Source organism: Momordica charantia (assembly GCF_013281855.1).
Source record: "Momordica charantia cultivar OHB3-1 chromosome 9 unlocalized genomic scaffold, Mcharantia_2.0 BLBB01000009.1, whole genome shotgun sequence".
Lineage (NCBI taxonomy): Eukaryota > Viridiplantae > Streptophyta > Magnoliopsida > Cucurbitales > Cucurbitaceae > Momordica > Momordica charantia.
In genome coordinates this window covers 16,896,212-16,968,300 of record NW_028275167.1, presented here as the reverse complement: position 1 = coordinate 16,968,300, position 72,089 = coordinate 16,896,212, and the positions used below count along the sequence as shown (strand labels likewise).

At 37.2% G+C, this 72,089-nt stretch overlaps 1 protein-coding gene and 1 long non-coding RNA gene across 5 annotated transcripts; one reads left to right on the top strand and one right to left on the bottom strand.

Moving 5' to 3' along the window:
• Nucleotides 1–33,088: 33,088 nt before the first annotated feature.
• Nucleotides 33,089–38,166, bottom strand: IDD5 (indeterminate(ID)-domain 5). 3 transcript variants are annotated; one of them, XM_088117683.1, is made up of 5 exons: nt 38,148–38,166; nt 37,243–37,482; nt 36,751–37,147; nt 34,337–35,703; nt 33,089–33,435 (listed from the first exon to the last, which is right to left on the bottom strand). In XM_088117683.1, exons 2-4 carry the CDS (start codon nt 37,394–37,396, stop codon nt 34,413–34,415), a joined length of 1,842 nt encoding a protein of 613 aa, XP_087973809.1. In that variant the 5' UTR covers nt 37,397–37,482; nt 38,148–38,166; the 3' UTR covers nt 33,089–33,435; nt 34,337–34,412. The 3 variants fall into 3 exon arrangements, with proteins under 3 accessions (XP_087973809.1, XP_022158571.1, XP_022158572.1); XM_022302879.2 differs by lacking the exon at nt 38,148–38,166 and adding an exon at nt 37,619–37,922 and having other exon boundaries at nt 37,243–37,537; XM_022302880.2 differs by lacking the exon at nt 38,148–38,166 and adding an exon at nt 37,619–37,922.
• A 10,104-nt stretch (nt 38,167–48,270) lies between these two features.
• Nucleotides 48,271–52,977, top strand: LOC111025025 (uncharacterized). 2 transcript variants are annotated; one of them, XR_002603424.2, is made up of 5 exons: nt 48,271–48,841; nt 51,591–51,692; nt 51,774–51,993; nt 52,080–52,465; nt 52,538–52,977. It is a non-coding gene; the product is annotated as an uncharacterized LOC111025025 (long non-coding RNA). The 2 variants fall into 2 exon arrangements; XR_002603425.2 differs by having other exon boundaries at nt 48,272–48,841; nt 51,598–51,692.
• The last annotated feature ends 19,112 nt before the right edge of the window (nt 52,978–72,089 follow it).

The following is a 72,089-nucleotide window of genomic DNA, read 5'->3' as shown; positions in this document are numbered from 1 at the left end:
ATTTTGCAGGACACAAAACCACAGCCAAAGTTTTGCAAAGTGGGTTCTTTTGGCCCACTCTGTTCAAAGATGCACATAAGTTTGCCCAGGTTTGTGACAAATGCCAACGGACAGGTAATATATCTAAACGCCACGAAATGCCTCAAACCCCGATCCTTGAGATTGAAATATTTGATGTGTGGGGTATAGATTTTATGGGTCCATTTCCATCTTCTAATGGTAAGCTTTATATATTGTTAGCAGTAGATTATGTTTCGAAATGGATAGAAGCCATTGCAACTGCTACCAATGATTCCAAAGTTGTCATTCGTTTTCTGCAAAAGCACATTTTTACGCGTTATGGAACCCCGCGTTGTCTGATAAGCGATGGGGGGGCTCATTTTGTGAATAGGTGTATGTAAAAGTTGCTGACTAAATACAATGTGCGTCATAGGGTTGCAACAGCATATCATCCTCAGTCGAATGGGTTAGCCGAAATATCTAATAAGGAGATAAAAAACATTTTAGAAAAAACTGTAAATCTTAACCGTAGGGATTGGTCTTTTAAGCTTGATGATTCACTTTGGGCATATAGGACAGCATTTAAGACTCCCCTCGGCATGTCCCCCTATAGGCTAGTTTTTGGAAAAGCATGTCATTTGCCTCTTGAGCTAGAATATAAAGCATTTTGGGCTACTAAGAAATAAAATTTTGATTTGTCGACTGCAGGTGAAGCGAGGAAGTTACAATTGTTGGAATTAGAAGAACACAGGCACTTTTCTTATGAGAATGCTAAGTTGTTTAAGGAAAAAACTCAACAGTGGCATGATAGGCGTCTTTGGCCGAACAATCTTCGAGAAGGTGATCTGGTTCTGTTATTCAATTCTAGGTTGAAACTTTTTCCTGGGAAACTTAAGTCTAGATGGTCTGGTCCCTTTCAAATTTTTAAAGTCTACCCATATGGGGCAGTGGATCTAGTTGACTTTAAGGGAAATATTTTTAAAGTAAATGGGCAGAGACTTAAGCCGTATTTTGGAGAACCAGTGGATAGAGGAAAAACCTCTATTCAACTTTCAGATCAATAATTTTTTGCGAAAAATGTTTTTTCCTTCTTATCCGTTTTTGAAAGAACAAAAGTAAAGGAAGGAAGTCTTTGTATCTTGTATTTTCTCTTTGTTTAATTATAAAGTTTTTCTTATTAAGAGAATGTTTTTGAAAACATTGAAAAAGCAAAAAGAAAGAGAAAAAAAACGTTGAAAAAAAAAAAAAGAATTACGCAGGCGCCTGGCGCCTGCCCTGTTTTTCCAGCAGTTCAAATTTCTTTTTCCTTCGTGATTTGGGTTTTAATTTTCGATAATATGGGCTTTATTTTGGGTCAAACATTAATCCTCTATGATTTAACTTTAAAAACTTCTCTTCAAACTCAAATTTTGTTTCCCTAATCCTATTTTGTATTCAAATTTGTTTTCTTTTCCTTTTAGGGTTGGGAAACTTAGTTGAACTTAAATGTCAATCCCTTTCCATTTAGAATTTAGTTTGGGGAAAGCTTAAATAGACCCATTGCCTAAGCTTTACAAATCCACCAAAACCCACACAACTTTCTTCTTCCCCTTGTTTTTTTTTTCGGCAAAACCCACTCCCTTCATCACCCTTGTTTTCGATTTTCAGCCACCACCAAAAAGAAGAAGAAATTTTCAGCATTTGCTTACATCTATGGCTTCTTCTTCTCAACATACTTCACTTCCTACCTCTTCTACTCAAGCTCCAAATGCCACAAACATTCCTTTTCCACCATTGGAGAACTTCCAACACCACATGGTTTCAGATTCTAGGCTAGCTGTTGTTAGGGGAGGAAACCCGCTTCAAACATTTGAATGTCCTCCATCCCAAGCTCCTACACAACATCCTATAATGAGCCCACATGGTTATGTTAATTTTCAGCAACTACCCACCCTTAATATACCTCAAAACAGTGAGTTTAGGGCTGAAACTCCTCAACAACTTCCTTCAATGATCAATCCGGGTATGTACCAACCGTTTATGTTTAACCCGGTTCCTTCCTATCATTTTCCCTTGTCCCAAATGCAAATTCCAGCTAGTGTTCATCCTTATGGAATGCCAAACCCATCTACTCTATTTCCTAGCCTTCCACCTTATTATGGAATGGGTCATTGGGTACCTCCACATAATTATGGGATGACTTCACCTAGGGTTCCCCCACCACCTCAACTTTCATTCCTAGAAAGAGGACCTCAAGCACCACAATTGAACCCTAACATATTGAGTACCTTCAACATGGGACAACTAAAACCCTTAGAGCCTCCTAGGATGCCAACCCCAACCAATATGCCAATGGATGCAGGAGATGAGCATGAAGGAAAGCAAGAAAAGAGCCATAGCCATAGGCTAGAGCCCGGGGTGTTGATAGGGCAAAAGAGGAAGGGCAATGAGGTGATGATAGACCCAGAAATTGAGGAAGATGGGAGTAGTAGGCGTCTGACGCCTAAGGATTCGACTATGGAGAACAGGGACGAGGAGCAGTTTTATTCATCTCCATTGTTTATTACACCGGAAGATGGTAATGATGATTTTCTACTGGTTTCACGAGACAATTGTTCAAATATGCCAGAAACAGAGGATACCGAGAACGAAGTGGTGAGAACAGATACTCAGGAACCTTCCCCATTGGATACACCTACAGAAGGAGCGTTTTGTAGTCACCAAGAGTTGCCTACTGGGGCAACTGGATCTACTCCGCTGGCAACGGATGAGTATGTCACACCGATGGCCACTCTACCAGGGGTAAGGGATGCTCACACTATTCCTTCTAATACAGTTAACCCGCTTGGGTGTGATACAGGTAGATCCAAGGTTGGGGAGAATAGTACTCAAGAACCTACCAGCGAAGAAGATCTTGAGGACACGCAGACGATAAGGGAAATGTTCCAATACAAGAGGCGGAAGAAAAAGAGTTCAAAACGTCGTGCAGTTCAAGCTAAGAAGTTGAGAGTGCCCATGAATGAACCTAAAACGAGAGATGTGAAAGCTAAAGCAGCTGAAGCTAAGAAGAAGGTAGTGGCACCTGGGCCAGTTGATACAATTGAACTGGACTTGTCTGAGGGAGAGGAGGTCAAGACGAAATGGAACGCGGCAAATTTAGCCACTCGAACTTCATTAATGAAATCCCGTAAGATTATGACAGAATTGGGATTCGATCTCACTCTAGGAGATGTGCCTGATGATTGGAGGGAGACCGCTAGAGACAAAGAGTGGAGACCACTCATTCAGCCCATACAATGTGAGGCTTTAGAGTTAGTCAGAGAGTTCTATGCTGCTGTCCATCCCCAGTCACATATAGCCATAGTGCGCGGGAAGGAAATACGGTTTGATGCCACTCAGATCAACTACACCTTCAACATTAAGAATATCAGAGATGTTGTGGGCAATAAGATGTTAGTGACTCCGACTCTGGAAAAGCTTGATGAGGCTCTAGAATGTGTTGGGAAGCCCTCTGCCACTTGGGATTTGACTACTCATGGCAAGGTACGACTAAAACCCGAGGATGTTTCCCTAGCTGCTGCAGGATGGTTATACATAGTCAAAAACAGAATTCTGCCAACGGAGCATGATGAGCATGTCACTCAGGATAGGGCACTGCTGGTTTATGCCATGCTAAAGGGCATAGATGGAGAATTGATCAATACCAGTATCCATGAGTGTGCCCACCGAACACGTGGTAAGCTTTATCACCCACGATTGGTCACTTCTTTATGCTTGCGACAAGGTGTACAGCTCCCTGAGGATCAAGTTAAGAGAGATGCCCCAATTGTGGAAGAGAAGAATATTCGGCGTATTATCGCCCATGCGTTACAAAGAAGGGAAGGTACTGGGATGTCTCCTACATCGGAGATCCGTCGCCTTCGAGACGAGAACCAACAGCTGCGAGATCAGGTTCGAGAAGTCGTGCAACATATCTACAACTTGAGGGCTTCATTGAATTTTGCGGTTTTACCTTCATGGCCTCAAGCGCTAGCTGCTATCCTTGGTCATCCATCTCCCAGTACTGACACTGATCCTAGTCCACAACCTCCGACTTCATGAAGGGGAGGTTCCTTCTTTGCTATTTTTTGTGTTTTATTCTTTTGGTTAATGACGTAGTTTGCATATTCTAGCATTACTACGCATGTTTTTTTGTATTGATTATGTTTCAAGCTCAGTTGAAGCATGATTAAATTAGTATCGTTTATCTTCTGATCACTTAAACTATGCCTTCACTTAACCTTAGTTTAGCTTTTCACATGCCTATTTTGAAGCATCTGTGCTGTGCATGTGATTTCATGTCGATGATGATTATAAGAGATTGTTGAGTTTTCTGTTCTATGCCTGACTAAGCTTTGAGCTATTTCCTTTGTTTATGTGATAAACTCATTTTCTTTTATGTCTTTTCGATCTTTACAAACTTTAAGCTTTTTCTTTGCCCCTATATAGGAAGTTCTTGTCCTTTTTACTGTTAAGCCTTTTTCATCCGATGCAAAAGTCTTTTCCCAGTGAGGACACTGTCTCTCTTAAGTTTGGGGGGGACAATCGTTGTTTCAGAAAGATAAAGTGTTATTTATATTTGAAAAATCATGCTATTTTCTTTTGAAAAAGAGTCAGTTGGAAAGAAAGAAAGTGTTGAAAAGCACTTAGCTTAAAAACCAAGAAAGAAAAAGAGAAAAAAAAAAGAGAAGACAAAAGTTGCAAAAGAGTAAAAAAGAGTCTTTGTCAGAGAAAATAAGAGTGGGGAAAAGACTTGTGTTAGAAAGAAAAGAGTGGTAAAAACAATGAGAGTTAAAGAAAATGTAGGTATTATTTCCGAGTCCTACTGTAGACACCCATTTAGTTTTAGGTTGGGTGTTGACTTTGAAAATAGCAGTAAAGATGGTGATAAGTGACTTCGTGTTTCTCATTGTCGTCGTTTTATGACCTAGCTGTTAGTTTCAAAGTCTTTCTACGAGTAGCTGTGGTTGAAACCGATGTTAGTGTGTGGAAACCTCAGGGGCTAGTAGCCGGTCTTTCAGATGTAAAAGTCTTAGTGTAAGGAGGGAGTGTGCAGATTCCTTAGGGGTATTTGAAAATGTTTTCTGTTTTTGAAAGAAAAAAGGATTTTGAAAGAGAAAGTTTTTATCATTTCAAACTTGGTTTATAGTGACTAAGTTTACAAAGGCAATAGAATGGTAGGCTTTGACATCTTTTCCTTGAGACAATTTATGATTGAACATCTCGGTTGCTTTTGCTTTTCCTTGTCCATATGTTAGAAAGCTGATTAAAGTTGCTAAGTTTTTCTTGAGGACAAGCAAAAAGTTAAGTTTGGGGGTGTGATTACGCTTGTTTACATGCGTAAAAAGAAGGTTTTAGATGTTGTTTTTACTAAGGAAGCTGTTGAGTACCCGATGAGATAGAATTGAAATGTGTCCATTCCAGAATACACGACTAAATAGACACATTTAACAAACCTGAAGCATTGGAGGTGGTGGCCTCTTCCTCTTCGAGAGTTGCGGGTCTTTGCCGCTGCATGAGTGGTAGCTCACGCTCAAAACTCCTCGGACACGAGTCCTAGTCGTATATTTATGACATTTTAGGACCATTTGGGAGTGGAAATTAATCAAAAGAAGCAAAAAGACGAAAAAAAACATCATGGGAGGCGCCAGGCGCCTGGAAAGCCTGCAGAAAAACTGGTTTTCTTCCAACTTTGCCTTAATGAAACGCGTCTTCCAATGCGTTTTGGTTGTTCCAACCGATGCATACGTGTAGAAGAAGTGTTCCACTATCAGTTTGAGCACGATTTGGTCAGTCAAAAGAGTTGGAAATGGGTGATTCACCATCATTTTAGGACCTACCTAACCAAGTCTGCACAGCTATAAATTCCAGCAACTTCTCCACCAAATGCATCAAGCCTTGCTTCCTTCTCTTGATCATTTTTAGTGTTTCTTTATTACTTTCTAAGTACTTTTCAGTTGCTTTCATTAGTTGCTTTTGGTTTTTAAATCCCGAGTACTTTACATTCCTTTATTAAGCTTTGTTTTGTTTCCATTTGTACTTAGTTATTTTCTACTTATTCAAATATGTAAAAATCCAGCACTTTGCTTCTCTTCTCTTTGCCTTTACTTTATTTTTAGTTAAGAGAGTTGTGTTTTTGGAGGAAAGAGCACGTGACACTCCCCTTTGCTTGAAAGAGAAGGGCGAAGCTCTCAACCCCGATAAAAACCCTCCGTTAGTTAACTTTTGTTGTTCACGCATGCATTCCAATTTCGACCATTTTACTTGCTGTATTTTCTTCAATATGTCTTTCTAAATTCCCGTCTCTAGCCCGGTTATGGATAGTTAGCCTTTTATGTCTAAAAAGGGTTGCTAAGAAGTAGTGTTTTTTCTTTCCATTCATTGCTCAACATGTTTTCTCAAAACGTTAGGATTTAGAGAAGGCCACTGTAAGTCTTAACAAGTCAATACTGAAAAGGTTGCTTATTTGCATTGTTGAGTGGTTAAACCGAGGAGAGGAGCACCTTAGACATAAGGGTTCCGCTTAAGTAGCCTAGACATAGGATCTTAACCTGAGGTTGCGACTATTTCCATCCTAAAACTAAGATATATCTCATAATAGACATATTAGGGAATGTCTTAGGACTTTGAACTTGCTTAGACATAAGTCAAGTGAGAAGCGTAGTCGTTGGTTTCTAAAGTAAAATGCATATTGCCCTTAGCATGTCCTTGATTCTTTGTTGGCTAACTTGAAGTAATTCGGGCTAGGTTTTATCATTATAAGTCCAAATCCCGAATCCAAAACCATTATTTGTGACCACTTCCCATTTTACAAGAATCACTCATTTCAACATTCACTATTCTTTAAAACTTTAGAGTTTGGAAATTATTTAGAAGTCTTTGAGGATCGATACTTGGATACTCCATCCATTTTATATTACTCTGACAGGTGTGCGCTTGCATCTATATAATTGTTACCACGCTTAGTGCGTGCGTTCAGCAACAACTAGTCAAACTCTTCTGGTTGAGAAATATAAATACTCTCTCTTCAAGATTGCCATTCAAAAAAGCAGTTTTGACATCCATTTGCCAAATTTCATAGTCATAAAATGTGGCAATGGACAACAATATTCTTATAGACTTTAGCATAGCAACAGAGGAGAAGGTTTCCTCATAGTCCACCCCTTCCCTTTGGCTGTAACCCTTTGCCACGAGTCTAGCCTTAAAGGTCTGTACCTTTCCTTCGGTATCTCGTTTTCTCTTGTAGATCCACTTACAACTGACTGGGCGTTTATGCTGAACGCACGCACTAAGCGTGGTAACAATTATATAGATGCAAGCGCACACCTGTCAGAGTAATATAAAATGGATGGAGTATCCAAGTATCGATCCTCAAGGACTTCTAAATAATTTCCAAACTCTGAAGTTTTAAAGAATAGTGAATGTTGAAATGAGTGATTCTTGTAAAATGGGAAGTGGTCACAAATAATGGTTTTGGATTTGGGATTTGGACTTATAATGATAAAACCTAGCCCGAATTACTTCAAGTTAGCCAACAAAGAATCAAGGATATGCTAAGGACGATATGCATTTCACTTTAGGAACCAACGACTACGCTTTTCACTTGACTTATGTCTAAGCAAGTTCAAAGTCCTAAGACATTCCCTAATATGTCTATTACGAGAGATATCTTAGTTTTAGGATGGAAATAGTCGCAACCTCGGGTTAAGGTCCTATGTCTAGGCTACTTAAGCGGAACCCTTATGTCTAAGGCGCTCCTCTCCTCAGTTTAACCACTCAACAATGCAAATAAGCAACCTTTTCAGTATTGACTTGTTAAGACTTACAGTGGCCTTCTCTAAATCCTAACTTTTTGGGAAAACATGTTGAGCAATGAATGGAAAGTAAAAACACTACTTCTTAGCAACCCTTATTAGAAATAAAAAGCTAACTATCCATAACCGGGCTAGAGACGGGAATTTAGAAAGACATATTGAAGAAAATACAGCAAGTAAAACGGTTGAATGTGGAATGCATGTGTGAAAAATAAAAGTTACTAACGGAGAGTTTTTATCGGGATTGAGAGCTTCGCCCTTCTCTTTCAAGCAAGGGGGAGTGTCACGTGCTCTTTCCTCCAAAAACACAACTCTCTTAACTAAAAATAAAGTAAAGGCAAAGGGAAGATAAGCAAAGTGCTGGATTTTTATATATTTGAATAAGTAGAAAATAACTAAGTACAAATGGAAACAAAACAAAGCTCAATAAAGGAATGTAAAGTACTCGGGATTTAAAAACCAAAAGCAACTAATGAAAGCAACTCAAAAGTACTTAGAAAGCAACAAAGAAACACTAAAAATGATCAAGAGAAGGAAGCAAGGCTTGATGATTTTGGTGGAGAAGTTGCTGGAATTTATAGCTGTGCAGAATTGGTTAGGTAGGTCCTAAAACGATGGTGAATCACCCATTTCCAACTCTTTTGACTGACCAAATCGTGCTCAAACTGATAGTGCAACACTTCTTCTACACGTATGCATCGGTTGGAACCACCAAAACGCATTGGAAGACGCGTTTCATTAAGGGCAAAGTTGGAAGAAAACCAGTTTTTCTGCAGGCTTCCCAGGCGCCTGGCGCCTCTCATGATGCTTTTTTCGTCTTTTTGCTTCTTTTGATTAATTTGCACTCCCAAATGGTCCTAAAATGTCATAAATACAATATAAGTCAACCACAAACCATAATATATGAATTTTGCATGAATTGGAACTCAAACGATCGAGAAAAATCCGAAACAAAGCTGAAACATTGTAAAAACAGCATCTAAAACCTTCTTTTTACGCATGTAAACAAGCGTAATCAACAACCTATAGGTTTGACCCCATCAGGTCGATCTACAAGGTCACAGACGGAATTGAAGTACATAGACTCCATTTCAAGGTCCATAGCTTTGACCAATTTGTCCTTATCAACATCTTCCATTGCCTTTTTGTAGGTTAATGGATCCTCAACGCCATCATCAGGTATGACGATCTGTGTTTCTGTTAAACCCACGTAACAATCAGGTTGTGTCACAATCCTCCCACTTTGTCGAGGCACTGTCAACTTTTGAGATGGATGTGACCGACGTGATGTACTAGCGTCATCAACAACTATTGTTGAAGTGTTAGCTTTATCAACAACTCTTGTTGATGTGTTTGTAGCTTCATGGAAATTTAATTTAACACAACCTGGCTTCGTAGTTTATGATCTTTAATGTGGTCATCTTCCAATAATGTAGCGTTTGTCGATAAAAATACCTTGTTTTCTTGTGGGTCGAAGAAGAGTCCACCTCTCGTTTATTTGGGGTAACGTACGAATAGGCACACTTTTGAACAAGATTCCAGCTTCTTCGGGTTCGTCCCTAACACATGTGTTAGACACCCCCAAATTCTGAAGTGACGTAAACTAGATTTACATCATCTCTATAGTTCAAAAGGTGTTTCAGAAACACTTTTTGATGGAACTGCGTTCTAAATGTATACATCAGTCTCCACTACATAACCCCAAAATGAGGTAGGCAATTGAGCATAGCTCATCATAGATCGAACCATGTCTAACAGGATTCTATTTCTCATTTTCGGTACATCGTTCTGTTGAGATGTACCAGTTGATGAGAGTTGGGATGTAATTCCATGTTCTATCATATAGTCCTGGAATCTTAAGTCCATATACTCTCCACCCCGATCAGATCGAAGTGTCTTTATCGTCTTTTGGTTCTCAACTTCAATCTTGTACTCCTTAAACTATTCAAGGGCTTCAGACTTATGTTGCATTAAGTAGTGATATCCGTACCTTGAATAATCATCTATGAAAAAGATGAAATATTCATATCCTCCCCTGGCTTTAACATTCATCGGACCACAAAGGTCTTAATGTACAAGCTCCAAGGGTTCTTTGGCTCTGTAACCTTTTCCAGTAAAAGGTCTTTTAGTCATCTTGCCTTCTAGATAAAATTCACATGGAGGTAAGGAGTCATCTTCTAACTCGCTTAGAAGTCCACTCTTAACCAATCTCTCGATCCTATTGAGATTTATGTGACCTAATCTTAGGTGCCAAAGATAGGTATTTTCTTTAGGAGAAGTTCTTTGCCTTTTATGTTGAGTTTTAACATTTTCAAACAACTATGTATTTAAAATTGATGTAGTTATGGTTGGTCTTAACACAACTTCTGCGGTGGGGATTTCCCATCTTTCGCTTACCTAGGTGGCCGATGGGGCAAAGAGCATTAACAGTTTCGCAGTGTAACGCCCCAGAATTTCCCCCACTCTTCTAGGTCACGTTAGCTACCCAACTGATTAAACTTAACCCCAAACATGTCATGCTATCTCCCTATGCAACAATTATATAACATCAAGTTCCACTTCTCATCAATTCAACAATAAATCGAATTCATAGAATATCAATTAACAACATTCGTGGACAACCTCACGAGGCAAATTGTATTATTCAAACAAGACAAAACTCAATGAATAGAAGAAAACTAAAATAGACACCTATCCCGAAATAACTTTAACAACAAGTGGGAACCTCCCAATTATCCAAATACGAACAAATAGTTTATTGACCATAACATAAGGTCTTAACTAATAACTTAAAGTAAGCCAGAGTGACTAGTAGTCTATGGTCCTCGCTCGTCATGTCTCCTCCGTCTCATCACCACGGTCGTCAGCGAGTCCTTCACCGTAAGTAGCCCTCACCAACGCACACACACATCATGCTCAACTATATCAAGAAACATTCATAGTCATGCCTTTCAACACATTATGCTTTCAATCATAAACACATCCCATAAAATTTAGTGACAACCACAACCAGGACATACGTTAACAAGCAACCTCTAGTCTCCCTAACATCACAAGTACCACTACGCTTATCACCGCTATCCTAACCTTCCACAGTTATCTTCTTCGGGTAGACTTGGCCCCTGACCATTTATACCCAGAGCCCCGACATTGCTACACCGGCCCTCGACCATTTATACTCGAGGCGCCAATGACTTCACCATCTATTGGCCCTTGACCATTTATACCCAAGGCCCCAATAGTCTTCCTTCCAAAGGACTCCTAGTATCGACCCTCGACCATTTATACCCGAGGCCTCGATACTCCATTAGTGACGTATCAGCCCCCGACCATTTATACCCGAGGCCCTGACACTCACAAATTCATTTCCTCCAGGAATCCAACTTTCACTAGAGTCTTACTGTATACTTTCTTAAGCCACTACCCCTGCATCTTTCCACTCACAAATACAGTTCAGCATGCTTCCACAACATAGACAACTCCCTAATAGTGAGATAATAACCTAATCATGCTTAACATCCAACACCATTATTTAACAAGCATTACTAAGTGTAATAACTCACAAAACACGCCAAACAATTCATGCATATCCAGGCAACCAACATTACCACTGCAATACTCAACAGTGTAGCCATGCATAAATCTCACCATTTCATCAACAAACATCCAACACTACTCCAAGTATATCGACTAACACAACGAGAATTATTTAGCACAATGACGTAACAAAATTAGCATTGAACGCCACAAAATCTGCACGTTAGAAACAATTTAGCATACATTAACGCAAGCACACGCCCCTTGTCTACTTACACACAACCGCGCCCTTAAGTTTTGCGTCGATCTCACACCTAAGCACTAAAACAAAAAAATACAGCACGTTACGTACACTATTTAACCTTCGAAATCAATCCAAAAAGGTTCGAATGACTCATTACCGCCAAAACCGACTTCGTATAGATGTGGGTCACCTACATCTAGCTCGCCAAGGTGTGGGTAGCCTAAATCAACTTTCGAACGGATGTGGGTCACCGCCAAACGTCCTAAACACTGCTGTAACGTACAAATCCCACCGCTGGAGTTGTTGTTCGTCGGATCGTAGCAGCAGGTCGCCGCCGTTTTGCCGTGTGCCGCCGTTTCTCCGTTTCGCGCGGATCTGGCCTGTCGCCGTGTGCCGCCGCGAGGAGGAGCGGCGCTGGTTCGTTGCAGATCGCCGGGACGCGCCGCCACTGTTGTAGACCACCGGGACATCGGGGAGTCGCACCGCCGGTTCACCGCTGTAACAGTTCGCCATGCGCCGCCGCTGGATCGGGACGTCGCTGCTGCAGTTCCAAGAAGCGCCGCAGCGCCGCTGCTCGATTCGAAGGGGCGTCGCCGCCGCTGCTGTTTGATCCGAAGAAGCGCCGCCGGAATGCCGCTGAACCTCGCCGGAAAACGCCCTTGTGGCTGCCGAAGGTCTTTAACAAGAAGGAGGAGGGTGGCTAGGGTAAGAAGAAAGAAGAGAACTTGGGCTAGGGTTTCCGTTTGTTTTCTTTTCTTTTTCTTTCCCTTTGTTTTAAAACCAAATTAACCCAATGGAGGCCCAACAAGTCCAAGCCCAAAATATAAGAAATCCATCCCCTCTTAAGCAAGACCCACCACACGGAGTCCGGTAAATATTAATTTAATTAGAGTTTAGAGCCCGATAAATATAGATAAATTTAATTAACAATCAATTTAAAATTAAATGAAAAATCTCCTGATTCGAGACTAATTAACCTGAGGGGCTCGGGGCATTACACGCAGGCTCCCCTGACGTTTTGTCGGGCAGAAGAAATCAGGATCGATTTATCAACCAGCTTGTCGTGCCGACGCTCCTCGTCGATGGACTGTTTGAAAGATGACTCTTCATCAGACGTCATTCTAGTGATGTCTTAGTGCAAATAACTAGTTTTTGTTTGGCTTTAAAATGTTGTCCCCACAGATGGTGCCAACTGTTGACTGTGAATTTTGGAGAGGTCCACGTGTCCCTCGAACGAGCAACTTTGCCAAGGATCAAATAAGCCTGCAACAAGAAAACTCGATGCTGGTGTGGTGTCCCGCCTAATATACTCTGACACCCAAGTTAAAAGTTGGAGTAAGAAATAAGAAAAGACACCTTTAGGCATTAGTGATAGATTTTCCACTTACTTGGCAAAGGTGATGGTCCTTCCCTTTTATAGGCTCGGGTGGCCGAGCAGGAATGACGATGGCTGGGATGGTAGGGACGCGCTGGGTGATATGGCGTTTGACGGGGAGTGTACGACCCTGACAATCAGTGGGTGGCACCTCTATTTGCAAATCTGAAATTTGTCGCCTAAGGCTATCCGGTCGCAGTTCTCGACGTGCTTCCCATACCACAAAAGTGGAGGCGCGCTGTCATCCCATCGTAGGTTACGATGTGTAGCCGCCTGTGGTCTCGCACCTCGCAGATGGTAACACGTATCCATATCGATTTTACCCTCAATAATAAATATCCTTCCAATAACCATAACACGATTTGAAAATAGATTTGGAATGGGAATAAAAAAAACATTGCCAAAAAATTGAAACTTCCGGAGGGAAGAACGAAGTTTCGAATGATGCACAACGGCCAGAGGGGTAAAGAGGACGGCGACTAGATGACGAAGATAAGCGTTGGAAGAGGAAGAGAGGGGGTCGATCGAAGAGGGAGAAGAAAGGTGGCGGCCTAACGGAGACAAGAAAGAACTGGTGGCTGGAGATAGGAGCGACGTCACGGAGATGGAGGAGAAACGGTACGGAGAAAACGAAGAAGGAAGGAGGCTTGTCCAAAATTGTTAGGGTTGACTTTTTACTGTAGAAAAATGTGTCGGTAAGCCTGTTTGACCATGATTTTGACACTTTTCTGAAATTATTTTCCAAAAATAATTACATATTCTTAAAGTAGAACAGGTATAGAACATTTCTGCATTAAAGTCAAACTATGGTACTTTAGGAAGATTATGAGAAAAATGTGATCAAAGTTGGAAGAAAATAACAGTTTTATGTTTTGCACGAATTGCGCCTGGTGCAATTTTGGACACCAACTTTGGCAAAGCATTCATTTTGATTAATGAGGGGCAAGGAGGACATTTCCCATGTGTTTGAATCAAAGTATAACCATGAGTCCAAGTCAAATGGGAATGGTTAGGTATATCTCAACTCATTTCCACCTAAAAATGTTAGAAGTTAAACAACTCCAAGGGCCTATATAAGAAAGTCATTCCTCCAGCAACAAATCATCCCTTCCAAGCTTGTTTTCAGCTTCATTTACTTTATTCTTTACTATAGAACTTGTTCTTTGACTTTAGATTCAAGTTTCACTTATTATTTCCTTGTATTTTCATACTCTTGCTTACCATATTGCTTTTAATTCAAGTTATAGCTTTTGTTCTGCATTTATTTTGTTCTTAAGTTCTTTAGCGAGTTTACACTCCCCTCACGCTCAAGAGAGAAGAGGACCAAGCTAGAACTCATTGTACGGCTTGTTTCTTTGTTTTAGTTCAATGAAAAATACTTCCTTCATGTTTTTGTGCATTTTCTTTCCTTTAAAAATGATCTAAATTAGTGATCAACCTCTTTGTATAATGCCTTAGACAAAATGATTTGATTTTCAACACGCTCGGGATTTGTCCAGAATTGCGCCTGGCACTTTTTTGGGTTGGTTTCTAAAAACTTCTCTTTACGTCTTTTTTCCATTTAGCCAGTGGGAACTTGATTTATACACTAAAGCCAAACCCTGAGAAGGGTGAGTTAGGTAAATTAATAGGAAACCAATATGCGATGTGACTTAGACATTAGTGCATAAAACATGGTCCTAGACATAGGCCCTCTAACCCATAATGCATGTGAGTTGATAATTATTTTCTAGGATTTTAATCACACATAGACATATGATTGTAGGTTATCCTAGCCTCTATAGCAATCAAAAGTGGTAGTGAAAGTATAACTCAGTTTCCCAAGAAAAGCTAGGATTGTGCCTGGTGCATTTTCCCAACAAAGTGTGTTTTCCATGTTTTGCATCAAGACTAAGGTACGAAGCAAAAAGGTTGAGTTTTATTAAATTGCTTGATAGTTAAAACCTCAAACAAAAATATTTCATCACATTTTTCTTCCTAAATCACAATTGCATATTTGAACCATTTCACTGCATTACTTGATTTTGAAAAGCATCAAGTCCCTCAAGATACGACCTTGGATTACTTCTAGTATTACTTGTGACCGTGTGCGCTTGCACGAGTCTCTAATCTTTTTTCATGTAGAAAGTCCAAACAAGTTTTTGGCGCCGTTGCCGGGGACTTAAGTTTTCAAATCATATTCCTTTAAGTGAATTTTTTCATGTGTGATTGTTGCATACCTCTGTAATTGGACTTATTTGTTATATCTAAACTTTAAGGGAGTTGTGTATGAGCACAAGGTCTGGTTGGTTGACCTTTGATCCAAAGGTTGAAAGAATTTTTAAAAGGATAAGGCGTGAGTAGAGGTTAAGAAAAGAATGAGAAAATCAGAAAGAGAAAGAAGTTTAAGAAGTTGAAGTTGAAGAAGAGACCATCGAGATGAATAGAAATCCACAAGATCCTCCACCTCCACAAAATCCACCTTTGAACGAACATATGGCAGGTGAAGGAGCAGCAAACCGAGCAAGAGAAGTGCCTAATCTGATCCTTCTAGCTAACTAAGATCTAGCCATGCGGAACTATGTCACTCATGCGTTCCACAACTTAAATTCAGGGATATGTAATCCTTTACCCCAAGCCGCACAATTCTAGCTGGAGCCAGTCATGTTACAGATGTTGCAGACGATGGGCCAGTTTGGAGGATTGACTAACGAAGATCCTTACTCCCATCTCAAATCTTTCATTGAAATAGCTAATGCATTGCAACTTCCTGGTGTCTTTGAGGATGCACTAAGACTAAAAATGTTTCCTTTTTCTCTCAGGGATGGTGCAAGAACTTGGTTAAACGCGCTAGAACCAAATTCTATCACCACGTGGTCAGAACTGACAGAGAAATTTTTGGCAAAGTACCATACTTTGACTATGAATGCATACCTTCAAGAAGACATTGTGTCTTTTTGGCAAAAAGAGAACGAAGCAATTCAAAGAGTTACTCAGAAGATGCCCGAGCCTAAGATTGCCCGCATGTGTGTGGATTGAACAGTTTTATAGAGGATTGGATCGTTCATCGAGAATGATGTTAAACACTGCATCCAATGGCTCATTATTGAAAATTTTTGTTAATGAGACCGTTAATGTTTTGAACAAGATGACAGAAATTAATGACCAAAGAGAAATAGGAAGGTCATTGCCAAAGAAGCAAGCATCAGCCGAAATCTTTGAATTAGACACAGTAGTTTCAATGCAAGCCCAAATGGCGGCAATGAACCAGATGTTGAAACAACTAACAATGGAGAAGAAAACCAAAACTGCCACTTCAGCAGCGATTCTTGAACCCTCACCTGTTTTACAAATTTTAGATATATCTTGTGTTTATTGTGGTGATAACCACTTGTATGAGAACTGTCCAGCTAATCTAGCGTCTATTATCTATGTAGGTCAAGGTGCCCAATGTAATTACAATCCATATTCAACAACCTATAACCCTAGATGTAGGTACCATCCAAACTTCTTTTTCAGTAAGCAAGGAGGAGCTAGTAGCAGTGCACAAACAGCATTAATCTTATGCCTCTTTCTGTCTTTAAAGAGTTAAATATAGGAGAAGCTTGTCCTACTACTGTCACTTTGCAACTACTTGATAGGTTCGTTAAGAAACCGGAAGGAAAAATAGAGGATGTTCTTGTTAAAGTAAATAAATTTATTTTTCCCGCCGATTTCATAATTTTGGATTGTGAAGCAGATCTTGAGGTGCTTATTATTCTTAGGAGGCCGTTTGTAGCAATTGGAGACACGGTATTCAATGTTAGGAATGGAGAGATCACTATGAAGGTTAATGATGAGCAAGTCATCTTCAACATCCTTGATGCGATACAGCTCCCTTATGAAGTCGAGGAGTGCTCTGTAATAAGGGCAACTTCAGAGGAACTCCATCAAATGATCGTGGAAGACTTAGAAGCAGGTTTGGAGGTCGTAGAAAAGGAAGAAAAAATTGCGCTTGGCGTAATTTTGCCACAATATGAGCACTTTGAGATCTTGCAGCCAACAGTAGCTGACTTGAAAGCCTTGCAACCTTCCATCATTGAACCTCTAGAATTGGAGAAGAAAGTCCTACCCTATCATTTAAAATATGCTTATTTAGGCTTAAATAATACTTTACTGGTTATCATTTCTTCGTACTTGTCTAATGAACGTGAATCTTTGCTTTTACAGGTTTTGTCTAACTACAAGATGGCTATTGGATGGATCATAGCGGACATAAGAGCCCTACCTTTTGCATTCACAAAATCATCCTAGAAGAAGGAGCCATCAATACTATCGAGAACTAAAGGATGTGAGGTGGTCAAGAATGAAATAATAAAATGGTTAGACGTCGGTGTAATCTACCCCATTTCAGATAGCAGCTAGGTTAACCCAATTCAATGTGTTTCCAAGAAGAGTGGTATGACGGTGATAACAAAAGAGGACAACGAGTTGATCCCGACAAGGACGGTGACTGGTTGGAGAGTGTGTATGGACTATCGTCGTCTAAACAAAGTAACTCGAAAATACCATTTCCCACTTCCCTTTATGGACCAAATGCTTGATCATCTTGTAGGGAAGGAGTGATATTGCTTTCTAGACGGGTATTCTGGTTACAACCAGATTACAATAGCTTCAGAGGACCAAGAAAAGACCACTTTCACGTGTCCCTACGAGACATTTGCATTCTGGATGATGTCGTTCAGTCTTTGTAATGCTCCCGCCACCATCCAAAGATGTAGGACCGCTATTTTTCTGACATGGTAGAAAGCATAGTAGAAATATTTATGGTTGATTTTTCTGCGTTTGGTGAGTCGTTTGATGTTTGTTTAGAGAATTTAGATAATGTGTTGAAAATGTGTGAAGAGACAAACCTTATTCTTAATTGGGAGAAGTGTCATTTTATGGTACGTGAAGGTATAGTCCTAGGTCACAGAATTTGAGGAAAATGAATTTAGGTCAATAGGACTAAGATAGACTTGAATGCCAAGCTACCCCCTCCTACTACTGTAAAAGGTATTAGAAGTTTCTTTTGACACGGCGGTTTCTACCACCATTTTATAAAAGATTTTTTCAAAATTTCTAAGCCTTTATGTCAGTTGTTGGAAGTAGATCGACCCTTTGAGTTTGATGAACATTGTTTGAAAACTTTTGAGACACTTAAAGATGCACTTAGCTCAACACCTATCATAATTGTGTTAGGTGTGTTGCCGTAAACTCATAGTTTGTATTATGAAAAAACAAATGTATATTCAATAAAGTTTTATTCAATAAATTTATTGTTGAAACATAGCATTGCATTGTCCAAATCCAATAAACTAAACATCCAAGGTTATCTTAATATAATCGGGACAATATATATACTGGTATATATTTGATATATGGGGTATATATTTGATATACCCCTGATATATGAATGGATAATATCCCGTGAATAACCTAAAGGGTCTATAGTATATGGATAAGGCTGGGTACCTTATCCTAGCAACACTATGGATACGGCCCACTCTGTAAAGGTTACAGACGACTCAATCCAGGTCGTTCGTGTGGAGACATGCGAGTGGGGGTATCCTATACAATGAGTTTGTATAACTCAGGGGTAAAACGGTAATTTGACCCAACTTGAGTTACGAACACTCGTGAAGGATTGACTCGTCATTAATGGTCGTATATCCATGGACATAAAAACATCCTACAGTGAGAAGAGTGCAACTGCGGGTCTTTAGTGGAATGACCCGTAGTTAACGAATCTAGATTAACTCAGTCAATGAGTTTGACTGATTAATCTTGCATCGTTGGAACTTCGGATCTGTAGGTTCATTAGGTCCCCTTGCTAGCTCATAATGGGTAAAACGAAGATCAAGTTTTTGGAAGAATTTGAATTGTTCAAATTACTTGAGGGATTATATGTATATTGATACATTATAATATATAGTTAATTGTAAATTAAAACTATATATTATGAGAGATATTATTTGAATGAGATCCAAATAAAATTAATATGAATAAGATTCATATTAAAACTATAGGTTAAAAATAATGTGCATAAGATGTACATTAAAACTATAGGTTATACGAGAGAAATGTTTTAGAATATGATTCTAATTTTATAATAAATAATTAATTGTTAATTATTTATGTATATATGTATTTATTAATTATGAATTTGATTAATAATTAATTATTTTTATTAATTAATTAATTTGATTAATTAATTAATTATATATATATATATTAATTATGATATATATATATATATATATATATTTATATATATATATATATATTATATTATTATTTTTTATTATTTTTTATTATTTATTATTATTTATTATTATTATTATTAAACTCCCCTGAAAAATTGCAAGGGAGTGGGAGGTTTTGTGACGTGGGGAGTTACCCCACGTCACCCTTCTTCTTCTCCAAGTGTTGGAGAATGGGGTAGGAGGTGTTACAGAACACGAAAAAAAAAAACTCCCACAATTTCTCTAAAATTCTCTCAATCTCTCTCTCTCTTCGATCAAGGTGCTACCATAAGCACGATCCTGAGACCCAAGAGAATAGCGAGGAAGATCCGGTGGTAGTGTTCAAGGGGAACTCACTGAAGAAACATTCTTCAAAGGTTTGGTTTTTCCCCTGTATTTCCTTCTTTCCGATTGGATTTTGTATCCCGAAAATCAGCAACGAAGATCCACTTCCGCTCCGGGAATCACATCCCTTCAATTCGTATCAGAGCAAGGTTGTAGTTCTGATTTTTTGGGATCAAAATCACTGAGTTCGGTGGGTTATTTCATGTTTTCGAAATATGGGTTTGCGGGTTGGAAAATTTCCGGTTTTTGGCACTTATATAGTGTTTTTCTTCGTGATTTGATCATGTAAGGGCCCGGTGTTTTGGGCATTATGTTTCTGCTTTGTTTCTGTAAGTCCGGGTCGCTCGAAAGTCGTTCGTGGCGTCGGGTTGGGCAAAAGTTGCAGAAAACAGCGAAGAACACGAAGCAGACGGCGCAAACAGCGCCATGGCGCTATGCTGTAGCGCCGCGGCGCTGTCCCGGGTGTCTTTCGACGCGGTTCCGAGACTCCGATTCGCGGTTCGAGGGCGGATGTAGTCGGTTTTCTTATTTTGTATTATTTCATTTTCTTAGGGTGTCAAAAACCGTTCCAACTTTGCTATTTAATTATTTTATGCATTATGAATGTATATTTTAATTAAAATCATATAGCATATTATATGTCATATAGTTTTACAATCCCACCATAGGTTACATGCATAATATGTATGTTTGATATATAGTATGTATGTATGGTCATGCATCATATAGTTATAATTGTTATAATGTATGTATGCATGTTTTATTTTCATAATTAACATAAGTGTTGTATTAATTACATGAAAATAAAGTTGCATTGAGCATGACATTATTTTGGAAAATATAATTGTTATATTAATGTATGCTTATGCATGTTTGTAGTTTTAATTTCTTAAATTTTATAAGAGTAATAAAATGTGGTACATAGAAATTAAAATCTATAATAAAGAGTTGCATGCTAACATAAGGTCTAAGTTAATTAATTTTAAAGGGGTTTAAAATTAATTAGACCTTAAGTTAAATCTTCTAATGTGATTAGGGGGTAGTATTTTATTTTGTTTTGACTAGGTTTAAAATGAAATAATAAAAGACTAAATATAAAATGTTGTCTATAAGGGAACCCTGTCTAAGGAAGGTTCTGTCTAGGTTGAAGTATTTAAGCTGACCGTAAGGGAACACCTCTACCTGGGAACCAACCTGGGGGTTGAATTAGTCAATATATTATATACAAGCAATAATGTCGTTGGTTTATTAAAGTGTTTAACGAAATAAAACATTATTGTACAACTTCCGATATAATAGTTATATTGGGCCGACTAAAAATTCACTTAGTTAACTTCACTTAGCCGGGATTTATCTAAGTAATATACCCTAGTCTTAGAATACTAAGTGGGAGCAAAAGAGAATATGTAATATACAGCGTATATATTTGATATACAAAGTATATATAACATACTTTACTCTCTCTCTCACGTTCTCTTTTAAATTCACGCTGTGAGTTCCGTGCTCGGCCTCGTGTCGCCCTGGGCGCGGCCACCCTACGGAAGGTGTTTACATGGTTCAATATTGAGGTGAATGGAGATAGTGTTCATAGTAAGTGGGAGAAGGACGTGTGACAACACAGCCTGTGGTTTCCGCCATTGGTTTGCACCGTGAGGTTTCATACATCACCTGCGTGTCGTCCTAGAGCGACCATCCCTACGGAGGGTTCATTGTATGGAAATCAAAATCAAGGCAAACTCCATAAATGGATAGGAGTCTCTTAGGTTTTGCTCCGATATTTTCCTTCCCTACTGCAGGATTATTGGGGTGGACCTCTGAGGTCCGAAAATGTTGGGTCAGACTTGCGAAGAGTTGTTAAGTTAGTTAGCAATTTCCTGACCAAATAAACGATGACTAAAATTTATAGGAATAAGAGTTATTCTAGTGTAAAATTTAGTTGAGAATGTCTCAATTCAGTGAAGGAGTACTTGTCCGCCCTACGGTGGCTGTTGCTCTAAATCACTGAAGCATTGTTGCAAAACAATTTTTTTAGGATGCTTAATTACTTTTGCTAAAATTTTGATTGGGTTTAAAAGGCTAATGCATGAAATTTGACTGGGGTAATGCTGAACGCACGCACTAAGCGTGGTAACAATTTTATAGATGCAAGCGCACACCTGTCAGAGTAATATAAAATGGATGGAGTATCCGACTTCTAAATAATTTCCAAACTCTAAAGTTTTAATGAATAGTGAACGGTTAAATGAGTGATTCTTGTAAAATGGGAACTGGTCACAAATAATGGTTTTGGATTTGGGATTTGGTCTTATAATGGTAAAACCTAGCCCGAATTACCTAAAGTTAGCCAACAAAGAATCAAGGATACGCTAAGGACGATATGCATTTTACTTTAGGAACCAACGACTACGCTTTTCACTTGACTTATGTCTAAGCAAGTTCAAAGTCCTAAGACATGTCCTAATATGTCTATTATGAGAGATATCTTAGTTTTAGGATGGAAATAGTCGCAACCTCGGGTTAAGGTCCTATGTCTAGGCTACTTAACCGGAACACTTATTTCTAAGGTGCTCCTCTCCTCGGTTTAACCACACAACAATGCAAATAAGCAACCTTTTCAGTATTGACTTGTTAAGACTTACAGTGGCCTTCTCCAAATCCTAACTTTTTGGGAAAACATGTTGAGCAATGAGTGGAAAGCAAAAACACTACTTCTTAGCAACCTTTTTAGGAATTAAAGGCTAATAAAGGAATGTAAAGTGCTCGGGATTTAAAAACTAAAAACAACTAATGAAGCAACCCAAAAGTACTTAGAAAGCAACAAAGAAACACTAAGAATGATCAAGAGAAGGAAGCAAGGCTTGATGAACTTGGTGGAGAAGCTGCTGGAATTTATAGTTGTACAGAATTGGTTAGGTAGGTCCTAAAACGCTGGTGGATCACCCATTTCCAACTTCTTTGACTGACTAAATCGTGCTCAAACTGATAGTGGAACACTTCGTCTACACGTATGCATCGGTTGGAACCACCAAAACGCATTGGAAGACGCATTTCATTAAGGACAAAGTTGGAAGAAAACCAGTTTTTCTGCAGCCTCCCAGGCGCCTGGCGCCTCCAATGATGGTGTTTCCGTCTTTTTGCTTCTTTTGATTAATTTGCACTCCCAAATGGTCCTAAAATGTCATAAATACAATATAAGCCAACCACAAACCATCATATATGAATTTTGCATGAATTGGAATTCAAACGACCTAGAAAAAGTCCGAAACAAAGTTAAAACATAGTAAAAACAGCATCTAAAACCTTCTTTTTACGCATGTAAACAATCGTAATCACACCCCCAAACTTAACTTTTTGCTTGTCCTCAAGCAAAACTTAGCAACTTTAATCAGCTTTCTAACACATGGACAAGGTAAAGCAAAAGCAACCGAGATGTTCAATCATAAATTGTCTCAGGGAAAAGATGTCAAAGCCTACCATTCTATTGCCTTTGTAAGCTTAGTCACTATAAACCAAGTTTGAAATGATAAAAAGTTTCTCTTTCAAAATCCTTTTTCCTTTCACAAACAGAAAACGTTTTCAAATACCCCTAAGGAATCTGCACACTCCTTTTTTACATCGAGACTTTTACATCTGAAAGACCGGCTACTAGCCCCTGAGGTTTCCACACACTAACATCGGTTTCAACCACAGCTACTCGTAGAAAGACTTTGAAACTAACAGCTAGGTCATAAGACGACGACAATGAGAAACACGAAGTCACTTATCACCATCCTTGCTGCTATTTTCAAAGTCAACACCCAACCTAAAACTAAATGGGTGTCTACAGTAGGACTCGGAAATCATAAATACATTTTCTTTAACTCTCATTGTTTTTACCACTCTTTTCTTTCTAACACAAGTATTTTCCCCACTCTTATTTTCTCTCAACAAGACTCTTTTTACTCTTTTGCAACTTTTGTCTCTTTTTTTTCTTTTTTTTTTTTTTTAAGCTAAGTGCTTTTCAACACTTTCTTTCTTTCCAACTAACTCTTTTTCAAAAGAAAATAGCATGATTTTTCAAATATAAATAACACTTTATCTTTCTGAAACAATGACTGACACAACGACTGTCCCCCCCAAACTTAAGAGAGACAGTGTCCTCACTGGGAAAAGACTTTTGCACCTGATGAAAAAGGCTTAACAGTAAAAAGGACAAGGACTTCCTATATAGGGGCAAAGAAAAAGTTTAAAGTCTGTAAAGATCAAAAAGACATAAAAGAAAATGGGTTTATCACATAAACGAAGGAAATAGCTCAAAGCTTAGTCAGGCATACAACAGAAAACTCAACAATCTCTTAGAATCATCATTGACATGAAATCACATGCACAGCACAGATGCTTCAAAGTAGGCATATGAAAAGCTAAGCTAAGGTTAAGTGAAGGCATACTTTAAGTGATCAGAAGATAAACGATACTAATTTATACATGCTTCAACTGAGCTCGAAACATAATCAATACAAAAAAAAACGTAGTAAGGCTAGAATATGCAAACAATGTCATTAACCAAAAGAATGAAACACAAAAAATAGCAAAGAAGGAACCTCACCTTCATGAAGTTGGAGGTTGTGCACTAGGATCAGTGCCGGTACTGGAAGATGGATGACCAAGGATAGCAGCTAGCGCTGGAGGCCATGAAGGTAAAACCACAATATCCAATGAAGCCCTCAAGTTGTAGATATGTTGCACGACTTCTCGAATCTGATCTCGCAGCTGTTGGTTCTCCTCTCGGAGACGACGGATCTCCGATGTAGGAGACGTCCCAGTACCTTCCCTTCTTTGTAGCGCATGGGCGATAATTCTCCGAATATTCTTCTCTTCCACAACTGGGGCATCTCTCTTAATTTGATCCTCAGGGAGCTGCACACCTTGTCGCAATCATAAAGAAGTGACCAAGCGTGGGTGATAAAGCTTACCACGTGTCCGGTGGGCACACTCATGGATACTGGTATTGATCAATTCTCCATAATTTACATCTATGCCCTTTAGCATGGCATAAACCAGCAATGCCCTATCGTGAGTGACATGCTCATCATGCTCCGTTGGCAGAATTCTGTTTTGGACTATATATAACCATCCTGCAGCAGCTAGTGAAACAACCTCGGGTTTTAGTCGTACCTTGCCATGAGTAGTCAAATCCCAAGTGGCAGAGGGCTTCCCAACACATTCTAGAGCCTCACCGAGCTGTTCTAGAGTCGGAGTCACTAACATCTTATTGCCCACAGCATCACTTATATTCTTAATGTTGAAGGTGTAGTTGATCTGAGTGGCATCAAACCTTACTTCCTTCCCACGCACTATGGCTATATGTGACTGGGGATGTACAGCAGCGTAGAACTCTCTGACTAACTCCAAAGCCTCACATTGTATGGGCTGAATGAGCGGTCTCCATTCTTTATCTCTAGCGGTCTCCCTCCAATCGTCAGGCACATCTCCTAGATTGAGGTCGAATCCCAATTCTGTCATAATCTTACGGGATTTCATTAATGAAGTTCGAGTGGCTAAATTCGCCGCGTTGCATTGCTTCTCGACCTCCTCTCCCTCAGACAAGTCTAGTTCGATGGTATCAACTGGCCCAGGTGCCACTACCTTTTTCTTAGCTTCAGCTGCTTTAGCTTTCACAGCTCTCGTTTTAGGTTCATTCATGGGCACTGTCGGCTTCTTAGTCTGAACTGCACGACGTTTTGAACTCTTTTTCTCCCGCCTCTTGTATTGGAACATTTCCCTTAACGTCTGCGTGTCCTCAGGATCATCGTCTCTGGTAGGTTCTTGAGTACTATTCTCCCCAACCTTGGATCTACCAGTATCACACTCAAGCGGGTTAACGGCATTAGAACGAATAGCGTGAGCATCCCTTAGCCCTGGTAGAGTGGCCATCGGTGTGATATACTCATCTGTTGCCAACGGAGTAGATCCAGTTGCCCTAGTAGGCAACTCTTGGTGACTACAAAATGCTCCCTCTGTAGGTGTATCCAATGGGGAAGGTTCCTGAGTATCTTTCCTTACCACTTCGTTTTCGGTATCCTCCATTTTCGGCATATTTAAACAATTACCGCGTGAAACTAGTAAAAAATCATCATTACCATCTCCAGGTGTGATAATCAACGGAGATGAATAAAACTGCTCCTCATCCCTGTTCTCCATAGATGAATCCTTAGGCGTCAGACGCCTACTACTCCCATCTTCCTCAATTTCTGGGTCCGTCATCACCTCCTTGCCCTTCCTCTTTTGCCCTATCGAAACCCCGAGCTCTAGCCTCTGGCTATGGCTCTTCTCTTGCTCTCCTCCATGCTCAACTCTTGTATCCATTGGCATATTGGTTGGGATTGGCATCCTAAGAGGCTCTAAGGGTTTTAGTTGTCCCATGTTGAAGGTATTCAATATGTTAGGGTTCAATTGGGGTACTTGAGGTCCTCTTTCTAGGAATGGAAGTTGAGGTGGTGGGAGAACCCTAGTTGAAATCATCCCATAATTGGTTGGAGGTACCCAATGACCCATTCCATAATAAGGTGGAAGGCTAGGGAATAGAGTAGATGGGTTGGGCATTCCATAAGGATGAACACTAGCTGGAATTTGCATTTGGGACAAGGGAAAATGATAGGAAGGAACCGGGTTAAACATAAACGGTTGGTACATACCCGAATTGATCATTTGACGAAGTTGTTGAGGATTTGCAGCCCTAAACTCACTGTTTTGAGGTATATTAAGGGTGGGTAGCGGCTGAAAATTTACATAACCATGTGGACCCATCATAGGAGATTGTGTAGAAGCTTGGGAAGGAGAAGTAGGGAGTGAAGTGGGGGCATCAATGTGGGGGTTATGGATCTCCTTTAGTTCATTATCAGAGAATAATATAGGGCAAGTCTGGGTTTTGGTGTGTGATGAGCACACCTCATACTGAGCTTTTATAGCTAGCTCCTTTCGCTTGTTGCTTAACCAGCCCTCACTCGAACCTTCAAAGATTGTATTGATAATTGTGGGTCAATCTTCTCGGTGTGGTGGAGTTCTTGAGCACTTTCGCTCATCCTTAATTTTATCAGATAAGCTCGAACTGCTCTTGCCTACAAACTTCTTGAAGTACCCGTCTTGAATGAGTGCCTCAATTTGGTGCTTTAACTAAAAGCAATATGAGGTCTCGTGGCCACAGTCATAATGGAACGGGCAAAACTTGCCTTTGTCACGCTTCTTGGGGTCACCTTTGAGCTTACTAGGACGAGAAAGGAGATTTTTCATATCACTGTCCTTAATGTTCTTGGAGATGACCGAAATTGGGACAGTAGTTAGAGTTAATTTTTTCATGCGAGTGACCTCTGATTGATCCAGAATTTGATCGTATGGAATCGGAATCCATCTTTCTGCAATCAGAGCGACCCTAAGAAGATGGCGTATGAGTGGACCACTTGTCCTTAAATTTTGAATTGCTCCTCTCTTATCAGTCAGACTTATTATGTTTGGAATTTGATTCTGGTCATTCCTTCTTTGATCTGAGTAACTTTTGCCAGTGATTACCTTATTTGCTTTATAAGGAAGTCAGCGAACAAGACTAGGGACTCTTTCCCTAGTCTAATAGTCAGGGCATCATCATTAAGCCTTGTCAGGAAATAGAACATAGCTAAATCATTTGAGTAGTTCATGACTTTAAGAAGCTCTTCTTGGAATTGATTCATGTATTCTTTCAATGTCTTGTTCTCCTTTTGGCGAATGGTAGCAAGGTTAGTTGTTGTCTTCTTGTTTGTATGCGTGAGGAGAACTAGTTGATGGATATCTTCTGTAATTGTCGAGACCAACCAACCCAACATCTTCCTGTACCAAAGTCGTGCATTCCTTGTAAAGGCGATCTGGAAGGCTCAACACTTGATAGCATCGTAGGCCGCTTGGAAGTCCATGAGTCCCTCGAAGACCTCAATGTAGTCTTTTAGGTCGGTCAAACTATTATAAGACTTCATGGTAGGAGGCTTGAATTTGTTAGAAATGGGAGCTTCTAAAACCTTCTGTGTGAACGGCGACTCGCCTGGCTTGCCATTGTAATGTTTGTTTTCTTTTATTTCACACTTATTGTAATGGGAAACTTCTCCGCTTTTCACGACAGAGTTCTCATCCCCTTGCTTTTCCATTCAAGTACTTGTGCAAGTCGCCCTCTTGGTGACTATTTGCACCCTCAAAGTGGGATGAGTGACCTCCGTGTGCAGGATGACGATTACGATTTCCGTCTTTATTATGATGCTCCTTAGACTGAGGACGCTCTTCTACCTCATTCAGGTTCGAACCTGGGAATCAGTTAGACCAGACCTAGCTACATTGGACAGGTTGTTATATGACTCCTCCATGTCTCGTACGCGAGTGTGCATCTCATCTAATTCTGCTTGCATTACAGCAAACACATCGGGATTGGTCTGACGGGTAGATTTCTACCTGACCTTCCTTGTAACCTCACCACAAGCTCACTGTAAGCTTGCGGCATATCGAGGTGGGATGGGTGGAAGCGTGTTTCGGGCAGACCTACAAAGCTATGTCTTTCACTTGAGGACCTTGAGCTCGGTTCTCTGCTACTTTGGAAGTTCACTCATGCTGAGGGTTCAGGGCGACATTGTTAGCACAGCAGCTTTGATGGCCAGAATCGGTAGATACGGTAGGTGCCATTATATAGCTTTTGTAGGAATGACTTCGAACATCGTTCCCACAAACGACACCAATTGATGTGCAACAAAGTGTACAGTCTCGACAAACCAGGTCAAGGTCAACCAATGAGCGAGCTGGAAGATCTGTTGGCGAGGAAGGACCTGTATAAGGAAGCAAATACTCCGACGCTCAAGTCAATAAGGAGATCACTTGATATTAAGACCAAGATAGAATTAGATACCTGACTGTAGAGTGGGGCAGGCCCCCTATTTATTGGTTGGGGTATCGACAATGCCTCCAACCGGCTAGTTGAGTGTGTCAAGTTGCAACTGTTCCTGTCGAAGATGCTCGTGCTGGTCAAGTTGAGTTTAAAACCTCTACACCCACAATTTGGCTCAGTATGACCGGTCGTTCCAGTGATGGGATGAATGTCTGAGGTCGACCAGGTGGTCAGTCACCTATTGTCTCAGTTAGGCTATCTCGAACTGCTAGAAGATTATTAAATCTTGGTCCTCTACATGGCAATGTCGTTTTACAACTCCAAAAATTTTCAATAAGCCATACTTGGATCGACAGTATATAAAAGAAAGAAAATGGAAATTAGTAAAGAAAGCCTCATGGGTGTGTATTCAGTTGACAAAGATGTAGCATTCACAAGATAAATGTGAGAGGAAACACACTAGGCGATACGAAATGGCCAAGTTTCGTAAAAAAGTAAATAAAAACAAAACTCCAGAATCCAAAAGCATAAATGTTGCCGTTGGTATTACAAAGCCATCCATTCCATAGAAGAAACCACACGTAACTAATATTCTTTTATGACATAAAACTTAGTTTTGGGAAACATCCATCGCCAACCACTCTTCCCAAAACCATTTTAATTAAATAATTAATAAAATTTCACTCAGAAATACATACATGTCCATATCCCAATATTAATTTCATACAAATAATATTATTTTTTATTTTCCTATTTTATATGAAAATTAAAATAAATAAAAAAAGGACGATGGGCCAGTGCATGAAGAATCTTCACGTGTATACTACATTCCAACAGCAAAGACAAAGCCCCTAATATTAAATTAATTCTATAATTATTTTATTTGTCCAATTGCCGGAGAGAGAGAGAAAGAGAGAGAAAATATGTTTTTTATTTTTTCTAATTTTTAATAAATAGTTTAAAATTGGGAAGAATTTGGTGGACAACCTAATACCTAACCCTCATACTCGTACTGACTACAAAATATACTGAAACGCAGGGCCGCTTCTTCACCTTCTTCAGACCAATTATTATTATATATTATTTATATTTATTATTATTATCTTCTTTTTAAAAATTTTTTAACGTTATTCTTTTACCAATTATTCTATTCTTACTGTGTTTTTTGTTTGGGCATTATTTATTGCTGCAGCTTAAACATATGAGGACAGAGTCGTGCGTTACTTATTATATTATATGAGGAAAGGAATTAATTATTGGGAAATCCGTTTCGGTTTTTCCTTTAAAATAGAAAAAATATATATATATATTTATTTGTCATCTCTGATTCCTTTCCATGCATGAAATTAAGTGATGAAAGAGATATACTAATATATGTCTATTTGCCTAAGATAGAATTTTCTAGTTCTACTCTGTAATTGGTTGGTCACAACAATTTCTATTCTTTAATTCAACTGGGCTTTGAAGGAATTTTGTTGGCAGTTTTTTTTCCTTATTTATCTATTTTTTTTTTTTTTTAGTTTTGAATTTCATCAAAACTATGAACTTTCTTATTTCACATGTTGTAAATTTGATGGGAGATTTATTTTATATGATCTTTACGATATATATATTAAACGGTGAATAGTTGTTAATTATTTTTGGAACAATTTTATGTCATTTATATAATTTGAATTCTACACTTATCCCTAATAATGATACAGTTTATTCTTTATTTGTTCTATTTTTTATTGAAATTAAATCAATTATTAAGTTCTAGAACTAAATTGAATCATGTTAAATTTAAAAATTTTATTGAAAACAAAAATTGTTATGAAACAATGTTTTAGAAATTTTTTTTTAGTACTAATATTTTAGAATTTAGAAGCATATATTAAATTACTTAAGGAGAGCATGTAAAAATAATATTCTAGAGTTGGACGGTTAAAACATGTTGTTTCGGGTGTGTTCTAGAAAATAATTTACTTTTTTTCAAATACAAATTTAGTGAAGACCTGTTTGACTATATATATTTAATGTGTGTAATTTACTTTTAAAAAATTATTGAAGTTATTTTTTCCATTTGCATATAGTAATTTCAAGTATACGAAAACTTTAATTTTAAACGTTACCTAAAATTTTTTGTAAAAGTAAATTTGAAAATAAAAAATGGTTTTGTTTTTCAGAACTGGCAAAGAAGTTATGATTTTTTTTTTTTGTTTTTTTAATGATAATTAGTAAAAGAATAAAACTAGTTAGACTTAATGCATGTGTATAAGCGTTTTCAAAGATAGCAAAATCAAATGAGCACAAACAGCTTGGGACCCATTTGATAGAAAATTTATTCGTTTTCCATTTTTAAAACCAGCATATTTGGCAGCCTCATAACCTATAGAATAGTTTCCAGATTATTTGTAATATTATATTTGCTCTACAATTAATTTTTTGTTTTTTTAAATAGCTTTTTTTTTGTTTTTTTTTAATTTATTTGATAAAGCAAACTAACTTTTTTTTAATTTTATTTTAGGGACACTATATTCAAAGAATAGGGTGAAATTTGAATGTCTAGAGTCGATGATTTGAATATTAACTAAACAAGTTTTTGCTAAATTTTTATTTTGAACATTATAAAACTATTTTGATCGAAAATATAACTTGTTAATAATTAACTTATTTAAAACCAAGTAATGTCCTGTATATGTAATATATAACATTTTTCAAATCGTAGGAAATTTTAAAATCTAAAATAAAAAATGTTGGGATATCTGTTTCGCTAATCTAAAATCTAGCTTTTCATTCTGTAAATTATTTTGAAGTGATTGTGACTAACAATATTTTTAATAAGTTGAGATAAAGTTCTTTAAGTGAACCACTTATTTTATAAGAATTTTAGACAAAATAAAAAGAATTAGTTTTTATATATAATTTTCAATTAAAAGCTACGACTTTTCAAAATTTTCATACTTTTGCTCGGTTACAAAATTAACAGTATATTTTGAAACATCCAAGAATGCGTTTGGAACTACTTTTTACAGAATTCATTTTAACAGAAGTATTTCTATTATAAGTACGCGCTTGGTAATAAGAAACTTTTCTATTTTTCCATTTTAGTTCAAATTAAAATTTACCAAAGCTAGCTCCAATTATCAAATACTTCTTTTGATTTTAATAAAATAAATGCCTTTTTTTTATCTCATTAGAAGAACTTATTTTCAGTTAATCAATATTTACTTCACAAATATTCGTACAATTTTAAAATTAAAATATTTTATTATTTTGACTAAAATGAAATTAGAACAATTAAAATGAAAAATATAGAAATAGGGAGAGAAAGTGTTGGCAGAGAGTGACCTAGTAAGGATAAGAGGGAATTAGAGATAAAAATTACACATGTAGAGAGAATGTATATATAAATAAACTGGTAGTGATAAGACCACTATAAAACTAAAACTTAGGTGTCGTTTTAATTAGTTGAAAGCTTTCACTCCCGTCAAAAACTATACCAAACTCACTCACTAAAAAAAATTAAAAAATAAGAATTAAAAACCTTGAAATATTTATTGGAGAAAACATTTCACTAGTGCTTTTTGATAAATAAAAAACATGCTTATAGAAAAAATGTTTCATTTTTCGAAATATAAATATTTGCACATTCGAAGAATAATCGAGGTGATCAGCCGTTGGAGGGTATTATGAAGAAAAAGTATTCGCTTAAAAACACTACTTCAGATCATCCTCTTAAACTCACTTCAAAGGAGTAGAACATATATTTTCATTAATTATATGCCAAAATTAATAATGCCTAAAAAGTAAGAACTTGACGTTATTAGGTCAAATAAGCCACTAATCATGACCAAGAATGTTTTCTCATCTTGTTTAATCCTACAAAAGTGATACTAAAAAACTCCCAACCCCCAACTTCTTGTGTCTACACTAAGAAAATGATTTAAAAAGTAAGTATATGAGAACCCACTAATAATTAATTCTCAAAGTAACAACTTTCATGCCAAATTTAAAATTTCCCCCATGTTACATATGAGAGATAATTTTCATAAAAACCTTAGAGAAAATATAGGGGTGACCTTTTATCAATGGTATATGATTTATTTGTTGAGCTAGACCATCAATGGTATATGATTTATTTGTTGAGCTAGGTTTAGGTCGACATATATTAGAAATATCGATGCTTTAAATTCAAACACTAATTTCTCTGTACAATTCTAATGAATACAAAAAATAATAAAGTTTTAGTTGGAGTATATTTTATACAGATTATTCATCAATCATATAACTTATCCAATAAAAAAATCAACAAAGTCACAAGTTTTATGTTAAACATTTCATTAAAATTTTATAACAAATACATGCATGTGTGTGAGAAGTTGAGGACTACTCAAATCTACTCCATCAAAACCAACTAAACCCTGATTCACAAAAATTTGTAACACCAAAATTTTATAAAAGCACCCTAACAAACAAAGATTAGTTTAACGTAAAGAGTTCGAATACTATAATTCTTCCACCATTCATTAGTTTTCAAATTTAAAATACAAATAAAACCATAATATTGAAAATCTAGGAAAAAAACTTTAAGGTAAAGAATTTATGAGAATCATTACTTTTCAAAATAAAAATAGAAAAGAATAAAAAACCATAACATTGAAGAGAGAGAACAAAAGAAATTGAACTAATGTTGACTTTGCAAATATGTCTATGAAACTATAAGGAGAGGAGAATTTTAGCCTAGCCTAGCTAGGTAGACTAAAAGTTAATTATAAAAAAGCTCATTGGTCGCCCAGAAAAGATGGAATTAATACAGCTTAGTTGAAAGTAAGGGAAAAAAAAAAAGAAAAAAAGACTAGCTATCTGGTCGTCCTTCCTCTCCTCTCATGGTAAAATTACATAAACAAAAATAAAATAAAATAAAACAAAAAATAAACTACCTGATATATTTTGGATCACTGATTGAAGTTGGCTGGCATGGATGTTTGTTGCATTTGAAAAATCTGAAGAAAACAAAGATTCAAGGTAACCATCGGTATAAATAACATAGCATTAAAATATGTAAATTCAGATATAATATAATATTTATGTACCTATCACATGCGCAATAATTAGAAATTAAAACTTAAAAAGCAAATATTAAATTTCCAGTTAAATATTTATATTTATCCATTAACTTATTTGACCAACCTCTAAAATATTTTAGCAGCTCCATTTAACAATAATTTTATTATTAATTTCCTTTATTTAGACACTAGAAAAAAAAAGTAATAAGCAAAGAAATTAGACAAAATTCTAAAAATTATTCTAAAAAGTAAATAGAGTAAGTTAAACCTAAATATAACGAAGAAGTATGGTATATTTGGGAAAAAAAAATGACAATTTGTACACTAAATTTATGGTATTGTGTGAAATTTTTCAAAAAAGAAATCATGTGATGAGAGTAATGATGAAGAAAATTTTGAGAATAAGATGATGTCCCAAATTATTAAAAAAATGGAACTCGTGACTCTGCCAGGCAAGGGGTTCTGTAGTATAAAGACGTAACGACATAAAGAGAACAAAAGCGACAACGCAAGAAACAAAAAACCCTAAATGTACTGCATGCCCTTCACTGTCGTCATGCAACACAACGTGCCAGACGGAATAAAAAGAAAAAACCCTTTTTTTTCATTTCCAAAATGAAAATAAAATAAAAACCCCTTTTCTCTTCTTTTTATTTTTTAAACAATCAACGCCCAAATCCAAATCCAAATCCCCACGACTGGAAGAGCAGTAACAGTAAAAAGCATTTTTAAGACACAATTACCAATAACGCCCTCCACGTTACTTTGGCAGCATTTTAAAAAGAAAAAATTAGTCACTAAATTTTTTTTAAATTAAAATTAAATTTAACGTAGGTACCTGTTTCTGTCTGTACTTTTCTTCTCCTTCTGCTTCTTCTTTTTCTTCCTCTTCTTCTTCTTCTTCTTCTTCTTCTTCACTGGTAGTTTCCACCTCCGAACGCTTGGCTTGACGGCGCAGAGTTGCTCTCACTTGGGTCCAATACGATCCCTTGCGGCGGTTGCTTATGCCCTCCGCCGCCGCCTCCTCCACCGCTGCTCATGCTTCTCACGATCTGTCCAACGCCGAGGAAGTCTCTCGTTAACCTATCTGTCCCGCCCATGCTGACCGCGGTCAGATTCTGCTGTAGCTTCGGATCCTCTAAGGTTTCCATGTTGGTCGTTCTGTTGCCGCCGCTGTCGAATCCACCGAACGAGTTCATCCCATTCCCAGCTCCAAAGATACCACTGGCCGAGCCGCCGCTCGCGAATGAGTTCATCAGATCTTGCAAATTGTTCTCGTTTTCCCCAAACACTCCGCCGTAGCTCGGCGGAAACAGCATCCTGTCCGACGGTTTCCCACCAGATGACGAGGAGCTCCCGAATGTTCTGAGCAATGTTGCCGTCGTGTTGCTGCTCGACGTGGTGGAGCCGAGTTGAGCTGCCTTTTGAAGAAGCGCCGTCGCCGACATGTGTGGCATACCTCCACCGCTGCCGCCAGCGACACCAACACTGACTCCGGTTGCATTGCTGTAGAGAGACGGCACTGCACCTGAACTGATTTGATGATCGCCCATTATGTTAACCGAGAATATATTAGCCGCCCCACCTTCATTACTTCCATTGTTTCCGCCACTGAATTGATTTAGCAAAGAGGATTGAAGATTGTTGTTGTTGTTGCTGCTGTTGCTGTTTGTATTATTGTTGTCGCCAGTGGGATTTGAAATGAATCCCAAGTTGAAGAGGTTCGTGGCGGTGGTGGCAGGGTTGTTATTACTACTCGTATGACTTTGGATATCAGATGGGAATTGCATTAGCCCATGAAACCCCTTGTTCCCAAACAACCCTTGTTGGGATTGGCTCTGATGATCTTCATGGAAGCTATTCTGGTTAGTTTGATCGGTTAGGAAGAAAGCTGCGGATGACGACGACGATGGCATTGCCTGCTGCGGGGGCCGGAAGGACGAGCCAATCGACGGGGGAAGAAGGTGGCTGAACTGCCCGGCTCGGGCACCACCGAGGCGGAGGACGTCGTGGGCTGATTGGGAAATATTGGGATGGTCTTGGAGAGAGGATAACTGAGGGACTTGAGATAGGGTCAACCCGACATTATTGGTGTTAGTTCCATATAAATGGCTTCCAATGGCGGATCCTAAGTTGGGAGGGTGTCTTGCGCTTTCTTGGGCCAGTGCGTCGCAGAAGGCTCTGTGGGTGATGAAACTGTCCCGTCTGCAAAAACAAAAAATTCAAAATTTGTTCAAATAAATTAAAGGGCATATAGTATAGCAATAATATGAGTAGTATAGATCTTTTCTGCGATCAGCTTCTCTTCTCTTGACTGGCTTATAAATTGGATAAAAGAGAATAAAAGACATATGATAACGGAGGATTTTGAAAAGACAAAATTGAAGAAACAGCTAGTGTGTGTATCGTATATTCCAAATGGTAATAGATTTTTGCAAAGAAAAAAAATTTCTTATATATGAGCACAAAATTTTACCAACTACCAAAGATATTGAAAGTCGTTTTGTTACATTATATTTTCTACGAAAAAATTCAAACTTTAGTGGGTCCATTTCACAAGGGGTTCACGGATTCTTAATCCAAACCCATGCATCCCACGCCCACACATGAAATAACTGTAACAAAAAAAATGTAATTACAACATTCAAAATTATCACTATTATAAATACATCAATGAATGAGGGATTATTGTTACGATTAATTAGTGGTAATGCTCGGTAGGAAACCTAAGAAAAAAGTGAGAAACAAAAACGGGATCAATTAATTAATTAATTGATTTGGTATAGAAGTGAAGGTAAGAAACAAAAAGGAAAGGCCAAAAAGAAAAGGAAAAGAGAGAGTTATAAGTGTACAGCGTACTCAGCATTGGAAGAACTGAGCGTTCAATAAATGCGTAAAGAGGGAACGTATCCAACATCATGGAAAGTGAAGAATCGATCGAGGAAACCCATGTAAGGGACGGGACTCTTGTATGACTCATCTCAATCAATAGAGAGACAAGACCAGACCATATAATATATATTTTATATATATATATATAACATCACATTCCTGAAATTAATGTGGTTAAGGGAAAATAGGTGCGCAGAAGAAGCACGATCCAAATCCAAACCCAATCCAATCGCTCTCCAGTTATGGGAATATAAGGCGGAAGGCAACACGTGAAGGCGAAAAGGGGCGGTGTTCCCGAGAGGGAGAAGAAATTAAAGAAATGATTAAAATTAAATTAAATTAATTAAAATGGAGATTAACCTGGAGAAGAGAGTGCCGCAGTCGCAGCGGTACTCGCGGGTGCCGCAGGTCTTGGAGTGGGCTTTCCAGTCGGACTGGACGGCGTAGCGCTTGGAGCACTTGTCGCACTTCCACTTCTTCTCGCCGTGCTTTCTGGAGTAGTGCTTTTTGATGCCGGTGAGGTCGCCGAGGGCTCGTGAGGGGTCGTGGTGGACGCAGCTGGGCTCGGGGCACAGGTACACCTTCCGCTTCGGCTCCTTGGTGCTCTTCTGCTTCAGCTTCCACGGCAAGTTGTGGCCTCTTCTGTGCAGCTGCAGATTCTGCTCCCTCTGGAATCCCTTGTTGCACACCTCGCATATGAACCTGTTCGTCGCCATTAGCGTCTTCGGACTCAACGCAATCACCTCCGCATCTGGATCTGCGTACACACGAAAAATTCAATTCCAATTCCAATTCTAATTTAGGGTTTTCCAATTCCAAATTCCAATTTAATTCTATTGTTGGGGTACTTGCTTGGTGTTCCTGGCTGGTTCCTCTTTTTCTTCGGAGGTGGGGCCGCCGTCGACGAATTCGAATGCTGCTGCTGCTGCAGCTGCGGATTATTATTCCTCTGCGCTACTTCTTCTCGAACTCCAAATACTGGTACAGATGAAGAAGACGCAGCCATCTTCTATATAAATTCAATTCAATTCCACCTCTAATTTTCTTCTTCTTCTTCCTCTGAAATTAAATTGACTACCTTTTCCTTCTTTTCTACGCACATGCAAAAACAGAGCGGTTTCCTTCAAATCAATTCGGAATCTTGAATCTGAAAACAAGCAAGGAATAGAGCGAGACGGAGACACAGAGAGAGAGAGAGAAAGAGAGAGAGAGAGGGAGGAATTAAAACCTAACAAGCTTAGAAGAAGCTATGGGAATAAATTGGAAGCAAAACTTGGGATATGGAGATGGAGGATGAAGAGAAAGATAGAGGAATCCACTCCATCTTTGCAGCCATTAGATGCTTTTACTCTCTCTCTCTCTCTCTCTCTCAACTTCTATATTGCCCTTTTTTTTTTTCCTTTTTCTCTCCTCTTTTCCTTGACCCCTCCTTTTCTTTTGCCTGTTTGGTTTAAATCAGAGAGGGAAGGAAAAAAAAAAGAAAAAAAAATGGTTCCGAGTAAGTGATGTTACTCTCTGCGGTTCTTCTTTGGTTTGGTGTCATGCAGATACAGAAGCACATATACATAGAGGAAAAAAATAAAAAAGACCACAATTCAGATTTTTTTTTTAATATTTATTAAAATAATTTCCCCATTTTTATTCTCTACTGCTTCAGATTTAACTCAAAAATTTTTGCCTGCCATCAATAAAAGTACAAACTGGAAATTAATTGAAGGGAGAGAGAGAGAAAGAGAGAGAGAGAGGGTAAGGCCTACAGGTCGGTGGACCCAATCCACAGCCGCATAACGACATCGTATGGTGCGTGAGGGCAGCATGAACAGCTCTTTCTCTTTCTCTCTCTCATATTTCGTATCTTGTTACTCACTTCCAGACAACCCTTTCTTCGTCACCCTGCCTTGGTGGGCCTCACTGCTTAACAGGGAAATCGAAATATTTAAAATTAAAAAAAAAAAGAAAACCGGAAAAAAATAATAATAATTTTTTTAAAAAGAAAAAGGGAAAAAGAAAAACTCAACCCTTTTGGGAGAGATCAGAGAGATCAGAAAAAAGGAAATAGAAAGTGGAGAGTGGAATTGGAAAACACCTGAAGGGAGAACTCAAGGGAATTGGATGAGGCTGTTTGTGTTTGGCTGAATTATTTCACCTTAAACAACACACGTATAATAATAATTATTATAATAAATAAATAAATGATCAATTTCACTGTTTCATGATAATATAAATATAAATATAAACAAAGGTAAGCCTTTTGCTTCCCTCCCGCTAGGGCTTCCTCCGGTTGCGGGATCTGTAAAATGAGGGCAAAAAGATGCTGTCTCTAATTAACACCGTGTTTGGCTCGGTTACATGGCCGTCACATCATGCCGCAAGGGCACTTTCGTCATTTCATCCACTGGTCGAATCAAATTTGTAAACCTAAACCTAACCCTTCAAAACCCAAAAACACACTCACTTCGAATATTTCTCCATTATTAAATCCCGGGACCATTTTTTTAATGATTTTATTTATCCCTGCTCGTAAATTTTTAAGTATTTCCGAAAATTCCATATTTGTTTCGATTTTTATTCTGAGAAATTTTCTCAAGTGTTTACCCTTAATTTTTATATATAAAAATATATTTGGAGATAAAGGATATATTTTTTTTTTCTTTGGGACCTGGTCTGATTTTAGTCTATTGGATGCTTCAGAATGACAATGTTTAGTGACATAAAAGAAATTCGAATATATTTATGGGCTAATTAGGCATATGGATTTTTTATATATATTATAGTAGGTTATCAAACTATCATAAAATTTTAATTGATTGGAAAATAATTCTAATCTATGTATTTTCATGGGAAAAATGATAATTTCCTCTTCAAACTTTTAATATGAAAATTTTAATCTTTGTGGTCTAAATTTTGCAACAATTTAATTCTTACAATGAAAAGTCTCGTCAAAGTAAAATTTCAATTTTTATTGTGTAATAGTTTAGCTCTTATAGTATATAGACACATTCAGTCTCTGAATATTTTATCGATGTGTATATAGGTAAGAAACTCTATTACACTTTGACAAAATTCTAAACGGTGAGAACCAAATTTTTACAAATTTGGAATTAACTACATAGATTAATTAGTGTATATATTAAAGCTTTAGAAATTAAGGGTCAATTTCATCTTATTTGTGTTTGCTAAGTTTTAATTAAAAGAAATAGACTTGTATCGGTCCAATACCCATGGATTCAAGAATGATAAAACAATTTTTTTATTTGTTTTTTCAAACAAATTGGAATCGAGAACATGAACAAGAAAGTTGTTTTTGTTTTTTTCCAAAATTTCTATACAATAAAATACATTTTTTAAAAAAATGAGAAACCAACGCAAACATAAATAGTTGTCAAATACTTAGATATTTTAATAAAATTGAAAACGAAAAACAGAAAACAGAAACATTACCAAATGGGCCTTTAAATTATAACAAATTTGAAAATACATTAAGCGCCGTTTGGTAACGTTCTCATTTCTTATTTCTTGTTTTCATTTTATTTTAAGAAATCTAAGCATTTTGCAACTAATTATGTTTTTATTTTTATTTTTTTTAAAACATAAATAAAAAAATTGTTTCAGTAAATCACTCAAAACTAAAATCAATAGTTAATGTGAGAGGTATAGGGATAGATTAAACCATTTTGACCCAATTTAATCTTACAGTACACAACCAATTCTATTAACACGACATATTGCAATTTTTCTCCCACTAAATTTATTTAATTTACTCCATATTAAATATTATTATTTAAATGTTAATAATATTAGGTGACATAATGTTGGATATTTTCCAAGGTAATAATTTAAAGTAAACTAATTATATTCCTAATAATTAGGTCACATTCTGTATGGTGTCTGAATTTCTTTTTCCCCTAAGAAATCTTTTAACAAAGGAAAATTGCCTATGTTGAACTATTGGGTAAAAGTACTGAAATTAACTTGTAAACTACATAAATTTTATAATTTCAATTACTTAATAATAAAAAATAAAAAGAGAATTCCAGCGCTATCAAAGAATTATTGGGGAGATGGAACGATAAAGATGGTTTTTTTTTCTACGGACAAGATATTACATTAAATGAGAGAGAGAGTGGAACCTGTCACTCATACAGAAAAATGTTTATGCTTAACTTTGAAAAAATAAATAATAAAAAAGTTTTACATCCTTTATGAAATGATTGTAAAAAGGTTATCTTTTTTAATTTTTTTCGAAGGGTTGAATCTCAAGCATGACTCCAAGACCACTTTTTACCGTTACAATACTGTTCATTTATGAGATTTAAAAGTATTTTCAAGATGTGATCATAAATAAAATCTCCTTTGATATAAATTTTTTTATTTTATTATTATTATTTTAGTACAACATGTGGGGATGGGGAATGGAACACGCTTGCTTTGGTATATAAATTTTATTTTTTAAAAAATAAGTTCTTCGAACTAGTTGTTTATTAATAATTAATTTGTTTCTTTTTATCACGGAAGTTTAAAATGAAAAAAGAAAAAAAGTGTTTTTTATGCTGCTCTCCAAAACAATTTGATTTTCAAAAATTAAGTTTATGTATTACTATTTTTTTTATTTTTAATTTGTTTTTTGAAGTCTTACCCCCACATTCTTATACATAAAAGAATTTTTTTTAGTAACTTGTATAATTTTAAATCTTTTTTTATTTATATCTCTCAATTTATACTCTCTAAAAATATTTCTCTTTAAAAAGTTTTTTTTTTTATTTCTCTAGACTTTTATTTTCATGTCCTTAGGGAGTGATAAAAATCCTACACGGATCGTATGAAATAATAAATATATATTTTATTCATTAGTTTACTAATTAAGAATAAAAATAATAAATATATTTTTAAACTAATTATTTATACTAGTAAAAAATATTTATATATATATATTTCTTACTCTTTCTAATTTTTTAAATTCTAAAAATAATTAAAATTAATTACTAAATTGATACTTTTTTCCATCAAGATTTTTCGTCCGCAAACAAGGATTCCTCAACATGGACTTCGAATTTCTCTAACTTTTTAAAAAAAAAAATCTTTCCCTGAGATTACGCGTTTGGCAAGGACACAACCTTATGCTATCATATATGATTCTATCGAGAGGTCTTGTATTCAAGCCCTAGCTTTTTGATTTATTATATTTTAGTCTTTGAACATTAAATTTTTTTTTTTTTTACTTTAGACACTAAAATAGATTTTTTAAAAATCTAGTGACTAAAATAGGGTTTAAATCATTTAATTACCGGACATTTCTTAAACATTTTCTTTTTTTGTTTTTTCTTTCTCAATTTTGCAAAGTAGGTTATTTGGAAGTGGTTTGATATCGTTTATGTTTCTTATTTGTTGTTCTAGTTTTTTAGGAATAAGTATTTTTTGTAAAAGTTTATGTTTTTCATTTTTCATTCTTAAGAAACATCCATAAATCGTATATAATTTTTGGAAACAAGTCTTAAATCTATTTGATAACGTTCACTATTTATGGTTTCTCATTTCTTATTTATAATTTTCTCTTTTTAATAAATTAAAATAAAACTACACTTAGTTTCTTACTATTTCTTTTTTAGTAAAAAAAAGAAACAAAACCATGTTCGTTAACTGTTCCCTTATTTCTCGATTTCTAAAACTTTATATGAATTTTAATTTTAAAAATAAATATTAAAACTTTTATGGTGATATTTATTTTTAATAATTATTATGAATTTTATAAGTCATGAAGATCAAATAAAAATTTTATTTATATTTTAGAAAAGCCTGGAAACAGAAAAAAAACAAGAAAATTGAATTTGTAGTTTTTGAAATTTCTACACCATTTTCAAAACCTTTTTTGAAATTAATAAACTAGAAACAAGATCAGTTGACAAAAACTTATTAAAAAATTAGAAATGAAAAACTAGAAACAAAACATCGAACATTACTAAACAACTCCCTAGTTTCTTATTTCTTATTTTTTTCCAACTTTTCAAATAAATAAATAAAAAGTATTCTTTTATCATTTTTTACTTATAAGATTTATGATAATAATAATTATATTTTAAACACAACATAAATTTTTAAATAACTTCTCATATATAATTTTTATTTCTCTAGTTTAATATTTGGAAAAAAAAAATACATTTTAAATTGATTATCAAATACATTTATGTTCTTTTGTTCATAGTTGTCCAACAAAATTATTTTTCGTTTTTTAACAATCATGAGACAAGAAATGATAAAAGAAACAAGAACATTATTAAAGGAGTCATTTAATAACAAAATCTTGTTGTAAGTCTAATATATCTCAAGCTAAAAGGTAAGTTTGAATCTCCACCTCCACATATTATTATATTAAAAAAATAACAAACTCTCGTTTTACAAAACTGTAAGTGAATGTCAAAAATAAAAAGTAGTTTTTAGAAAACAGATTTTTGTTTTTCAATTTGTTTTCTTTAACACTATGTTTTTAGCTCAAAGACATAACATTTTTTTTAGTAATAACATATGGGGGTGTAGAATTGAACTACAACCTTTTGATTGAAGATATACAACAGTTACCAGTGAGCTATACTCACTTTGACCTAACGACATAACATATTTGTTTATGATAAATCTCTTTGATATAAATTTTCACTTTCTTGTTTTTTCCTCTCTAAAAAATTTATTACTTCTTTAAAATTTTCATCTCTTTATTATTTTCATTTCTCTTCCTCTTCTAATATGTATTTCTTTGATTGCTATAAAATTTTATAATAACTTTTTCTAAACTTCTCTCCAATATTTCTTGCATATATCTCTCGAAATTTCTCTTTCTATATAACTTTTCTTTCCCCTTTCTCCAATTTATCTTTTTCTCTCTTAACAAGTGTCTCTGTCATTTTTCACCCCAAATTTTCTGTCACGGTAACTTTCTTATTTTTCTCTCCTTCAAATTTAGTGTCTTTTTACTCTCTAAATTTACGTTCTAAAATTTATTTCTCTCCTCTAAATCTCTCTCTCTCTCAAGTTTCTTTCTTTGTCTCTAACTTTTATCTCTTGCTCTCCTGACTTTTCTATAAATATCTAAAGCATTTATTACTTTGATCTAAAATTTCTCTCTAAAAAGTTTTTCCTCCCAAAATTTTATTTCCCATCTCCACATATTTTTCTCTTTCTAGCACATTTTACCTTTCTAAATTTATTAAAAAAAACAAAAGGAATTAGTTTTTATTTCTATTTTTTAAATTAAGCTTACAAACATTGTTTTTATTTTCCCGACATGTGTTTTCTTTTATTTGTTTACTTTTTAAAAAATTCAAAATCTAAATAAAAATTTGAAAATAGTCTTATTTTCTAAAATACATACTAATTAAAATAAAGTAATTTTTTTTTTCCTTTTTATAAGTTTAACAAATATAGAGTGAGAGAGGGATTGAGCTTACTTCCAACCTTACAAAACTGTGTTCTTTTTTACCCCTATTTTACTGGAACTCTTAAATCATTATATATATATGTGTGTGTTTATATACACAACAAGTGGGGTACATGATTCGAACGCATGACCTCTTGGTTAGAAACATAGGTTGATTATCGATGATCTAAGCTCATGTTGACCTCATTCTTGAACATTCATTGAAACACACATTTCATTGAAAATACACATCTCCATCAATAAAATAGGAAAATACAAAAAATTAGTTCTCACTCGCTTAAGGAGAGAGAAAAACAGGGATATAGAATTGACAAATATAAAAATTTCTAAAAAATAATTCAATAGAATTGAAAAGAAATATATAAATTAGATATTATTAATTAAAGGGTCAAAATAGTATAAAAACAAACGTTTCCATTCAGTTATTGAGTATATTACTGTCAAGTTGCACGCTTGCTTACATCACAGCATTGCCATAAGATTGAAAATTCATTAGAGCAAACAAGTAATTCAATAATAATAATAATAATAAAAATAATGATGATGATAAATTTTAATTTTAATTTTCAAAATATCCATTTTAATTAAGAGTTAAAAAAATTATCATTTTTTTTTCTAAACCTTTCAAATGAAGTTAAAAAAAATTATAGTCTATTGCTATTATTATGTTACAAAATTTATACTTTAAACCAAATCTAGGTGGCTTCAATTTATGCGCTACACCTAAACAGTTATTACACATATTTAAAATCACGAAATGTCAAATGTTAACATTATATTATTAATAACAAAAATTCAAGCCAAAACGAACATAGTTGAGCGATAGTTAACATATTCCTCCAACCAAGAGGGATTAAGTTTAATCCCCCTATATGTTGTACTAAAAGAAATCAAATATTTACATTTTGAAATTTAAAGAAAAAAATATACAGTTTTATAATTTATAGATTAGAAGATAGAACAAAACTTAAAGTTTATAGGATTACGAATATTAAGGATTTTGAAAATTCATAAATCAAAATAATTTTTTTTAAAGTTTAGGGCCCGTTGGGTAGTGTTCTCTTTCTTGTTTCTATTTCCTCTTTTTTATAAAGAAAAATTGAATTGCATGGCCTCAACACCTATAGATTGAAAAATGATAAAAAAATATTTTTATTTGTGTTTTTAAACAAATTGGAAACGGGAACAAGAAACAAAACTTATTTTTGTTGTTTTAAATTTCAATACAATTTGGTGAATGTTTCTAAATAAATGAGGAAAATGAAACATAAATAGTTGTTAAATACTTGGATTTCTTAATAAAATTATAAATAAAAAACATGAAACACGAAGGTCACCGAACAGACTATTATGGCTCGTTTAGTAACGTTTTCGTTTGTTGTTTCTGTTTCTTTCTTTTAATTAAGAAAAATAGAATTACATCACTTCCAATACCCATGAATTCAAAAATGATAAAATAATATTTTTATTTATGTTTTAAATAAAGTTGAAAATTGGAACAAAAAACAAGAAACTTGTTTTTGTTGTTTCAAAATTTCTAATACAATTTTGAGAATTTTTCTAAAAATAAATAGAAACAAGAAACATAAATAGTTGTTAATGTTTAAATTCTATAATAAAATTGAAAACAAAAAACAAAAAAACATTAACAAACGGACTTGTTGGAAGTAATTCTCACCTTATACGTGGCATATGATGATTGGATGATAAGAAATATACATGACCTCCATCTATAAGCTTGAAGTTTCATAACATCAGTTCATTTATGTGGCCGAGCCGATGTCTTGTGTGGTCGAGCCGATCAAGCTTCCTGAAGGCACCTCTTTCATTAAGACGAACCACCTAGCTTCACCTCGGCTCAATCCAAGGCTCCAACAGTCACGTCATGATAGTGCGCCACGATTCATGGTAACCTTAAAGAGTCGTTGAGGCGTTGTCGGGAAGATTGTCGGGGGAGTCACCTATAAATAGAGCTCATTCATTCCGTTTGAGGTACACGAACATCCCTGTTCTCTCTAAAAAGCATTTCGGGCTGTTTCTGACTTTGGCATTGGAGTGTTCTTTGTCTTGCAGGTCAATTATCTGGTCTATTCTAGCTCACCTATCTGGTCATCCTAGCGTTTTAAAAAGGACTCTTAATTGAAATGAGATGCTAATCCCAACCTGAATCAAATAGTTAAGAATGAGATGTTGGATTTCCAACCCTATCTTGTTGAAGAAAAAAAATTCAAATGAAATTTGAACTTAAAAAGTAATTAAGAAAAAAGAGAGATTTGCATTTGTGGAATTAAAAGAACTTTAAGATTGCGTGCGACAGTAAATAAATTTAGTAATTTCCTTATTTAGTTTAGTATTTATTACTTTCCTTCGAAAGACAGATCCTTCAAATGCCAGCTACAATTAAAAAGAAAAAAAAATTATTATTTTATTTCTGAGTGGAGGAAGAAATTAAAGCCAGCTTGTTTGCAGACTTGTCATTCTTCTAAACAGTGACAGCTTAACAATAACCATGCATCATTGTCATGCATTTTTTCCATTTTTATATTACATTAATATTAATAAAATTTAAACCATTAAATTGAGTGGATAAAAAAATTAGTCCACTAACAGCCATTAGGTGGCTTTTATAATGTATGAATGTTTGAAGTTTGTGATAATATACCAAAGGGAGGGCTTAATTAATAGATTTGGCAAATGGGTTGCTTTGTCAAAATTGAAGATTTTAATTTTTCAACTTTTTAAGGAAAATTATTTCCCATTAAGGGTTTGTGATTTTTGTATGATAAATATTCTACCCTTTCCCTTGAAAAACATTTGGGAGATTGCGACCAACTTAGTAATGTTTTATTGCTATCTCTTCTCTCTCCCAATTTGGTTCATGAAAAGCTTAAATAACCATTCAAATCTTTTGTTCTCATCTCTACCTAATGAACTGAATAGCTTATAGCTCATTACTTTTAAATGTATTTTTAAAATCTTGTAATCAATTTTTAGGAAAGTTATAATACGTGTAAAATTGGTTGAGATATTTACAAATTTGTTGGGTAAAAAAAAAATTGTAAATATAACAATTTTGTCTTGATATATCACTAATATACCATATTTACATCTATACCTCATAAAAAATAATCATTTATATATCATTTTTTATCATTAATAAAATATATTTACCAATATAAATTAATCCCACATATAAACTAGTTCACTTTTATTTTACCCAGACGCGATAAGTGTCGGAAACAGCAAGGTCTCAAAAATCTCGTTTACAGCGGTTGGGCCTATCCTGACGAAAATGAAAAAAGCATCGGGAGAAATGTTTTTCCCCGAAGAAATATGCAGTATCGCCAATAAATAATTTTTCCGATGCCTTCATTTTTGTGAGGAAAAATATACTTATGGCGGACATCGTTTTAATTGGTAGAGCTTCACCGAATGTGGTTAGAGCGACGATTTGACTGACGAGAAAAAAGCGTTTGGCAAAAAGTTTTCCCAACAAAATTTTAAGCTATGACAACGAATTTTTGCATCGGGAAAAGTTAGATTAGGATGACAAAACTGTTATTATTGCAAAAGTTTGTTTTTCTCAAATTTTTTTTAACAATTATAATTAATGATGAAACCTAATGTTGATTAAAATAATCATTATAATCACTAATGAATCCATACTAAACTATTATTCTAACTTGTCAAAGCGAACTTAATTCAACGGTAATTGACATATACCTCAAATAAAGAAATTTTGAGTTTGATACTCCATTCCTATAAATACTAAACAACTATTTAATAACTTGAACATATTTCAACCAGTAATTAAGACCTATTTTCTATCAAAGAGTTGAGTTTTAAATTCAACCCTGCATATGATGTATTAAAAAAGAACAAAAGAAAAAATTAAGCTATTATTGAATTTATAATTTTCCTTTCTTTTAATATGCTATTTTTGTGCCACTGTATTTTTATTACTATATTTACCGTCGAACCCTCAAAATGTCTCTTTAATCAATTTGTTTACTAATGTGAAGCCGGCAATTATCCTATAGGATTTTGAAGACTTTTGGATCTATTCTCAGCTCGATTTAAAAGTTTAGGCTAAATATATGTTTTATTTTTAGTACTTATTTTTAAATTTAGTCATTTAAAAAGTTCCAATTTCAAATATAAGGGACACAAGGGACTAAAAATATATTTAAAAATTAGACCAAATATATGTTTGAGTTTCTAAAATAAAAAATCTTCAAACATAAGGGAGTAAAATTAAAAACGTACCCAAACATCAGAAACTAAATTAGTGGCAAATCTAAAATTTAATGTCAGGCACAACCACATATAAATATAATGGGCAATAGCAGATCTTGAATTTGATGTCGGGCACAGATTCATATACACATAATGTAGAAATATAAAATTTAACTTTAAACTTGTCCATGTGTATCAATTTTTACCTAAAATTTCAATTCTATCAAACTACATCACTACAGCACTTTTGACTTTTGCCAATGGAAGATTTCGCAATAAAATGCAAAGTCATCGGCAGAAGGCAGTTTTCGTGAAGAAATCTTCTTTCACCTGAAAAGTCCAATAACTTTTGCGATGAAATTCGTTTTAATCGCGAACGCTAGTTATGATGATGAAATGTTTTCGTCACCAAAAAGTCGCACGGGGTTTTGGCCCCCAAAATTTCGTTGAAACTAAAACGTCAAGTTTATGGCGTTTTGGCAACAAAATTTTAAAGCCTTTTCTGACAAAATTGAACTCGTCAGCAAAGGCTGCCCTAAATCGAGCACTCCCACTTTTCTTCAACATTTTTCTCTGCCTCTTCGACTGAGACCCCCGGGTGGCGATTTTCAAAGATTTCGCAATAAAATGCAAAGTCACTCGCCGCGCGCTGCACCGCCACCGTGTCGCCGCTGCCACCTTGCCTTTTGTAAGACCATCCCCGCAGCGTTTTTCAAAGAATCACCCACGCCCTGTCAGTTTCTCTTGCTGCGGCGCCGCTCGCTTTCAATCACCGCCGTCACCCTCTAGGTAATTTCCCTTTGTCTCTAATTTTCGTATGTCTTCAACTGTATCGAGGTTTATGCTTTGTGTTTTATGAGCTAATTATGGTTCCATTTTCTATGATTTGAAATTTTCTTTCGATTAGGTTTTTGTTTCTCAATTTATTCTCTACTTTGTAGTTGTTGAATGTTTAGACCAAGGCATGTAAACGTACTTTTAGTACTTATATGTCTTATTTGTTGTTCGTGGTTTACCAAAACTTTTATTTGAAACTGGATTAGTTTATTAGAAATAAAGTGTGTAAGTTTTCAATTTTTTAGATATTAGATAAGAAATTTATTAGTTAGAAATTATAAAATAACGTAAGAAAATTATAGTGTCATACTTATAAAAAATTTTGGTTAATAATAATAATTTTTTTAGTACATTTTGGTTAATAATAATTAATTTGAAAAGAAAAGAAAATATGATCAAAAGTAGTGTTAATGATTGATGACTCATTGCTATTTTGAATGAACAAATGAAATGTCCGTTTTCTGTAGGACTTTTTTGGAAGCTTTATTCATATATTTTGTTTGGGTTTCTTTATTTTAGAGTAAAACAAAAACTTTATCTCCCCTCAAATACCCACAATGATTCAATATTATTTAAGAGTAAGACAATGTGTGAGTATGATAGAACTTTTTTTTTTGTTCGGAGAATGTTTGTTTGATTGTTGAACTCATTAATTTATTTGTGAGGGTGCTGAGATGTTGCTTGTTTGATTGAATTTATTGGTTTTGTAATTATCGATTATTTTGGTTGGGAGTGTGCTAGTTTGGTTGTAAACTCGTTAATTTGGTTGTGAACGTGCTAATGTTGCTTGTTTAATTTAATTTATTAGTTTTGTAAGAAAGATGTTGGTGAGCCTTAAGTATCTAACTAGATTTGAGTTGAGTTATCTCTTAGTTTAGTTCTTTCCTTAGTGGCTATATTGTCTTAGTGATATTATCAACGCTCTCGATAGTACTAAAAAATCTCCAACTTTTGACTACACCATCCATCCTAAAAAATCACCACACATACCCTCATCTCATTTTGAAAGCGAATTTGAGATATTTCCATTTTTAAATTGATGACAAAATGGATCTAATTTTTCTGATTCTTTTAGGGTTTAAGTACATTGCCTGTTTTACACTAAATTGGGGATTGTTTGAAGAGTATCATTGAGAATAAATAAGGATTTGATTAAGGTTAGAGATAGATTCTCACCAAAGTATGTAGAAGGAGTAAAATAGTTTACAGAATTGGCAAAACTTCACATGAATAATATGGGAAAAACAAGATGTCGAGGAAGATATTGTATGAATTCAATGTAGCATTTAGTTGATGGAATATAGAGATATTTATTTATAAATAGAATATCACATTCATATACTCAATGGATATACTATGGAGAAGAACCAATCTATTCAAGTAGTTATACAAAACATGAAACTCCTTCGCATGATGAATTAAATAATAGAGAATCCAATGTTGCGACTAATGAGGATGATGAGATATTTGGTATTCTCAATGATTTATAATGCTCCGTTGTAGAAGAGGTATGTACTGCACAACTGCTATGCTGAGATAAGAGTCGTATCGCGAGTAAGTTTAGCTTATGCTAAGTTCACTTTAAGAATAATCATGCTAATTTTTTTAACTATATAACACTAAATTTATTTTTCTTCTTTTATGGCATGGTAATTAGCATTTGAGATTAATTCGACTTCCAAGACAAAGTGTATCTGTCCTATATGAACAATCCAGTGCACAATTTTATGATTGGTTCCAAACACAGGAATAATAATTTTTAGGGTTTGAATGTAGACAAACACAAAAAGAAATCATTAAGTAGTTTGTTATGATCCACAACAGGTTTTGACATTGTGGTAACAAGGCGAATTAGATGATAATCTTTATTGACTTCATTAGGGTCCTCATTAACTGCACGTTCATATAGTGGTTGTCTTGTAAACGGATTTAATTTTGTAATATAAAATAAGATAGTCGTTGAACCACACAAAATAGCGAGGTCATGGTGTGTGGAGGAGAAGGGGGTCGAGGTGAATTTTTACGGTGTCTTGAGTGATGTGTGGAAGTTAAATTATGATAAAGTGAGACGTGTCAGACTTGTTAAGTACAAATGATTTGAGACAGAAGAATAGAATTTGAGTTGACTTAAGTTTTAAGTCAATTAATACGTCTAATTATTTGTATGTAGACAACCTATTAATTCTCGCTGGTTAAGATCAACAAGTTTTTGATTTGGATTATCCCAAACTTGACAATAATTAAAAAGTTGTGCAAAATACTCTAAATAAACGCGTATGAGATATTTCAGAGTACAAAGACGTATAAAATGATCAAATTTCGTTGTTAGAAGTAGGACCTAGGATCACAGTATAGATGAATCCACTAAAGATAGTTCATTGCATAGAGATGATGTTGATCTTACTATCGTTGAGGGTTGAGTAATCCAACAACAGTGTAATAGAAACATAGATGTGAGCAATGTGAATGAATTTGTAAACAATGAATCATACGATGTGGATGCGTTAGTTGATAATAGTATGGATGATTTTGATGATGAGTACGATAGTAAATAAACATACCTCCAAATATGTCGATTTAAAAATATGTTGGATAATTTATCCATCAAATTGATTTATGTTAAGTATTTGTTTCATTAATATATAATATTATTGGTTGGAAAGCTAACGGCGAGGTGCCAACTAACCTTTGTTTGTCTAAGTTTGTAGAAAAAATGTCATATCCATACTAAATAGATCAGTTACAACAAGCACACGTACATGGTGATCATCAGCAGACTCACCTGTTTCGTCATTTCCTCCAAGTATGTTGATTTAAATATATGCAAAATAAATAAGTCATTTGTATTCAACTAATTAGTTTAGTTTTGACAACATACATATAGGATGGGAGTGCGATGATACATCTGATTGACAGAACTAGAGGCTCAAGTTCTTCAAAGTGTTAAAGGTAACTATACACAGTAAATAAACCAACGTGCAGCCTGGATGCCACATTTTCTTTCACAATCAGAGGATATACTCACGAACAAGTTCAATTGAAGGCTAGAGTTTGGAGTGGGGTCGAATAAAGTGACAAATATGGCGGTTATAACCCATCTCAAAGTAAAATTTCTATTACTTAATTCTTTTATTATTATGTATGATGTAACGGTAATAACCCTCCACTTGGTTTGGTATTTTTTTTATAGGGTCATTTCATATTCGACGACTCAGACCAAGTTATGATGGATTTCATTAATCATGTGAAGCAAATAACGTACAAGGAATATAAGGTAAAGTTGTATAAATACAACAGAGAACAACCCACACCTGAGATTGCTCACAACAAACAACTTGAAGAGTTGTTGGCAAGACCAGTAGATTGGAACATGTTATCCGATAGATGAGAGATAGATGAGTGGAAGATAGTTTACAAATATAACTTATACTTATTTTTTATACTTTATATTCGATATTTTTTTATATAATTTTCTTTTGCTAACAACAATCTGAGACCAACAAATGCAATAGGATGAAGCTCCCGTTCAACCATCACGTTAGGTCGAAAGCGTTTGTTACTATTGCCAAGGAAAAGGTACAATGTGATATTATTTTTTAATTCATATACTTTAGTACTTATGATTATAAAAAATTATGTGTTTTCCAGTGCAGAAAGAGTAAGAGGGAGGCGAACACTTTGGTGAAATTGATTTGTTCGAGGAGACAAGATACTCTGATATTAAAGGTTGGGTCGAGGGTGCCGAGACAACATACATAAATTTACTACTCTTGTAATAATTAATTTCAAATTACATTTGAAATTATTTTGTTGCTTTTGAACTATTTATGCAATTAGACATGATACGTCTCAGAAAAGAATCTATTAGAAAAGGTATCAAATCGATGTTAGACCCAGAAGTAATAGAAATGGTTCTTGGGTCTCGATCAGACTATGTTAAAAGCTCTGATTGGGGCCCACAACCTAAATTTCGTAAAGGTTCTGCATCTAGTGTAGTCTTCAGAGCGAGAAAAAGAGTTGTATGAAGAAATATCTATTCTAAGAGGAGAATACGAGGAACATCTCTCATAGAAATACAAAGAGTTAGAGGAGCGTCTCTCACAAAAAGATTATGTTTCATGAATATAATAGTGACTTGTTTCATGGCTCGTTATAGAAAGATAAATGCGATTAGCCTACAGTTATGGTAGCCATTTAGAACGTGGATCGTAAATGTTTTAGCTATGTTTATGTGGGGAGGGTGGGGGGGGGGGGGGGGGGTGGTCTGATACTTTTGAGTTAGTTTGTGGGATTTGGATTGAGTTTGGATGAATTATAGATATGCTTATTTTGGCATTTAATAGTATATTAGTTTGGTAAATTTATGGGATATGGAGTAAGTTAATGATGTTTTTATGATTTTTAGTTAGTTTTGGCAACTTTTGTTTTTTGTTTTTTTTTCCCTTAGTTGAAGTGTTTTTGGACGAATTTGTTGAATTTGGAGTGAATTGGTGAGTGTGCATATTTTAAAGATTTTTAGGTAGTGAGAGTAAGTTTTTTAAATTTGAAGTTTGTTTGGATGGGTTTGTTAAATTTGAATGGAATTGGTGAGTGTGAGACGTGAGTCATGAATGTTTGTTTTGCCTTTGATGCTTGGTTTGGTGAGTTTAAGACATGTAGAGCGAGTTAGACACTTTTATGGCTTTCAAAGTAGTTTTTGAGCATTTATAGGAATAATCTGGATTAAGTTAACTGCTAAAAAGTATACAACTTTTTGTTCACATACGTTTACTTGTCATTTGTTTTTTCGGGTTCTTTCAATTTCTCTCTCGGAAGCTTTTGTAAATTAGAGAATATTTCATGAAGACTTGGAGATGAAACTTTTTGGATTAGGTTTTGATTGTCAAACTTTATTTATTGTATTTGACTTTTTCTGCTAGATTGATTGTAAAACCAATTTATGTTTTGTTTATGCAGGAGTTTGCACAACTGTTCTTCACGAATCGAGCTCGAACTCGGTCTCCGGTTCTGACCTGAACACTAGAGTGGACCTGCACAAGAGAGTAAGCACTCCGACGCTCAGGTCAGTATAGATCGGACTCCGTATTTTGTTCGAGGTGAGATTCGATCCCTGAGCGTGAAATGAAGTCCTCTATTTATAGGTGATGGATCCGACAGTACACACGACTGGCGGTTATGTGTCTTTTCTCATATTGGACCCATCGGGTTCCGAGCAGGTCGGACCTTAGTCAGGTCGAACCTTGGTGCCCATACTTAGTCTTTTATAACGGGCGAACCCGGTCTCCTCGGCGGGGCCGAGGTGGACCTAAGCAATCATTTTTAATTGGTTTCTTCAAACACTAATAAGGGTTCTCCACGTGTCTCGGGTACGTTTACCCCCAAACATTGGCCCCCTCTCTGTCAGGTTCAATCTCGACCTGACAGAGAAGTTCATTCGAATCTATTTTGGACACGTGGCGACTTTTCATTTGTAGAGGGAATATGACCGTTGCGGAAGACGTTTCGACCTGCCAGGTTGTCGGAGCACTCAAGTGTTTCGCCGTTGCGTATCTAGAGAAGATCCTAGCCGCTCGTTGATTACACGTGTACGGCGTAGAGGTTTTTTCGATCAGCTATAAATAGTCCCGAAACTTCAGGTCAAACCCTACGTTTCCTGAATTTCTGGAGTTCGATCTGAAACCAGCTCGAACCTTCTATAGGTCAGTCATTTTCACTTTTACTTTCTTTTCGAATATGGTGGTGTTCCTGTCTTCCCCCGCCAGTAGTGATAGCTTGGGTAGCGTAGGTCAAACCATAAGTAGCTCACCCCCCAAACCAAGTGATTCTGGGGAGGTCTTAGCTCGTAGGTTAGAGTCCGAGCTGGAAGAAATAGAGAACTTTAGGTTCTCAGATGATGGAGAGGATAGTGATACCTCCACCTCGGGCCAGGGTCTGGAGTACCCTTCTAGGATGCCCGAGCACTATCTCGGACCCCTTCGTAGGGGGTTTAAAATTCCAAACAACATCCTACTTAGGATCCCGGAGGAAGGGGAAAGAGCTGACAATCCTCCAGAGGGATGAATCACTCTTTATTTGAAGATGTTTGAGTATGGCCTCAGAATTCCCCTTCATCCCTTTGCTTAAGAGTTCTTAAACCGAACTGGACTGGCTCCTGCTCAAGTGGCCCCCAATGGGTGGGGTGTCATTTTTGCTTTAGCCATTCTTTTTTGGTTGCGAGCTCGGGACGAGGATGAGGCCGAGCTGCTAAGCGTTGACCAACTTCTTGGGTGTTTTGAGGCCAAGAGGATAGCCAAAAAACCAGGTTGGTACTATATGTGCGCGAGGAAAGGCACGGGTGGTATAGTCAAGGGGCCGACCTCCATCAAAGGATGAGTAGGAAAGTGGTTCTTTGCCTCTGGAGAGTGGCTGGCAAAGGACGAGTCTGGTCACGCCTTCTTTGATGTTCCCACTAGGTTTGAGAACTTAGGTATGAAGTCTTTCTTTCTTTCTTTTTTCTTTTAATTTCCTGACTTTCATATCTAACTCGAACTTTCGTTTGCTTTGTGCAGTATCAATTAAGCCGATTCCTGAGCTCGCTCAAGCCACCTTCGACACCCTCAAATACTACAAGGACAACTTCCCAAGGGGCCGGAAGATCGGGACCTTGGTCACAGACAAGCTGCTGCTAGAATCAGGGCTACTTGATTACAACCCTCTGATCTCTAATTTTATGCGTATTTATTTTGCAGCAATGGTGTGTGGATTCACTGGAAGTGTGAAGCGCAAGTCCAAGGGCCGTGCTCACGCCCTCAAGACTGTGGTGGGAACTGAACCGGTGACACCTACGGTGCCACGAACTGAGGCTCAAGGCAACTCCGGGCAGTCTTTTGCAGTCCCCACCCCCGTGATCGAACTAGACTTGTCTGGGGGTCGATCTGAAGAGAAGCGCCCAAGGGAGGAGTCCGAGGCACTTGACGTATCTCCCTGGAATGAAGTGAGGGGAGAGTCTCCTTTGAGGAGAAGAAGAAAGAAGAAGAAGACTTCCTCCTCCTCGGAGGCTGGGGCTCGTGGGACTCTGCCTACGAGCCATGCTGAATTGGTAGATGACCCCGCAGCTCGGATGGGGGGAACATTCGATATGCGAATGTAGTTCAGGATGGAACCGTCAAGTTCCGGGGTGAAGGACCAGGTGTCCAGCATCTCGGCCACGTACTTGGACCGCTGTCTGAGGATAGCATCCAAGTTCGTGAGTGATCCTGGGTCCGTACTGCAGAGGACCATTGACAACGCTGCAAAGGTAAGATCTGCTCTTGTGTCACGTTTTTACTCTCAATTCCCAATCTTGATCTTACCATCGTGCTCTCTGACTTTTTGTAGGCGTTTATCGCTTCCATTCACTCAGCAGTTATGGTTAAGGCCGAACTGGATGGAAGAAAGGCTTTGGCAGCAAAGGAGAGGGAGAACTCCTCTGCTGCCTTAGAGGCTGACACCATGCTGAAGGGTGAACTGCTAAAGGCCCAAGGCGAGGTGGATGTTTTAAGGGCCGAGGTGGATGTCAAGGCCGAGCTTTTGAAGAAGGAGGGTGAGAAACACAAGACCCACCTCCGAGCAGCCCATGCTATCACCAAGGGGCTGGAGAAGGAGAAATTTCAGCTCCTGAAAGAGAAGGACGACCTTGCTCAGGTCCTTGAGGAGAGGGACGCCTCAATTGGACGTCTTACGACCGAGCTTAAAGAGCTGAAAGAGCACCTCACCAATGGAGCTCTATTGGAGGAGTCATTCAGGCAACACCCAGACTTCGACGGGTTTGCCAAAGACTTCAGTAATGCTGGCTTCAAGTTCCTGATGAAGGGCATTGCTACCGACATGCCTCATCTTCAGATCGATCTCAGCGATCTCAAGAAGAAGTATCCTGAGAAGTGGGCTTCTGGGCCTAACGGTACTCCTGGCCCCCAATCCCTGGTGTACAAGTACGTCAGGGAGCTTGATTCTGACTACTCTGACATGAAGGAAGGGGACGCCCCAAGCCAAGAGCCTACCGAGGTCGGCACAACTCAAGAGGAGGCTCCATCACAGCAGGGTGGATCCCAGGAGGTCAACCTTTTGGGGTCTCAGGGCGAGTTGTCCTCCCACCTCGGAAGTAGCTGAGGCTCTATTTCCTCTTCTCTTTCTCTTTCTTTTTCTTTTTGTAAGTCTTTGGGCAGAGCTGCAAGGTATATAAGTCTTGGCTCTGTCCTTTTAATCAATGAAACTTCCATTTCTCCATTTCTGTCTGTTCTTTGACTGCTTTTCCCTTTAAGAATCTTTTTAAACTTGCTTGTATAAGTCGGAACTTATGATGGAACAGACTCATCTCGCACTTCTAACTCGTAACTTTTTGTAAGTTTAAAGGCTTCTGAGATAACACTTTTCACATCGCACCTCTTTCCTAAGGTTTGAATTTGAGAGTTTCTTTTATTAATCTTTAATATTTCTCCTCGAACTCGGAAGTCCAAAAGATAATATCAAGCAATTTGAACTTTTTTACATCGCACCTTTAACTTGAACGTTCGAAGGTTTGAATTTTGAGTCCATAATTAATACTCACATCTCACCTCGAACCCGTGGGTTTAGAGGATTGAATTTCTTGAACCTTCAACATCGCACCTTTAACTTAATCGTTCCAAATGATTGAATTTTGGCTCGTAATTGATTTTGACATCGCACCTCGAACCCGTGGGTTTTGAGGTTGCCGATTTTAAGTCTTATGGGAGTCCGTGACCCCCATTTAATTTCTAATCGAACTCGGAGTTATGAAATTAAATAACCCCATTTATTGAAAGTTCCGCCCCTCGAAAATTTTTACAAGCCCATTTTGGGACTTATTTTGACATTTCAGGGGTAATAGCGCTTCAGGTGCTCCGCGTTCCATGGATGCGCAAACACTCTTCATTCCAGGTTGGCCAGCATATAAGTTCCAGGTCGGACTATGCCTTTGACTTCGAACGGTCCCTCCCAACTTGGGTCAAGGGTGCCGACATGACTCTAAATTTTTCTTAAGACTAAATGTCCAACTTGGAAGCTTCGAGGTCGAACTCGGGCATTGTAATGTCTGGCCATTCTGTTCTGATACTTTGCTAAGCGCAGCAGAGCCATTTCCCTTTTCCCTTCCAATAAGTCCAGGTTAAGGAGTAGCTCTTCCTCGTTCGTTGTTGGCTCGTACTGTTCTACCCTGTCTGTTGGTATGCCGATTTCTACTGGTACCACGGCTTCGGAGCCAAAGGCTAGCGAGAACGGAGTTTCGCCAGTTGATTCTCTTGGGGTGGTTCCATATGACCACAAAACTTCAGGTAGCTCCTCGGCCCATCTTCCCTTTCTGGAGTCCAACCTTAGCTTGAGTCCTCGCTTTATGATCTTGTTTACTGCTTCAACTTGCCCATTTGCTTTTGGATGCGCATGGGACGAACTGAGGTGGCTTATGCCAAGTTTTCTGCAAAAGTCCTTGAACTTTGCATTGTCAAACTGTTTTCCGTTGTCCGTCACAATAGCATTGGGTATGCCAAAGCGGCACACGATGTTTGTCCATATGAACGACGTGCCCTGGACTCTGTGATGTGGGATAGTGCCTCGGCTTCGGCCCACTTGGTGAAGTAGTCCACAGCGACAATGTCGAACTTTGTTTGTCCTTTGCCTAGGGGAAAGGGACCTATGATGTCTACCCCCCATTGCGCAAATGGCCACGGGGCCGAGATGGGGGTGAGCAGTTCGGGAGGTTGATCGATAATGTTTGCGAAACGTTGGCAGTTGTCACAAGCTTTCACAAACTGCTTTGCATCCTGCTCGACAGTGGGCCAATAGTACCCTTGTCGAACCACCTTGGCCGACAACGACCTGGCGCCATAGTGGTTTCCACACATCCCTTCATGGACTTCCCTAAGAATGTAAAGGCCTTCTTCGGGAGTCACACACTTGAGCAGAGGCAGGGAGAAGCCACGTCGGTACAACATTCCTTCTCGGAGTGTGAACCGAGCTGCTCTTCGCGCCATCTTCTTTTGCTCCTTCGGATCTTGCGGTGGATTTCCTTTGATGAACTCCACGATTGGGTCCATCCAAGTGGGTGATGGAGTATCAACCTCCATCACATCTGGCTCCAAGATTGAAGGAGTGTCCAAGATCTCGATCGGGACTGATCTAGCCAGGTCGGTCTCAAACGCTGATGCCAATTTGGCTAAGGCATCCGCATTAGAGTTTTCAGATCTTGGAACTTGACTCACCTCGTAAGTCCCGAACTGGGCGAGGTGCGATCTGACCTTGCTTAGATATTTTTCCATTCGGGGGTCCTTCGTTTGGTACTCCTCCTTGATCTGATTTACAACTAGCTTAGAGTCAGTCACTAAAGACCTTAATGTGATTGGCCCCCAGTCCTTTGGCAACGCGCAGGCCTGCTAGGAGTGCTTCATACTCGGCCTCATTATTCGACGTCCGAAAGTTGAATCGTACAACATATTCGAATCGCTCACCTCCTGGTGCGAGCAAGAGGATTCCTGCCTCGCACCCCCTCTCGTTGGAAGATCCATCAACGTAGATCGTCGACGAGAGGTCGGACTTGGCCAACTGAGGTGGTGGAGTGAGCTCTGCGATAAAATCGGCCACTGCTTGCCCTTTCAACGCAGTTCTAGGCTCGAACTGGATGTCGTACTCACTTAATTCTAATGCCCACTTCATCAGACGCCCAGATGTTTCGGGCTTAAGGAAGATATTTTTCAGGGGCAAGTTTGTAAGTACTACAACAGTGTGTGCTTGGAAATACGGCCTAATTCTTCGGGCCGAGGTGACTAATGCGAGGGCCAGCTTCTCCATTTGGGGATATCTGGTCTCGGCCTTAGTCATGGTCTTACTGGTGTAATAAACGAGGCTTTGGCGCGCACCCTCCTGCTTAATCAGTGCCGAGCTGACGGCGCTATCCAATACTGCCAGGTACAAGTGGAGCTTTTCTCCTGGCAGTGGTTTTGCGAGTAGAGGTGCCGAGCAGAGATAATTTTTTAACTGCCCCAGTGCTTGCTCACACTCTACCGTCCATTCGAACGACCCTTTCTTCCTAAGAACCTTGAATAAAGGAAGGCACTTGTCCGTTGATCTTGACATGAACCTATTCAAGGCTGCAATCCTGCCATTGAGGCACTGAAGCTGCTTTAGAGTCTTGGGTGCCTCCATCTCGAGCACGACCTTTATCTTCTCTGGGTTAGCCTCGATCCCACGGTTGTTTACCATGAAACCAAGGAATTTTCCCGAAGAGACTGCAAAGGCACACTTGGTCGGATTGAGCTTCATTTGGTATTTGCGAAGTACTCCAAAGGCTTCGGTCAGATCGGAAAGATGCAGCTTTGACTGCTTGCTCTTTTCAAGCATGTCATCCACATACACTTCCATATTCCGACCGATCTGCTTGGCGAACATTTTGTTCACCATCCTTTGGTAGGTCGCACCCGAAGATGGCGTTATAGGCCGACCTGCCGTCGATCACCACGAACTCAGACATTTGTGTGACTTGGGTAGCATCCTGCCCGATCGTGACCGGCAAGTCAATACACCCTTCTGGGGACACCGATTCTCCAGAGAAGCCAACCAAGGGTGTTAGACTTTTCTTCAATTGTGACCTGGTCCATCCCAATGCTAGATATGTTGGTAGGGACAAGATGTTAGTAGATGCGCCTCCATCAATCAGTACTCTTCGGACCAGGACGTGATCAATGAGAGGAGCGATCACGAGTGCGTCATTATGGGGCAAATGGACCCCCTCCAGATCAGCATCGCCGAAAGTGATGGAGCAAGTAGGTTTTTGCTCCCTGATTATGCATACCTTGCGCCTGGCCTCGCGAGCTAGCTCTTTCCTTTTGTTTCCGGACTGGCCCCCACTTGGGCCCCCAAAAATAGTGTTGATGACCGCAGGTCGATCATCCCGGCGAGGCGGCGTTCTTGAACGCTTCCTCTCTTCTTTCTTTTCGACCGAGTTAGACCTTGGTTTGCCCACAAATTTTTTGAAGTAGCCGTCTTGAATGAGGTCTTCAATCTGGCGCTTCAATTCCCAGCAACTTGTCGTATTATGGCCGTGATCGCGATGAAAACGGTAGTACTTATCTTTGTTGCGCTTTTCTGGGTCTCCTCGGAGCTTCTCAGGTCGCTTGAGGAGCTTTTCCATCCCGCTCTCCTCAATGTTCATGAGTATTTCGGAGATGGGGATGGTGGTTGGGGTATACCGTTCATAAGGTCGGCTCCGGCTGGGGCCGCTCTCCGACCTACGGTACTCTGTTCTGCTGGCGGAAGAGGACGATCCCTTATCTCTAGACTTGGAATCAGCCTTCCTCTTCTCTTGGCTCAACTTCTTCTGGTCGATCTGCTTCTCAGGTCGGCTAGTTTGGTTCGGAGGAGCTCTTGCCCATCAATAACCTTCTTCGCCTTCTGCAGGACTTCAGCGAAGGTTGCTGGAGCCTCCTCTCCGAGTTTCACGGTGAGGGTCTCATCGGCCAGGCCGGTGAGGAAGTAGCACATGGCCGAATCATCGGAGCAGTGCACAACCTTCAGCTGCTCCTCCTGGAACCTTGTGACATACTCTCTCAGCGTCTCACCCTCCTTCTGTCTGATGGTAGCAAGGCGAGTCGCTGTCTTTTTATCATAATGCCGAGAAGAGAATTGACTAATGAACTCTTTTCTCAGCTGAGAGTAGGTCGAGATCGACCTAGCCGGCAGTCTCCGATACCACAGGCCCGCGCTGCCGGTAAGTGCGATCTGGAAGGCGCGGCATTTAATTGCATCTGTTGCCGCTAGAAAGTCGATGAGGCCTTTGAAGACCTCAACGTAGTTTTTAGGGTCCTTAGACCCATCATAGGGCTTCATAGTGGGAGTCTTGAACTTTGGAGGGATTGGAGCCTCCATAATATCCGAGGTGAATGGTGATTCTCCCAAGTCGCCATCGTCAAACGAGCTCTCCTTCTTCTCGCACCAAGCTTTGAGTGCCTCGACCTGCTCATCGAACCTGTGCTTCATCAGGTCGAACTCTTCCCTGGTGATCACAGCTTCTGGTGTTAGGGGTTTATACTTTGACTGAGCCTTAAGGTCAGAGTTGGAGAACTCTCGGGAGTAGGACGGAGAGTCTTCCGGCTCCCGAGAGGCTTTCTTCTTCTTATCAGTGAGGTGCTTTCTAAGATCGTTGTCTCGCAAGCTGTAATCCACCCCTTCATTGTTAGGAATGGGCTCGCGATCGCCAGGTTGGATAGATGGAGCTCCCTTTTCACCGGATGCGCCTGGGACCCTAGAGGGAGACGCAGTTCGGTTAGCACGCGTTGCCTTGGCGTACATTTCTTCCATCGTGCGCAACCGATGTCGCATATCATCCAATTCGCGCTGGAGAGTAGACAAAGCCTCAGGGTCTGCCGTCGGGTTGGCCCTTCGGGAGGCCTTTCTGGAGGTCCCACCTCAGCCTCGATTAGCTTTTGAGGGTTTCGGGTGGGCAGGAGGTAACTCCTGGTTCGCATGGCGGGCCGATCTCCGTGGAAGATCTCCCTCTTGTCCTGCTCGAACCTGGTCCTCGACTATTACAGCGTCAAGGTCTCGCTGAGGGCCGTTATCAGCATTCACACCCCTCCGCTCCGTCGTATTAGTAGAGCTTGCTGAATGCACCATCTTTGCATATATTTTCTAGATCGGGATGACTTAGGATGTCCTTTCCCACAGACGGCACCAAATGTTTATGCAGGAGTTTGCACAACGGTTCTTCACGAATCGAGCTCGAACTCGGTCTCCGATTCCGACCTGAACACTAGAGTGGACCTGCACAAGAGAGTAAGCACTCCGACGCTCAAGTTAGTATAGATCGGACTCCGTATTTTGTTCGAGGTGAGATTCGATCCCTGAGCGTGAAATGAAGTCCTCTATTTATAAGTGATGGATCCGACAGTACACACGACCGGCAGTTATGTGTTTTGTCTCATATCGGACCTGTCGGGTTCCGAGCAGGTCGGACCCCAGTCAGGTCGAACCTTGGTGCCCATACTTAGTCTTTTATAACGGGCGAACCCGGTCTCCTCGGCGGGGCCGAGGTGGACCTATGCAATCCTTTTTAATTGGTTTCTTCAAACACTAATAAGGGTCCTCCACGTGTCTCGGGTACGTTTACCCCTGAACATGTTTAATATAAATCTATATTTATATGATAAGTTTGAACCCATGCCCAATTTGAAAATTTGAATAAATCAAGGAAAATAATAACAATTTGAAAAAAAAAGAAGAAAAAAAGAAAAAAAAGAGAAAGAACTGTACCTTTCACGACGAAATATGCAATTCATCGTGAAAGGTACCTACAGTGACGAAAGTTGATTCATCGTTATAGTAGAAATTGCTTATCGCAAGTGGACGAGTCAACTTTTAATATAGTTGGTAAGTGAATATCAATATCGTCCTCTAGATTGTGTTTCTAGCTCACTCAAGTACCATAAATACAATCGCTTAATTTTATTTAGAGAACTAAAATCAAATGGGGGAATAGAATCAAAACGTTTAAATATGCAATACTAAAGCTAAATCAACGGGGAGAAAGGTCATAGGGAATTGATTTCTCCTATTGAATCTATGAACCAATTAATCAATTATTAAAGATTGAACGAATTATTAATTTTATAGGCTAAGAACTCTCAAATCAAAGTTGCCTCTCCCGAGCGCAAGCGAATTCTGGTTACCAATTAAGAAACTAATATCCCTATTTAATTTCTATAATAAGTAAATGCTTTATTGAATAAGTCTTTTAGGGCCCGTTTGGTAACGTTCTCGTTTCTCGTTTCTTGTTTCCTGTTTCTTGTTTCTTGTTTCCTGTTTTCTGTTTCTAATTTTTTGTTTCTTGAACAAAAGAAATAGAAGCAAAAATATGTTTGATAACTCTTTCCTGTTCCTTGTTTCCATTTTTAATTATTTTTAGTTCAACAACTTGTGTGAGGGTCGAGCTTTGAACTCACCACCTCTGACCAAGAATATATATCTTTAATTAAAGTTGACTTATTTTTATTTTTAGTTAAAATAAAATTTAGTAAATATAATATGAAAGATATAAAATATACTAGGAGAATATAATTTATCCAAGAAAATATAATTTACAATATAAATTTCTTTCATATAAAAATATAAATTATTAGCTTTAAATAAAAATAAAAATTTCAAAATATTTTTAATTTGAAAATAATTTTTTTTTTTGTTTTAAGAAAATATAATAACTTTAAATAAAGAATATGTTTTCAAAAGGTGTTAAATTAAAAAAAAATAAAAAATTAAATTATTAGCTTTAAATAAAAAATAAAATTTCAAAACATTTTTAACTTGAAAATAGAAAATTTTTATTTCAGGAAAATATAATAACTTTAAATAAAGAATAAATTTTCAAAAGGTTTTAAATTAAAAAAAAAACAAATTTGAGCTTCGTGAGGAGCGAACTCTAGGTGTGGGAGTATAAGATCGCTTTTAGGCCCTTCTTGCACAAGTCGACCACAACATAGTTGATTAAAATTTAACGTGTGAAATGAAATAGAAACGGCAAGAACGAAACTACTTTTTGTAGTTTCCAAAAATTGATCCTTTTTTTGGAAACTTTTCTCACATCTGAGAAACGAGAAACAAAATTGGTTACCAAACATGTCTATTTCTAAAAAAATGAGAAACAAGAAGAAGAAACAGGAAACAGGAACATTACCAAACGAGCCTCTAGATCTTAAAATTCTTTTAGTTATACATCCCAGTTCTAACTCTCAACCACTTCTCTCGAGCGTAAGACTTCAAGTCTAAAATCAAGCAATCTACGACCAGTAGATTAAAGGCATTAAGTATAGAGAAACATAAATAGAACATTCATAATCATTCAATCAAGAGCATTAAACAATTAATCCATAAAGTTTAATGACTACATCAATCCCTAAGATAAGAGGTTTAGCTACTCATATATATTTAATGTAAAGCAATAAAATTTCAATGAGAATTCTATAACAAAACTAGAAGAATCAAGGGAAAGGAGAAGAAATTAAATTCGGCGTGTCAATCGTTCGTCCTGAAGCGAGCTCCATGATCCCGAGCCTTGAAAATATCTTTTCTAAGCTCTACAATCTTCTTGCCCTCCAAATTGACCAAAAAGCCAAACTGCCTAAAAACCTATCTCATAATCATCCCTCTCAATGGCTAAAAAAATATATTCTTATAAAAAAAACGTTGTGGCAGTGTTGAGATGCTATAAACAAGGTTGAGATGCTACACAACGTTGAGAAGCTATACCCAGCGTCTCAACGCTACGACATTTTTTTAAAGGATGCTTTTAGTTCATACGTTGAGACACCGCTATCTCCTCGGGTCTTTTGTTTCAAATCTTGTTGTTATCCCTCCTTGTCACTTTGAATCGATTTTTCTCTCAATTTGATCCAATTATGTCTCGTTTTCTCTCAATACTTCATTTTTGCAAAACATATCTTATGTGCTTAAATCTGTCATGAAGAAAAGAAAACTAAGAAATAATTCTAATATAAATCTCATGAAATGTAGCTCACATAGTACGCTATAAAATACCTCGAAACTTAGCTTTTTGCTTGTTCTCAAGCAAAAATAACTACTTTATATCCGATGATCTCATGCATAATACATAAAAGTTAAAGGGGTAAATTTCAACTTATCAAATTCTCCCATACCTAAATCATGCACATCCTCGAGTATATCTTAACTGAACCTACCGACTCTCCTTTCTAAACCTCTTTCATTTTTTTTTCAATAACCAATAATACTCATAAAGTCAATCACACATCTTTGAGATGAATCAAAATAATAATCAAGAGAACAATCATTGATAGTGATAAGAAAATAATAGCCAATTCGATCTAAGAACCATTATGATTATGCAAACCCCTAGATCACAAAGGCTAAAACTCCCAAATCAAGATGATGTCAACCAAAGGAAGAAGTTAGAACGAATTTACCTTGACGATCAATATCAAGAGTAGAGAAAACTTGTTTCTAAACTCAAGATTCGAACCACCTCACAAGATAGCTTGAACAAGACTACTTGAATGATCCTAACATGCAAATCTAACACTCAAGTATTGCAAAGAAAAAAACAAGCTCTAGGCTTTTGAAGCAAAATAGCAACTTTCATTCAATCATAAAATCTGTATATTCAAGGGAAAAAGCTAGGCTATTTATAGCCTCTAAAACAACCCTAAAAGTAACCTAAAGACATTTGAAAGGTTGTAACTTCCAGTTACATGATGGCCATAACACCCACTAGCTAAAACATTTAAATGAAATGTTTAAAACTGAAAATATAACAAACAGAGGTTTAAATCCGAGAATTGAAGTCTTGGTCACCCTTTAAAGTCTTTGTAACCTCCCAATTATAAATGAAGCTTCACTTGAAGTAGCTTGAAGTGTAGTTCCATTAATTGATGGGTGACTTGCAATAAATGAAGCTTGAAAAGCACTTAAGTTCATTTAATACAACTCGAGTTCCTTGAATCCAACTTGACTTTGTTGAATGCAACTTGAGTTAAACTTTGACTTCCATTCATGCAACTTGAGTTGACCATAAATGAAACTAGAGTGCATTTAATGCAACTCCAATTTGTTGTCGACTTGGACATAGGATTCTCCAACATCTTCCTTTAAATCCTTGAGCACTAAGACACTTTTGTTCATATCAGATAGCATATAATTTATAAAAAGTCAAGCATCTCATTAATTCAATGAAATCAAATGCATAAGATTTAACACCCTCACGGAGTTTCACTCAAATCTCTCAAAGTGTTTTTAGGATGTTTTTACTCTCAAAATTAAAACAAAGCATGTTACTATCACAGACTTGCAAATGAATAAGATCTCCCCTCTTAAAGATAGATGAATTGGATGCAAAATCAAAGGGACCTTGATAAAGGTTGTAATTAGGCTTAGGTAAAGGTGAGATGAAAGGAAATTTAGTGGTTCAAATCAAGAATAACAAAGATGATAAGTTGCATGATAACTATATAATACAATGATCATATTGTACTACTATTCGCTTGAATTATCTCCCCGTCTTCGTGTTGGGATTATGGAGACAAAACAGGAAACCCATGTCCTATGAAGAAAAGGATTTTTCAACACTATTATCAATTCGAGGGGAGGATTGTGAGATTTGTGGCACTTTGTTCAAGGGAAGGATTGTGAGATTTGTAAAGAATGCAAACAAAGTCCCACATTGATTAGGGAAATGGGTGATCCATGGTATATAAGGGAGGTCAATTATCTCCATTGGTATGAGGCTTTTTGGGTGAAACCAAAAGACAAGCCGTGAGGGCTATGCCCAAAACAGACAATATGATACCATTGTGGAGATACTCGGGGTACGAGGGATACCGTTGTCCTTAACAAGTGGTATCAGAGCTGTAAGGTTGCAGCATCATGTGAGACAAATATCATGCACACCATTACTATGAAAGGGTTCTGAAGTTCATCGGAGAGAATTTCAGCTTTTGGAAGATGCAGGTAAAGGATCTTCTTACATGCAAGAAGATAAACAAGACTTTGAGAGAGAGACCAGCAGGGATGACAGACAAGGATTGAAGTGAGATGGATGAGCAGACCGTTGCAAATATCAGAATGTCGTTATCGATGAATGTTTGTAGTCTGGTGGTGAAAGAGACTACAACAAAAGAATTGTTGAAGGCCTTGCAAGACAGGTATGAAAAAACTTCTGCCAATACAAAAATACTTCTATGGATGAAGTATTTTAATATCCACATGGAGGAGGAAACCTCGGTGAATTCCCACATTAATGAGTTTACCGATATCTTGAACAAGCTTTGAGGTGAAAGCTATGAGGCTGTTGACATCTTTGCCTGACAGTTGGGAGACGATGAAGACCGCGATATCTAATCTGCTAGGGGAAAATAGCTTGAAGTTTTCAGCTATTTGTGATGCCGACGCCGCCTTATCTGAGGAAGCCTGGAGAATATTAGGGAAAATGTCTGCATCTACTTCAGGGGTAGAAAACTGGGTTTAATCAGCTTTGATTGCTCAAAACAAAGGGAAGGAAAGATGAATGACAATGGGAAGCAACAATAGAGATATAATAGGGGTAGTGGGAGTTCCAGTGGAGAAGTAGAGTGTTATTACTGCCACATGAAAGGACCTGTGAAACGTTTCTGTAGAAAGTTGAGAGAAGATTGTGAGAAGGGGAACGATTCTATAAACGTTGTAATAGAAGAAGAACCGATTGAGGAGTTTCTAGCTTGTGTTCAGAGGAACATATCTGTAGACCAGTGAGCTGTGGACACTACAGCATCAACACATGTTACATCAGAGGAATTGGTTCTCATCTTTTATTGCAGATAGATGTTGGTTCTCATCTTTTATTGCAGGTAATTATGACTCAGTGAGGATGAGCAATTGGAGTATCTCCAATGTCAGAGGAATTGAAGATGTTTGTTTGAAGACAGGCGAATGAGTTGAGTTGTTGTTGCGAGGTGGCAAGTATATTTATTGCTTTAGATTCAATTTGTTATCCATAGGAAAGCTAGATGATGATGACTACATCAGTGAGTTTGTTGGGGGTTACTGGAAGCTCAAGAGGGAATCCAGGGTGGTGGCAATTGGCCACAAAAGATCTTCTGTGTATGTGTCAAAGTTTGAGGTTGCTAGGGGATCTGAGAGACAGAGGATGCACAGGGATGCAGATGGTTCAAGGCGAGACCTTAGAGCAGATTAAATGAATTTTCCATCAGTTCAAGTACAACAGTTGGGAAGTAGAGGAAAGGGTAAGAGGAACAACTCAGAGAGGTGTTCAACAGGTTGTCAGTTTCATGCCCCAGTTGTCAGACGGAAGAGTGAGCTGATGAAGTTGCATAAGCGAGGGAGTGCATCGGGGGAGAAGACTACAGTGGGTACTGAAGTCAAGGGGAATGTCTCTAGAAAGTCAACAGACTTGGGTTGGAGATCCAAGTCATAAGGGGAATCTTCCTTCAGAGATCGTTGGGTTAGATCGAGAAAGGAAGCTACAGGGACAACTTAGTTCGAATGGGAGCACGTGGCTGTGTCTCTAGCGTCTGGGAGACAAGACCACGTAGGATTGCTCAGTCTCGAGGCAATCACAAACAGAACTTGGATAGGGTCGAGTAGTGTGGATCAGTTCGTTGATATAGGAGTCAGAACTGTGCCTTAACAAAGGGTGTCAAGAAGTTGATGAGAAACTGTTGATGCAGTGAGAGGTAGAGAATTGTCACTTTGTCTCCAAGCGGGAGATTGTTGGGATTATAGAGGCAAAACAGGAAACCCATGTCCTATGAAGAAAATGATTTTTCAACACTATTATCAATTCCTATCGGGAGTAGGATATTGTTGTCTTATAAGGATTACAATATTGTTTTTATATAAGAATTAGGATAATTGACCTCTTATAAATAGAGTTCTTATGTTAAAGTTTCATTTGAACAGAATCTAAATAAAAGAGACTTGAGTGGTTGTGAGCAGTGTTGAAAAGGATTCTGTATCCAGTAGGTTTAGTGAGTGTTTTTCATTCCAGTACTTAAGTATAGTGTGTTATAATACTTACAAGCTAGAGGGCTTTTGTTGGGACCTCTAGGGGATATTTTTGGAGAGAGTTTTGTATTCTAATCCTTAAACAATTATTAGTCAATTACCCACATATGAGTGGAAGACTGGACGTAGCCCTTAGTGGTGAACCAGTATAATTTTGCTGTGTCGTTATTCTTGTGCTTTTATAGTTTTCTTCCTATTTGCATATTTTTTGTTGTATTTGGATATTTCTATGAAAGGGGAAATTATTCAGGGTCTTCAATTTCCCAACAGTTCGAGTACTAACAATCTTGGAGAAGTAGCATAAGTTAATTGCTTATTGAAAAATATTTCTCTAAATGTTCTCTCTATTACTGAACAAAGTATATTATTTTCCTGATGCTACACCACTTTTCTTCTCATTTTTTTTCTTTTCATCATTTGTTTTTTTAGTAGTACATAACTTGCCTAAAGATTGAAAGAACGAATGTGATATCATGCAACGTTTTTACATTTATCTTGATAGTTGTAGAAATATGGAGGATAATGAATGAGAAAGAAGCCTTAGATTTAAATATGGTTTGAAGAACCAGAAGAAATGAGAAATTAAGCTTAAAGGTGGCTTTCTAATCGAAGATGTAAAAAGGTGGGCTTTTTAGAAGTCTCAAATTTGGGTAAGCCTAAATTTCTCTAGTCATATTAAAGCATCAATCAAAATAGGCGGTCACAAAATGCATTTATAGGCAAGTTCTAGAATAATCATGCTACGTTCAACCACACATAAGAATGAAAATAAATTGAGCAAGATGTAATGTGTTGCTCGTAAGCTCAAAAAGCTTGCTTGGGTATGTAAATTGCATCAAGTCAAGTGCATTTTTTAATCAAGAAACCAATGAGATATGATCATGTAGTTTTGAAAGAAAATCAATCATGATTATCTCTTTCATGCATAAGAAATCAAACCAAAGATGCATTCATAACTTACAAAATATTTAAGGGTATCAAGCAAAAGTAAAAATCAGCACATATGAATCATGACACGTACTGTGTCTAAAGTATGAAAAAGATGATAAAAATCTTCACCCCCAAACTTAACGATTACATTAAAATGCAGAAATAGCACAACAAGCATGCATCACAACATCCATCAAAATAATAGGTTGTCCTTAATCAAGTCAAATACAGCAAATTCCCTCAAACTTAGAAATTACGTTGTCTTAATTGTAATAAAAATATACGTATGAAGCAACCAATGAGGATAAAGAAGAGGAAAATGGGAAAGAACAATACTGTCCTGGATTTATTGTCAAATTACATAACATCAAAATGTCAAATTATGTTGCTCAAAATTGCATTAAACCTACATTGAACATAAAATATAATGAGAGAAATAAAACTAAGGAAACTAAAAGAACATAAAAACAAAAGTAAACTTAAAAAAAATTTGGGCTGCCCCCCAAAAAGTGATTTATTTAATACCTGTAGTTGGACATGACTCTCTTTTGTTTGTTTATCTCAAGGTGTATAAAATTCCTCAATTTTCTTATGCTTCTTATTCCTTAAATCGATGTAAGGAATATCGATGTATTCTACTAGTTCTAGTAGGCTCATTTGCTTTTCATGGGCACTTGAAAGAGAAAATTTATTATGATATAAATTAGGAAAATTAATAGAAAATAAATAAAAATCATATTTACAGATTCCATAGGATAAAGAAAGAAAATATGAGAATTAAGAGAATTTTTACGAGATAAGATGGGATTAGGCTTTTTAGCCTCTTCTTTTGTCAATTTAATTTTTTCTTCCAAATTAGGCTCATTTTCTTCTTTTATCTCACAAAATTGTACTTCTTAGTGTTGCTCAAAGCTCTCCAACTCATCATCACTGTCAATTCATTTGGCTTTATAGGATTTTTCCTACTCAAAGCTCTCAAACTCATTTATACTATCAATGCATATTGCTTTGCATGCTTCTATCACAGTGGTATGAAAAAAAATTTGCTCATGAAGGGCTTTAATTAAATCAACTATCTTGCTAAGTTGTTTTTCCAAACACTTTTAGAGTAGCCCCATTTTCTTCCACTATGACCTTCATCCTATCAACTTTTGCCTCTATCTTATTCATCCTTTCTAATTATTCTGCACAAACATGTTTAATTCTACATTCCAAAGTATATTCTCCTAATAAATCATCAACATGAATTTTTCTCAATCTGGTTGGGATAATTTTGGCTCCAATTACCTTTGTTGTTACCATAAAAAGAATTTTCATATTTAATAGAATCAGAATGATAATAATTAGGCACTTGACTTTTCTGAAAACAACCATAGAAGTATAAACCTCTCCGAAGCAACCTCCACGATTCCGAGCCTTAAAAATCCCTTTTCTATGCTCTTCATAGGTCTCGTTGTCCTCCAAATTGGCCAAAAGACAAACTACTATAAACCTCTCCAAATCTTTTTCCTCTTCTACGGTCCTATAGTCTGTGCACTGTTGTTCACTGCTTTTTTTGGATTCTATGACCTTTGGTACAGGTGTAGCAGTCGTTAACTTGTCTGAGTCGGGACTTCTTTCTACTCCTGACTCAATTTCCTCATCTTTGTTCTACTCAACGTGGCCCCCTATAGCATTTGGGTAAGGTGGTGGCAATGCCTTGCCACTTCTCCAAGTGAGAGCC

Excerpts from the sequence above, each read along its gene's own strand:
- IDD5 (XM_088117683.1), bottom strand. The coding sequence starts at position 37,396 with ATGGCTGCGTCTTCTTCATCTGTACCAGTATTTGGAGTTCGAGAAGAA. Across the intron at positions 37,148-37,242 it reads GAACCAGCCAGGAACACCAA|ATCCAGATGCGGAGGTGATT; the intron begins GCAAGTACCCCA and ends GTGTGTACGCAG. Across the intron at positions 35,704-36,750 it reads TGCGGCACTCTCTTCTCCAG|ACGGGACAGTTTCATCACCC; the intron begins GTTAATCTCCAT and ends TTGTTTTTGCAG.